This window comes from Meles meles, chromosome 8, assembly GCF_922984935.1.
Source record: "Meles meles chromosome 8, mMelMel3.1 paternal haplotype, whole genome shotgun sequence".
Classification (NCBI taxonomy): domain Eukaryota; kingdom Metazoa; phylum Chordata; class Mammalia; order Carnivora; family Mustelidae; genus Meles; species Meles meles.
The window spans coordinates 105,160,830-105,221,777 of NC_060073.1; the positions used below are offsets into that span (position 1 = coordinate 105,160,830).

A 60,948-nucleotide genomic window follows, 5' to 3' on the forward strand; every position below is an offset into this window, starting at 1 on the left:
GCTCTCTGCTTAGCAGGGAGCCTCCTTCCTCCTCTCTCTCTCTCTCTCTGCCTGCCTCTCTGCCTACTTGTGATCTCTGTCTGTCAAATAAATAAATAAAATCTTAAAAAAAAAAAAGAATTAGGTTACTTTGGGGATGCCTGGGCGGCTCAGTTAGTTAACCCCCAGCTCTTGGTCTCAGTTCAGGGTAAGCTCAGAGTTGTGCGATCCAGCCCCGGGTTGACTCCCGCATCAGGTCCCATGCTGTGTTCCACACTCCGCCCAAAGTCTTAAGAATCTCTTTCCCTCTTCCCCTGCCTGCCCCACCCCAGCTCTAAAATAAATAAATAAATATTTGAAAAAAATAATTAGGTTACTCTGCAACCCAAACACAAAGGGTATAGATTGAGAAGAACAGTTATAATCTGGAAAGCTCATAAACGAACTATGTATTAACCAGTTCCTTCTATTTCCTTCTTCTTCTTGCTCTTTTTTCAACCTAATATGGTCATAACTTGGGACAATAGGTGATCACACACAGTGCATGAACTGTGACATTTCTATTAGGGTGTCCTATAGATCAGCTGGGGAGGAGATTTCCATCTCTGAATGGAAGCTGCTGCTTCAGGAGGATCTAACATCAGAGCTCTTTGTGGGGTGGGAAAATGGGTAAAACATTTCATCAACCGGATAAGCACTGTCAGTGGGAATATCCATGTGTTAAGCATCTGCTTCTGCCTTGTGCTGCCAAAAGCAAGTTCCACCAACAGGTCCCCTACTAATGATGAAACTACAGATGAGATCTCAGAAGATTAAGCAGAGACCTGCAGTGAGAGGTGTTTACATCCCATATGTAGGTAGTTTGAGTATATTTTTAGGGTAGCAAGTTCTGGCCAAATGAGCTTAACATGCAAACATGAGTATTACCCTACTTCAAAAGACCCACCCAATTTCATGTTCTGTCTTTGAGACTGGAACCAAAACCTTAATTATTATGTAGAGGTTTCATACAAATGACTGATTTAGTTCTCATTGTACACTGTTTTGTAATAAATCTACACCGTCTTCCCTACTAGATTGACTTTCTGCCGGGACAGAATTTCTGTTAAGTCACCAACTATCTGGGAACCTTGAGAAAAGTCACATTGGAAAAACAAGTTAAACACTTAGGCAAGCACTAATTTTTTTAAGCATATAAAATTTTTCTAAACTGGACAACAGGGTATAATAAAGTTCGTGAAGCTATTTGTACACGAAATGTCCCAGAATTCTGCACTTCTGAAATTGTTACATAAGATTTTTACAGTCTTTCCTGTTTTCTTCTGTCTTATCAGCTCCCATTTCTCTTTGCTCTTAGGCTAAAGTTGCTTAGCACAGACCCTCTTCCCTTCCAGTGGTTTCTTTCTTTCTTTCTTTTAAAGATTTTATTTATTTATTCGACAGTCAGAGATCACAAGTAGGCAGAGAGGCAGGCAGAGAGAGAGAGAGGGAGAAGCATGCTTCCTGCCGAGCAGAGAGCCAGATGTGGGGCTCGATCCCAGGACCCTGACCCAGGACTGATAGGCCCAGCTTGGGTCATGTGGCCATTCCCAAAAACCAGTCATTGGTGGAAGGAGATGGAATATTGTGGTTGGTCAGGCCAGGCCTCGGGCTATGACTGACAGACCATGATGTCAGCAGCAAAGGTCAGATGAGCACATTATAATTGGTGAAGTTTGGTACAAACATAAGTAACATTTATCATCTGCCTGTAGCTGATCAGAAACCACTGGAAGGGGGGCACCTGAGTGGCTCAGTGGGTTAAAGCCTCTGCCTTTGGCTCAGATCATGATCCCAGGGTCCTGGGATCGAGCCCCACATCAGGCTCCCTGCTTGGCAGGAAGCCTGCTTCTCCCTCTCTCTCTCTGCCTGCCTCTCTGCCTACTTGTGATCTCTGTCTGTCAAATAAATAAATAAAATCTTTAAAAAAAAATTAATTTCAGGGGGCGCCTGGCTAACTTAGTCAATGAGGCGTGTGACTCTTGATCTCAGGGTTGTGAGTTCAAGCCCTATGTTGGGTATAAACATTATTTAAAAAAAAAAAAAAAAACAAAAACTAGTTTCAGTTGAAATTCTGTCACTTATACCCAAAAGAGCTCTGTCCAATACAAAATGCACATCAGTACTGTGAGATAATAGGAATATAGCAGTGGGTTTTCAGGTTGAGAAACGAAGGACTTACTACATAAGCGAATATACTTCATTGTGTGTAAGAAAAGAATTTCCACCCAGATCATGTGTTTCTTAATCTCGAGCTTAGTAGGCTATAATCCATTGCTTTTCAAATAACCAAAAGTGTTAAAATTGCATGTAAAGCAAGAGAAAGTGTGCTTTGAGAGAGGGCCCACAGGTAAAGCATCACAAAGTCTAAATATTCAATGCTTCGTGACCACTTGGGGGCCAGATTTGCTGAGGTCAGTCTTCACCCTCTGCAGCCCACCACATGCCAGAAACTTCCAACGGTCAATGAGAGAGTCCAGTCGGTAAGGCCCCAGCACTGCCTGGGGGACAGATTTTCTAAAACAAAGGCCTTCAAAACAAGTTTTCAAATGAGTTTCCATCTGAACATTTTGTTCCCAGTGGGTAAAGATTTCTTCTTATGTCCTCTTGTGCTTCCTTCCTTCCTTCTTTTCCTTCCTTCCTTCTTTTTTTTTCTACAAAAAAAAAAAAAACAAAAACAATAGTGTCTTGCTTCCTCTACCCCACTTTACTTCCTCATTTTGTACTCTTTTAATTGATTCCTCTCTATTTTCCGGCAGGTCGTGAAAACACAGTTATACTGCTACTCACTAACTTTTCTGTTTCAGATGCTATGTATTGGCTTCTCCTTTAGGGAGGACGAACATGTATCTCTCCTTCCCACGCATCATCACCACCACCACATCTTCACCTGTCCCACCTCCCTTGCCCTGGTTTGGGTTGTTTAGTCTTATGAAGGTCATTAAGTCCTTAAGACTATGTAAATGCCAGTCACAACTGAGTCATAGTGCACTTGGGTACTCTGATTGCTTCTCCTTTCTTGGAGAACTTTCAGCTTCCCCCAAGTTAATACTTATCCTTTTTGTTTGTTTGAATGCTTTGTTTCCTATGTACTGATTAATTCAGCCCCCAGCTCCATTCCAACTATGAAATCCTCACTCAATGTACTAGGCGTTCTGGGCGTCCTTGTGGTTTCATTCTGGAGACATCTCTCCAGGAAGAGCCTGCCCAACTCTGGTCTGCCCTGGCTGTTGTGGCCCTGATGCACAGCTGTCTTCCGAGGACCTCCCCTCAACTTGTCACCAAGATTCCCTCCCCCCACCTTTCTCTGTGTTGCATTGTCTCATCCTGTGTTCTCCTCCTGGGTCTACTTCTTAATATCCGGTGAAGCATGGCCCTCAGCAGCTTCCTGACAAAGTGTAGTCAGGAAATAAATTTTTGGAGAACTTGCATGCTCGAAAATGTCTTTGTTTTCTTTTTGTTGGTGTTGTTGTTGTTTAAGATTTTTTTCTCCTCTATACCCTACATGGGGCTCAAACTCACACCTCAAGATCAAGAGTACTATGCTCCACTGACTGAGCCAGCCAGGTGCCCCAGAAATGTCTTTGCTTTCATACTTCATTGACAGCTTGGCTATATTTGGGATTCTAGGTGGTAAGAAATTCTCCATCCGAATCTTAAAGATGTCCCTTCATGGTCTTCTTCCAGTGTGGCTCTAATAGATCTAAAATCATTTTGAGGGGTGCCTGGGTGGCTCAGTAGGTTAAGCCTCTGCCTTCTGCTCAGGTCATGATCTCAGGGTCCTGGGATCAAGTCCCACATTGGGCTCTCTGCTCAGCAGGGAACCTGCTTCCCCTCTCTCTCTGCCTACTTGTGGTCTCTCTCTCTCTCTGTCAAATAAAAAAAAATCTTAAAATCATTTTGATTCTTAAGCTTCTGTATGTAGCCTATTTTATATTAAATCTATTTTATTTTATTTAAATTTAAATAACTAACATATAATGTATTTGTAGTTTCAGAGGTAGGGTCTAGTAATTCATCAGTCTGATATAACACCCAGGGCTCATTACATCACGTGCCCTCCTCAATGTCCTTCACCCACTTACCCCATTCCCCCACCCCCACCCCTCCCACAAACCTCACTTTTTTGCCTAGAGTTAAGAGTCTCTTATGGTTTATCTCCCTCTCCAATTTTTCTGGTTTTATTTTTCCCTCCCTGCCCCTGTGATCCTCTGTTTCGTTTCTTAAATTCCTATGTAGCCTATTTTAGATACGTTTTTTTTTTTTCTTGCCTTGCCGATGCACCTTGTTTGTGGGTCTGTTTTCATTCACTGTGTTGGCCCTAGATGGGATGTTTCAATCCAGAAATTCACATCGCTTAATTCTAGGTAACGTTCTTAAGTATTCCTTTGGGGATTTCCTCCCCTCTGATTTTCTGTTCTCTTTTTCTTGAGTACCTTTTATTTACCTGCTGGATCTCCTAGTCTTATCTAATTATCTTAGGGCTTATTTTGTTTTATTTTATTTTATTTTTCCCCTCTATTTTCTATCTTTGTCTTCTCCATAAGAGTTCTTCAACTTTATCTTGCAGACTTTCTCTTGAATATTTTTTTTTCAAGGTCTCCCCCACTGGGGGCTTTATTCAGAGGACCTTCCAGAACCCTCCATATTCCCACTCAAGGCTCAGCACAGCTTGGCCTCCTGCAGGCTGCTGGCCAGGAGCGGGAGTGGGGTGCGGGAGGCTGAAGAACCGTTCTAATCTACAGCAACTCGGGAATCTCCAGAGGGCTTGACCTGCTCCTGAGGTCCCCACCTCTTGGTGGGGGGGGGGGGGGTACGGTTGTCAGGAATGCCATTGTCTACTGGCAACTGTCCCTCTCTTGCTGGTACCTCCTGTGTTCCTGCATGGCTTGTTCTAACAGGGTAGATCCATTCCTTCCACACAAGTCAGCCTTCACCATGGAGCATTGGTCCTTCTGGTGTTCAAGCTCCCCAAGGACAAGGTACAGGGAGTCCCCAACCCCCTACCCCAAGGCAAGATCACCTTCCTCAGATGGCTGCAGTCTCTTGTATTTTTTGGAAATCTTTATCATGCTTTTTGGTTTCAGAGAGAAAGAGAGCATGAGCTCAATACCTGTGTGGATTCCTTGGCACCATAATTAGACTGCAACCCCCCACACCTGGGTCACACCAAGAGTCACCACCCCTCACCCTCATCCTACCGAAGTCCTGCTCACCCTGCCCTGATACCGTCCCCGCCCCCAGCCCCTACATAGATATCTACCTTGCCCATGGCTTTGGGACTAAATTAGTCAAGAGGAAGGGAAGGGAAGGAAGGAAGACAGGAATTAGGTTTCTACCCAGTCTGTTTTCTTTAAGTAACTGTTTTCTGTTTATTTTGGTCTCTCCTTCATATAAGAGGAATTCCTCATTTACCTTGTGATTCTTGGATGTTTATATGTGGGGGCGGTGATGCGGAGGGAAGGTGTTGGCTTATCCTTTGGGAACTGCACTGATGTAGCTAGGCTGTTTTGTGGAACATCCAAAGGTAGTATCTTCAGGTCTCTGTTTTACCTGCTTTCTGTTTCTAGCTTTCTGCTGGGATGAGGGACGAACAGGTCTGGAGAGAGGGTCTGGATACCTAACTGCATGTTAAGAGATTGAACCCATCTCTAATATGTAGTCCCTTTGCCCCATGGCTGTGGGGTTCCTGTACCCTCAGTTCCTGAGTCTTTGGGAGTTCTGTGGTGAAAATCAAGTTGCTTCATGGTTTTTTCTCTGATAGTCTGGGATACAGTTTTCCTGGTTCTGCTAACACAGTTAACATTCATCCCCTCTCCTGTTCTCTTTGTCCTTTTTCTATCATTTCAGTGAAGTTTTGAAAAGGTGGGGAATTTTTAAATGCGAGCTTAATCTGGCATCTTACTGGAAACTCCAATGTGAACTTTCAGGTTTCTAATGGCCTCCATGACTCGGCATCCAGGGTCAAAGACCCAAATGCCATTTTTTTAAAAGATTTTATTTATTTATTTATTTATTTATTTATTTGACAGAGAGATCACAAGTAGGCAGAGAGGCAGGCAGAGAGAGAGGGAAGCAGGCTTCCGGCCGAGCAGAGAGCCTGATGCGGGGCTCGATCCCAAGATGCTGAGATCATGACCTGAGCTGAAGGCAGAGGCTCAACCCACTGAGCCACCCAGGCAACCCCCAAATGCCATTCTTTTTTTTTTTTTTTAAGATTTTATTTATTTATTTGACAGACAGAGATCACAAGTAGGCAGAGAGGCAGGCAGAGAGAGAGGAGGAAGCAGGCTCCCCGCTGAGCAGAGAGCTGGATGCGGGGCTTGATCCCAGGACCCTGGGATTATGACCTGAGCCGAAGGCAGAGGCTTTAACCCACTGAGCCACCCAGGCGCCCCCCAAATGCCATTCTTTTGAGTCACATATTCTTTTAATTCCTCATCCTTTCACTTCTTTGTGTTTCCTTCCATTTGGCTTCTCTTACCACTGACCCCTGTGTCATCTTTCCCCTGTGTCCTATGGAATCCTTGTGGCGGTAAGAGCAGTGACAATCATAAGGGAATCTTGGCTTCTCCTTTAGCCTCATACCAAGTTCACACCCAAGACCTGTTGATTCTTCCTCCGGAACATCTCTAGAATCTGCCACTTCCTTCCCTCCATGCTTGATCCTAGCTCACACCTTCATTCTCATCTGGATCACCTTCTGGTCTTCCTGCCTCGAATCTAGCTCCATTCCATGCCCACCAGTTTCTTTTTCTAAAATACAAATGTGATCGGGATGCCTGGGGGGCTCAGTCAGTTAAGCGTCCACCTTTGGCTCAGGTCATGATCCCAGAGTCCTGGGATCAAGCCCCATGCCAGGTTCCCTGTTCACTGGGGAGCCTGCTTCTCCCTCTGCCTGCTGTTTCCCCTGCTTGTGCTCTCTCTCGCTGACAAATAAATAAATAAAATCTTTAAAAATAATTTAAAAAATAAAATACAAATGTGACTGTGGCTACTGCATAAAACCCTTTCTCAGGTTCACAGGTTTCAAAATTCATATTGCATGCTTTAAAGTGAGCTTGTACTCTTGAAGTTTTTGCCTCACCTTCATTTCGGTCACCTGCCTTTCCCTGAAGGCATCTGAGCTTTCCACCCTGCTTTCAGGACATCACACTGCTCTGGGGTAAAGTACAAACTCTTTTTTTTTTTTTTTTTTTAATTTTTTTTTTTTTAATTTGACAGAGAGAGATCACAAGTAGACAGAGAGGCAGGCAGAGAGAGAGGGGAAAGCAGGCTCCCTGCTGAGCAGAGAGCCCGATGCGATACTCCATCCCAGGACCCTGAGATCATGACCTGAGCTGAAGACCCTTTAGGATCTGGCCTGTGCTCACCTCTCCCCATCCTCTATACTCCAACCAACCTGAACTACTTTTACTTCATATTTACCAAATTCCACCTTGTTTCCAGGCTGTTTATATGCTGTGCTCATTCTCCCTCCCCTCCGCCCTTCATCTGGCTAATTCTGACTCTGGTCTCGATTTAGGTGTAATTGCCTTTGGGAAGCCATACCCCTTATGTGCCCCTCCTGCTGGCTCTCCGTGGGTACTCTCTCTACTTCCTCTGTAATGGCACTTATCACACAGTGATATCTTTACCTACTTTTGAATTAATAAATGCATTTATTAGGTGGCTTAGGATGGGTCAGGCAGTGAGGTAAGTTGTTGTTTTTTTTTAAGATTTATTTATTCATTTTAGAAGAGGGGAGGAGCAGAGGGAAAGGAAAAGAGTCTTTTTTACTTTATTTTATTTATTGATTTGACAGAGAGATAGATCACAAGTAGGCAGAGAGGGGTGGGGAGGAAGCAGGCTCCCCGCTGAGCAGAGAGCCTGATGCGGGGCTCCATCTCAGGACCCTGAGATCATGACCTGAGCTGAAGGCAGAGGCTTAACTCACCCCAAGGAAAAGAGTCTTAAGCAGGCTTTGCACAGAGCACGGAGCCCAACATGTGGCTCGATCTCATGACCCTGAGATCATGACCTGAGTCAAAACTAAGAGTCAGATGCTTAACTGACTGCACCACCAAGGTGCCCCTCGGGGAAGTTTTTGTGTATATACATAATCTCCTTTTGTCTTCACAATAACTTTAGACAAGGTACTATTATTATAATTCAAATTTTCTATGTGAGGAATCAAGTCTCAGAAATATAAAGTGGGGGTGCCTGGCAGGCTCAGTCAATAGACCATGCAACTCTTTTTTTTTTTTTTAAAGATTTTATTTATTTATCTGACAGAGAGAGAGATCACAAGTAGGCAGAGAGGCAGGCAGAGAGAGAGGAGGAAGCAGGCTCCCTGCAGAGCAGAGAGCCCGATGCGGGGCTTGATCCCAGGACCCTGAGATCATGACCTGAGCCGAAGGCAGCGGCTTAATCCACTGAGCCACCCAGGCGCCCCAACCATTCAGCTCTTGATTTCAGAGTTATGAGTTCGAATCCCACAATGAGCATGGAACCTACTTAAAAAGAATAAATACATTAAAAATTTTTTAAAGAAATAAGAAGCAACTTGCCCCAAGTCACATAGCTATTACATGATCCAGGTCAAATACAGGTCTGTCTGGCCCTGAAACCTGTGCTCCCAACTAGTTAGGTTACTACTACTCTAATCTGGTTCAGAGAGCAGCCGTCCTGTCCTTCTGGACTGAGACCTGGCCTGCCCCCGGTACCTGCTCTCTCATGGTGCCCATTCAGACCCTTCATTCTTTTATTTATTTTTTCCCCCATTTTAAGTAGGGTCCATGCCCACATGGGACTTGAACTCACAGCCCTGAGACTAAGAGTTGCATGCTCTACCAACTGAGCCAGCCAAGTGTCCCCAAGACCATTCATTCTTTCATGCCATGTTGTGCACAAGGTCCAGAGGCTGGGAAGCATTGTTGTGGAACCCCACAGCTTCTCCCAGGTAGGATGATCCAATTTAGCAAATAAAAATACAGGAAGCCAGTTAAATGTGAATTTCAGGTAAACAGTAGATTATACTTTTGTTCAAGTATTGTCTCAATACAATATTTGAGACATATTTATACTAAAAAATTATTCTTGGGGCACCTGAGTGGCTCACTTGGTCGAGGATCTGACTCTTGGTTTTGGCTCTGGTTGTGATTTTGGTCAGGGTCGTGGGATCAAGCCTGTGTCCTGCTCTGCGCTGGGCATGGAGCCTGCTTGGGATTCTCTCTCTCCCTCTGCCCCTCCCCACCCTACTTGTACATGCATAGTCTCTCTCACTCTCTCTCTCTCAAATAAATAAATAAATAAAATATAAAAAAAACCTTATTCTTTGTTTATCTGAAATTCTAATTTAACTGTGCATACTGTATTTTATCTGGGAACCCAGCACCATGGCCATTCCATTTCCTCTGAAAGCCCCTCTGTTTTCAAACCGTCCTACTCTCTGTCATCTGTTGCCCCATTCATTCAACACACACTGAAGACCCGGGTTCTTAGTACGTGCTGCGATACGACACGTTCCCTACAGGAAAGGCAGAGAAATGACTTCCTTATGAGTTGTTAGTCCTCTTACTATTTTTTAAGACATACTCTGAGCACACAAGCATGCTCTAGCTTTCCATGCCTTTAAAATAATTGTCAGCCCTGCTCTTCCTTCTCCGAATCACCCTATTTTTCTCCTCCGCTCAGCCAAGATTCGTAGAAGAGTCTGTCTCCAGTCCCTCACTTTACATTCATGCGAAAGAAAGGATAAAGAATAGTGATTAAGGGGCACCTGGGTGGCTCAACCATTAAGTGTCTGCCTACGGCTCAGGTCATGAACATCTGATTCCCTGTTCAGCAGGGAAACGCTTCTCTCTTTCCCACTCTCCCTGCTAGTGTTTCCTCTCTCTCTGTTCTCTCCGTCAAATAAATAAATAAATCTTAAAAAAAAAAAGAGAGAGAGAGAGAGAGAGAAAGAAAGAAAGAATAGTGATTAAGAATATAGATTTTGAGGGGCGCCTGGGTGGCTCAGTGGGTTAAAGCCTCTGCCTTCGGCTCAGGTCATGATCCCAGGGTCCTGGGATAGAGGCCCGCATCAGGCTCTCTGCTCAGCAGGGAGCCTGCTTCCTCCTCTCTCTCTGCCTGCTGCTCTGCCTACTTGTGATCTCTGTCTGTTAAATAAATAAAATCTTTAAAAAAATACAGATTTTGTTGTTAGAATATCTGGGTTTACATCCAAACTGACTCTTGCCATTAGTAACCCAAAGCGTTTCCTTCCTTTAAGCATCAATTTCCTTGCCTGGGAAAAGGTAACTGTGCCTGCCTCACTTCAGAGGGCTGCCGTGAGCAGTAAATTAGATGCTTCACATAAAACACTTAGCACATGCCTGGCACATAAAAAGCATTCAATAAACATTCGTATTGTGCCACCAAAATCTACATTCTGCCCTGTAGACTACCAAAAATGCTCTGGCCAAGGTGAACAATGGTCTTGACATTGCCGCAGCGCGGGATAGTTTTCAGTCCTCATCTCACTGGACTCTTGTGAGTCTTGACGCTACTTCTTCCTTGAAATTCCCTCTCTGGAATCCCCACTTTCTCCGTGCTGTCTCTTCTGGGCCTTCTTTGTTCCATCCCCTTTCTCCGCCTGGCCCCACCCCAACACGCTCTTCCTTGAGTTTATCCTTTCTTTTCCTGCCTCAGTTCCACTCACCTTTCTTGGGAGGTAATGTCCACTCTGGTCATTTAACTCTCTTATGGAGAATATATCTTTCCTATCTCCACTTCTGCCCTCTCCCCTGACCTCCAGTTCTGAATCTCCAGGTGGATACCTACAATATACTGAATGCTTGTATCTCCCCAAAATTATATGTTGAAACTCCACTCCCAATGTGATGGTGTTTGGAGCTGAGGTCTCTGGGAGCTCATTAGGTTATGAGGGTAGAGCCTCATGAATAGGATTAATCCTCTTCCTTATAAAAAGATGCCAGGAAGTTAGCTAGCTTTCTTTCCCACCAATGAGAAGTCAACTGTTGTTACATCCCAGAGGAGAGCTATCACCAGAACCTGACTATGTTGGCATCTTGATCTCAGAATTCTGGTCTCCAGACTTGTGAGAAAGAAATTCCTATTGTTAATGAGTCACCCAGTCTATGGCATTTCGTATTACAGCAGCCTGAACTAAGACAGTGCCCAAGGGGCATCTCAAACTCAGCACTCAATTTATCCATCTCTGAAAGTATATATCCATCTCCACCATGAAGCCTGATCTGCCTTTTAGATTCTAACAGTGGGTGTTGCCTCCAACCTCATTAAGTCCACAGACTAGACACCTCGACATCATTCTTTCTCCCTTCCTCACCCTTCTTTCCCAAATCCAACCCATCTCCATGTTTTGTCATTTAACTTACTGTTGATCTTTCAAATCTGCTTTCTCTTCCTTAGACCTCATGCTGGGTAGAGGGTGGATCAGAGGGACCAAGGAGACCAGTTATGGGTGTTTTCAACAGTCTAAGGGAGAGATGATGAGAGCCCTCCTGAGTGATCTCCTTTACTCTCTAAAACCCATCTCTATTCAGCTGCCAAAGTAATAGTCCTAATCGCCCATTAAGTCACCTGCATCTTCGAAATCTTCAGTGGTTCCCCTTCACCTACAGAATAATATGCAAACTTGAATGCCAACACATAGGCTCTCTACAGAGCAACTCTTGACTGGCTCTCCGGACTCAGCTATTGGCACTTGTCTCCCCAAAACATGCATACCCACCTAAACTACTGGCGGGGGGGGCATTCCCCATCCTGGCCACCTGTTATTGACTGTGGCAGTAACGCTCTTCCATCTTGGCCCCTCGGACCAATCCCTGCTCAACCTTCAAAATCCAGCTCAGAATTTCATCTTGAAACCTTCCCTGAAATACCACACTCCTGCCCGCTCGCAGAATTAATTATTCCCTCCTGGGTAATGCTTCCAGGCTTAGCACATTCCTCCTCCTCCTCCTCCTCCTCTTCCTCCTTCTCAGAAGCTCGTGTTTTCATTAGAATGCATCGTTATGTTATTTTGTTCATATGTCTATCTTTGCTACTACTAGAGTGTGAAATCCTTGAGGTCAGCTATCTGCTTTCGTACATATTCACTCCTCAGAGTCAGTACCACTCCTGGCACATGGTGGATGGCGAGTTAATGTTTCATTTTGGTTTTTAAAACTATGTTTTAAAAAGGATTTTATTTATTTATTTGGCAGAGAGAGACACAGCGTGAGAGGGAACACAAGCAGGGGCAGTGGGAAAGGGAGAAGCAGGCTTCCCGCTGAGCAGGGAGCCCAAAATGGGGCTCGATCCCAGGACCCTGGGATCATGACCTGAGCCGAAGGCAGATGCTTAATGACTGAGCCCCTGCCCCGGGTGCCCCTGAGTTAATGTTTATTCAGCCGAGCTGCAGTTCTGCACAGGCAAGGCACGAGGGTGGAGGGACAGAGAATATTGAGAGAAGGGGGGTGGGAGCTAAGTTTGGAGAGGCTGGGAGAAGAAGGTACCTTGTGTGCCAATCTGTGAATGCTGGATTTCACCCTATGGAAAACTGCAAATAGTAGGGTCTTCAAGCTGGAGAGTGATTGGGACAAATTTGTCTTGAGGAGCCAGTTCTGGGGTGCCTGGGGCGGCTCCGTCAGTTGGGCATCTGACTCTTTATTTTGGCTCAGGTCATGATCTCAGGGTCGTGGGATTAAGCCCCATGTAGGGCTCCACACTCAGCACCAAGTCTGCTTGTCCCTCTCTTTCTACTCCTCTCTGCTGGTGTGCTCACTCACTCTCTCTTTCTCAAATAAATAAATAAGGTCTTTAAAAAACCCACAAGAAGTCAGTTCTAAGAGCGGGGTGAAGGGTAGATTGGAATGGGGAGAAAACTGGTATGGGAGCGGTCATCCTGAGGACTGTTGCAGTAAAGCAGGCAATAGATAATGAATATGTACATCAAGATAAAGGCAGTGGGTATAGACCAAGAGCTAAATTATAAACAGTACTTCTTTTTTTCTTTTTTAAGATTTTATTTATTTGAGACAGTGAGAGAGAGAGAATGGGGGAGCAGAGCAGAGCGAGAAGCAGACTTCCTACTGAGCAGGGAGCCCCAGTCAGGGCTCAATCCCAGGTCCCTGGGATCATGACCTGAGCTGAAGGCAGACACTTAACTAACTGAGCCACCCAGGTGCCCAACAGTATTTCTGAAATGAAGATGATCGCTTTAATTCAGAGGAGTAAGATCATGGGAGGAACGAAGGATAAGACCCCTAAGTTTCTGGCTTAGATGGCTGGTGATTCCATTAAACAAGATACACAGGACAACAGGGGCAGGACAGTTGAGGGGTTCTGCGACCGTCAGACCCAAGAGCTGATGAGACAGCCAGGCTGGCACACAGGCTCTGGGTGGGGCTGGGGGCTATGCGTCTGAGCCTTGTCCACACACTAATTAATGCCCGGTGACCTCACGATTATGGGTGAGACCACCTTAAAAGGAAGAAAGAGAATGAGGAAAAGTAGGGTCCTGCCAGCCAAGAAAGGAAACACGGAGAAACAGTGCATAACAATATCCAGTGTGCTAATGTGTGTGTTTGATAAAATCCCTCGGGAGGTTTGCCCTTATTCTGCAGGGAGTGAGAGGACAAAGAGAGCTCGGGGCAGTCCAGCTTGAAAAATCCTGTGCTAAACAAATCTGAACACATTTCTTTCATTTGGGATTTTACATTTAATATATTAATCCACACTGTAAATTTCCCAAAGGGAAACATATTCATTCATTCATTTCGGTAAAAATTAAATATCTTTTATGTGCTGGAATTACGGGGCTAATGCAGTAACAGAGCAGACAGGATTCCTGTTCTCAAGAATTTACATTCCTCAGGAAATTCAGACATTAACTAATTAAACAAATTAATTAACTGCCATTCTGCGAAATGCTACGGAGTTGAAGTACAGCATAGTACAAAAGCGTCTAATGGAAGGACCATGAGACACTTTTTCACTAGCACAGTCAAGAGACTAGTGTTTTGCGAACAAAATTGAGGAAGTGTGGCCGTGGAAAGGTCAAGTAGCCTGAGAACTGGAGCGTATGTCCTTGGATTTAATGATAAAGGAGTCATTGATGATACTAGTGAGAGCCGTTTCATCGAGTGGGAGCTGCTGAAGCCTAGACAGATAATCCACTCTTTGGCGGTCTAAGAGAAGAAACTAGGCAGCAGTTGGGGGGGGGGTGCTGGCGGGGAGGGAAACGAAGTCTAGGGCAGGCTGTCTTTAGTCTGGGGACTCTTACACCAATTTACAAGTTGAAAGAAAGGAATGAGAAGAACTAGACAGTTTGCAATTAAAGATAATGAGGGCATTCATTTCGTGGATTCACTTGCAAATTTTGTTTGTTGTATTCTCTGCCCTAGGGACTGTCCTAGGCTCTTGGGGTACAACAGGGAACAAAATATTACGTGGTTCCTGTTCTCCTGAAGCTTATATTCTAACAGGGAAGATGACCAGATCAGCCTGTGAAGAAATAACACTCAGAGCTATGATAAGGATTGTGAAGAAAAGAAGGCAATAGGGCTGCCTGGATGGCACAGTGGGTTAAAGCCTCTGCTTTCGGCTCAGGTCATGATCCCAGGGTCCTGGGTTTGAGCCCCGCATTGGGCTCCTGCTTCCCTTCCTCTCTCTGCCTGCCTCTCTGCCTACTAGTGATCTCTGTCTGTCAAATAAATAAATAAAATCTTAAAAAGAAGAAGAAGAAGGCAAGTCCTGGGAGGGAGGGTGGTGTGTGTAAGGGGACGGAGGTCATGAAGGAATGACATTTTTTTGGAGATAGGAAGAACAAGAAGGAGCCAACTGTGTGAGGAGGTAGGGGGGGATAGAGAAAATAGTAGATACAAATGTCTTGAGGTGGGAATGAGTTTAGGTGATCCAAGAACTCCCAAGGGCCTCAGTGGGTGCAGCAATCTGGGCTAAAGCAGGAGGGGTGGGTGGGATTCAGCTCACGCAGGTTCTTTGGGAATGTGGAGCGCGCCCTCAGCTCCTTGCAGAGCTGCTGAAAATGGGTGGTGGGATGCTCTCACTTACATTAAAAAATATATCACTGAGGCTGTGTGGAAAACAGATTAGGGGAAGGCAAGAGGGAGTAAAGAAGGGGCCAGGTTGGGCACTGCAACAGTCAAGAGGCCGGTGAAAGGCAGCTCTGGGGGTGAGGATGGAGGCCCTTGGGGTCACACGGAGGAGACGGATGCAGGAAGCATTTTAGAGGTGCAACCCAGAGGCCTTGGTGATGGATTGGAAATGGGAGGTGAGGGCACGATCTCAGACGAGGAAGCAGAGATTGAGATTATACGTCGACCTTCGGGCAAGATGATTTTTGAGAAGAAGACAAAAAGGGAAGGTGCCGTTGACTCCAGAGCCTAATTAATAACCATTTACTGAGCACCTCTGAATGCCAGGCAGCGGGCTAGGTGTTGGGCATACAGAGGAGACCAAGGCACAGGTACATCCAGTCACTGTGGAGGGCAAACCTACAACCACATTAACTCTGATACCGAGTGATTGGCACAGTAGTAGAAAATTGCACGATGCGGGCACAGGCATGGAGTGCTTCACCCCGCCTGGGGTACGGGAGGGGAGAGGTATCGGGGGAGAAGGTGAGGCTGGGTTCTGTGGACGATGAGTCTAGAGGTGGGGAAGGGAAAGTGAGGAGCACTTTCTCTAGGACCTTGATTTTTCTGCATGAAGAATGAGGCAGTCACTGGCTGGGCGCAGGTAGCAGAGGACTAGAAGGAATGCTGTGTTCTTGGTTGTGCTGTCCGTAGGTGAGACGGCTGCCTCCTGTGTGATGTCCGGCCTCTAGTCATAGAACTTTTTATCACTCAGAGAGATATCATCCAGCCTGGGTATATCCCTGCCTACCAAATCTTTTTTAAATTTAATTTAATTTATTTATTTGAGAGATTGTGTGAGGGAGAGGGAGAGGGAATCTGAAGCAGACTCTGCACTAAGCACAGAGCCCGATGTGGGGCTCGATCCCGTAACCATGAGATCATGCCTTGAGCCAAAACCAAGAGTTGGGCGCTTAACCGACTGAGCCACCCAGGTGTCCCTCCACTCCCCAAATCTTCATTTCCCCCAAGTTACTTATTATTACTCTGTGATTCATTCAACAGCATTTAGTAAGTATTTACTATGTACCTGGTGTAGAATAAATGAATGAATAATGAGTGATGGACAAAAGAATAAATGGTTGAATGAATGGACAAGAGTTACAGCTTGTCATTGACATTAGGAACAAGGTTTAACTGAAAATTTGATAACAATTCTGTGTTTAGCCGCCCTACCTTTAGCATCGGAACAGGCTAGACTACGCGCCATAAACATAAATAGCATTTGCCATGAGTCGGGCCCTATGCTAAGATTTCACGTACGTTTCTCCTTTACTCTTCTTACAACCACCCCAGAGGCAGATGCATCATGCTGATGTTACAGATGAGAAAACAGGTTCCTGGAGGATAGATGGCTTAGGGATTCAAACCCAGGTCTAATTATTCCAAAGTCAAATCTCAGCACTATATACAGTTTTCATTCTTCCCCACTTCCCAAAGACACAGTGCTTTTGCATAAACATTACTTGATCATTTGAACCTGTGCCCTTTTAATTACTGAAAATGTTAGGAATGGAGGAATCTGGAGCTCCTACTTTTGCTGGCTGGAAGAAGAACCTGCATCTATAAGGAGGGACGGCGATCTTTGATTCTAGGGCCACTTACTGTGGACACCTAACCTGATATTTCCTCCCATTGTTATCTTTTCACTCTCTCCTGCAAATTAGTGCACTGACAAGTACCGGGCATGTCAATATCAAGCAATTTTACAGAACTAGTCCTGCTGTAAGATGTGATACTTGTCTTCAGTGAGCTTCCAATCTAGCACAAAGAAAGAAGGCCTCGAAACACTCAAAGCAAACTAGCCAGAGTGTGCTTGGGGACTAGGCGGGAAGACATGACATTTGGCATCGTCTAGGGTAAGGAAAATAAGATTAATTGACTGAATCCTTTTTTTGACCTAACATACTATGTGTTAGATATTGTGCTAGACTCTCCACATGCATGATCTCATTTTAATGCATCATCCAATCCAATTCAACAAACGCTTGCGTGCTTCTATTCTATTTACACAAAATGCCTTACTGGGTGTTATTGGTCAAAGAAATATGAACATGACTTTGTTCCTGTCCTCAACGAGTTTAGAAATTAGACACATATACAATTGGCTATGATTCAGGGCTATAAATATAGTGGTTTTACAACTTACTGTCCAAATTGTGATACTTTTGAGAATCAACAAGAGCACCATTAATAATTACTGAGGACAAACACGAGCATAAACCCAAACTGTTCTCAACAAACCAGGTTGTTATCACCTTAGCAGTGAAAGAGCTCGAAGTGGTGGGAACACAAAGGAAGAGTTGGGATGAATCAGGGAAGCCCAGGGGTAGAAATGGATTTGAGCTGGGCTTGCTGCAAGGGAGGGTACAGACAATAAGCCTATAAACAAAATAATTTTAGGTCACTTAAGGGGGGGGTAAAGAGTGAAGGGGGGGTAGGGAGGACTACTTTAAAAAGCATGGTCAGGGGGTGCCTGGGTGGCTCAGTGGGTTAAAGCCTCTGCCTTCAGCTCGGGTCATGATCCCAGGGTCCTGGAATCAAGCCCAGGGTCCTGGGATCAATCCCCACTTCGGGTTCTCTGCTCAGCAGGGAGCCTGCTTCCCTTCCTCTCTCTCTGCCTGCCTCTCTGCCTGATTGTGATCTCTGCCTGTCGAATAAATAAATAAAATCTAAAAAATAAAAAGCATAGTCAGGGGAAAGGATCTCAAAGGAGGTAACATTAAGCGGAAACTTGAATGATAAGAAGAATCAAGAAATTCAAAGACAAAACAAAAAAAATCACAAGAGTAGTCTTATCCCAGCAGTGATCTGAAGGTCAGTAGGGCCAGCCTCCTACTCATGGGGTTTGGGTTGAAGTACTAGCAGAGAAGCAGAAATGGAAGTAAAACCCCAGAGCAAGAATGGATATCACCTAGCATAATGCCTGTGTCTAGGAGGCCCTCAGTCAATGCTAGCTAGTTCCTCCCTCCTCTCCTACTCACCTTGTTAATAGGAGTGAGGGGAGATGGTTTTTGTTTGTTGTTTAGAATGGAGAAAAAGCTGGGCATGAATCCAGGTTAAGGGGAAGAACCAGCCAAGAGAGAGATATGAAAATGTAAGGGAAAGGTGGTAACCAATGGAATTTTTTGTTTTTAAAGATTTATTTATTTATTTATTTATTTGACAGACAGAGATCACAAGTAGGCAGAGGCAGGCAGAGAGAGGAGGAAGCAGGCTCCCTGCTGAGCAGAGCTCAATGTGGGGCTCGATCCCAGGACCCTGGGATCATGACCTGAGCTGAAGGCAGAGGCTTTAACCCACTGAGCCACCCAGGCGCCCCTGGAATTTTTTTTTTTAAGATTTTATTTATTTATTTCCTAGAGAGAGAAAGAGAGAGAGAGGGAGGGAACACAAGCAGGGGGAGTGGGGGAGGGAGAAGCAGGCTTACCACCAAGCAGGGAGCCTGATTCAGGGCTCAATCCCTGGAACCTGGGTTCATGACCTGAACCAAAGGCAGATGCTTAAGGACTGAGCCACCCAAGGGCCCCTGAGATATTTTATTTAAAAAGGGATACATGTCAAGGCCAGATTAGCTTGAGGTTGGAGGTGTGGCACTTCATCCTCTAAGATGGGAATAATCAGAAGCCTGTGCAAGGGAGGTGGAAAGGTAATGAAGCTTCCTTGGTAAGGCTTTGATTTGAAGGTGAGGTAGGGATAGAAGAGATTTGGAATGCTACTGTGGGGGGGAAGTGTCCTTTAAGAACAGTGGTTCCTTTCCTCAGCTGTGCATTAGGATCTTTGGGGGAGCCTTAAAGCAGAAAGTGATGCTGCATCGCCCGCCCCAAGGATTCTGATTTAATTCCTCGGGGATGGGGCGCCGGCACCCGTGTTTTCCAAAGTGCCTGTGTTGACGCTAATGAGCACATGATTGGGAAACACCAGTGACAGGCTTGCAGAGCTGCAGAAAGGGCTCAGCTGAGGTGTGGGAACAGGAATTTGTCGTGGAGCCAATCAGCTTGGTTACACGCCTCTCTCCAGCACCAGCATTCCTGGAGCAGAAGCTGTGAAATTAGAGCGTGGCACTTGTTTATCTGAGGTTGGTAAGGCACCAAGCTGAAGAAGTAAGTGAGAATAGAGGCTGGAGAAAAGAAGAATTGACTGGACTACCAGAGGCTCTAATCCGATAGATTAAAAATAGATTCAGACAAAATCTAGTAAAATAATAATAGCAATACCAAGTAATTTTTAAGTGCTATCTACAAACTGCTAAAATAAGGGATTTATACAAATTCTCATTTATTCTTACATAGCTCTAGGTCCTATTATCCCCATCTTATAAACCAGGAGGATGAAGCTTAGAAGTTCAGAAAAGTCTCCCAGGGCACCTGGCAGGCTCAGTCAGTGGAGCACGCAATTCTTTTTTTTTTTTTTTTTTTAAAAGATTTTATTTATTTATTTGACAGAGAGAGACACAGCGAGAGAGGAAACACAAGCAGGGGGCGTGGGAGAGGAAGAAGCCGGCTCCCCACTGAGCAGGGAGCTTGATGCAGGGCTCGATCCCAGGACCGTGGGATCATGACCTGAGCCAAAGGCAGACATCCAATGACTGAGCCACTCAGGTGCCCCTGGAGCATGCAGTTCTTGATCTGGGAGTTGTGAGTTGGAGCCCCATGTTGGGTGTAGAGATTACTTACTTAAACAAACAATTTATTATTTTTATTAAATTTATTTAATAAAATATTTATTAAATAAAATTATTATTTATTAAAATAAATCATATATACATATATTACATATATACAATGTATTTTATATATTTTAATTTGTGTATATTTATAAATAATATATGTATGTATGTATGTGTATATATATATATATACACACGCATACACATACGTACATACAGATATAGAAAGGTTCCCAAGTTTATGGAGTTAATAAATGGCAGGACTGGGATTTGAACCTATAGCTGCCTGACTCTGGAACCTGAGCTCTGGTTGGATGGAAGCAAGGGAACAGGAAGGTTGGAAGGGTAGGAGCTTGTGGCAATCTACCGGGATTTGAATGGGTTTTAGATAGGCCCAGAGGAAAGAAAATGAGAGGATTCTCAAGGGGAAACAATGGAAGGTGAGGGGATGGGTCTCCTATCAAGAAAGCGGAGCCCCAAGTGTATTGGAGGAGGAGTGAGAAATCAATTGGCTGGGCACATTGGCAGTACCAATCTGTCAATGGAGTACAGACTCCAGGTGGAATAAGAAACTAGGAGATATTAAAGGGTTATGTAGGGGGTGCTTGACATGCTAAAGAGTAATCTTCAAACTTCATCAAGCAAATAAAGGGCTAGAAGGTCACTGGGGAGACCTCCACCCTGAAATACTCTCTTCTCCCCATGTTCCCTGTCTTGTCCTGGTAGCCACAGACGGTATTTAATCCAACCTTGGCACTCAGGACTGAAGAGACCGCCCACTCTTCAGCTATAAGGTACCTTCCCAGAGCTCATACATAAGATCCCCGTCTATCTTCCAAGACCAGTAAAAGTCCTGCAAATTGACTAGTGGCAGGAAGTCAGGGTGGGACACTTGTCGTGATTGTTGCTACCCTTGCAAGAGAAGGTTATGCAGGGGCACTGGGGTGGTACAGTCGGTTGGGCATCGTGATCTCATGGTCGTGGGATCGAGCCCCGGACTGGGCTCCATGCTCAGCAGAGTCTGCTTGAGGATTCTCACCCTCTGCCCGCCCCCCTATATGTACAAGCTCTAACTCTAAAATAAATAGACAAATTTAAAAGAGATAAAGAGAGATTATTCAGAAACATAGGTCCTGGGTACAAAGAAAGCATGGTACACATACAAATACCATGACCATTCCACAAGTTCGCCACGGACCCCCTTCAACATTACCTGTCAGCAACCAGCCCTGAACTAATTCAGCAGTACCCAAGGGGACCAAGGCACCATAGATGGAATGGTGGAAGTTCTTTCTAGATCTGAGTAGACCGAATTAAATTTATACCTAACGAGCTGGACTTCAGATTTCAGTATCTTCCTAGCCACGCATTATTTTCAGATTGACGAGTAAGTTAAAATTGTTGGTGCACCGTAATTTTAGAAGAACCAAAGAGGCGATGCGAATAGCTAGGATTCTCTGGGTGATGACCAGAACAATGCTGGAACTTAATGAGATTGAAAGAAACCTGATGAGCAGGGGGCGCCTGGGTGGCTCAGCGGGTTAAGGCCTCTGCCTTCAGCTCAGGTCATGATCCCAGGGTCCTGGCATCGAGCCCCGCATCGGGCTCTCTGCTTGGCTGGGGGCCTGTTTCCTCCTCTCTCTCTCTCTGCCTGCCTCTCTGCCTACTTGTGATCTCTATCTGTCAAATAAATAAATCTTTAAAAAAAAAAAAAAAAAAAAAGAAACCTGATGAGCGGAGCTAGCTGGTGGTGGTACCCTGGGAATGGAGAGATTTTTTTTTTTTCTGTCAAAGGGAATATAAATTCTGCAGCTAAAGCTGGCAGTTTGGGGAAAATGTGTTTAACCCACCCACTTCCCTCTCTGTTTGTAATATTGCTTTCCTACTTTTCAAGTTAAGTTTATTCTAGAAGTGGAACATTTATTCCAACAAAATGTGCCTGGTGTGGTCTCTCAGTGATTAAAGACATCTGCTTAGTATGCATTAACTTCTGTGTAGTACTTGTACCTCTCTGAGGATCGCTTTGCTAAGTCCTCAGTAGCCTGATGCTGCTTCATTTTCTTCAGGTGTGTAAATTAAAGCAGTAATTTTTACCTGCGATGGGTCCAAATGAAATGGTACTTGGCATCTTGGGCTCATTAGCCTTTAGTCTTGGTTAGCAATTACCAGATGTTGCTTTGAGCATATTTGGAGAAGAACTTTATCTGTTGAACCTTCTTTTGGAAAATCAAAATATTATCCTGCAAACCATGAAAGGGAGAAAGGCTGTACTATAAAGCTTAGGCAGGTGTGATATAATCATGTTACTGAGGATATGGTATGGGCACATCTTTTTTATTCTAAGTAATGAAGTAGTTGGAAATTAAAAAAAAAACAAACCAACTATCCTGTTTCCTTAAAAAAAAAACTCATAGAAAGCTAAAAGTGTGAAATCCATTTTAGCATGTTGAAAACATTTGGGGTTTTTAAGATAGTATCACAGATGTATATATTCCAGGTTGAAATTACTTGGAATTCTAGATTCTAAATATTTTAACTTGAAGTTTAAATGAAATCAAGTATAAATTAACCTGTGATTTATTTTCCCTTCTAGTTATTTTTAGGTAAGTAAATGAGGACAGGACGTGAGACTGGCAAATAACATTTGCTGGGGGGACCCATTATTGTGATCAAATTCCAAGTAGCATTTTCTAGTTGCAGCTCATGACTTAAAAAAAAAAAGAAAAAGAAAAAGAACTCTGTTGTATTTTAAACATGCTGAAAACCTCAATTCTATATATGACTCTTTTTAAAAATATCTTTCCTGCAGACCAGTTCTCTCGGAGCCAGCCAACGAGGCAGACCTAACACTTTAGCTAACAGCTTCATAGTTCAAAACCCAATAAGTAGGGTACCAGGGAAAAGCCAGTGACTAAAAACAAAGTAAAAATGACCAATATATCTTGGGAAGCACTTTACTACAATTAATAGGTGACCTCACTGGGGACAACACGCCCTCCTAAAGCCATAGTTGCCACACATCACCCAAACTATCATATTCAATATTAACTAAAAAGCCAAAGGATCAGAATTGTGATTTTCTTTTTAGAGAGAGGGGTTTGGAGCAAGTGAGGGTGGGGGGAAAGTGCGGGGTAAAGGATGGGGCAGAGGGAGAGGGAGAATCCTAAGCAGGCTCCACACCCAGCACAGAGCCCAGTGCAAGGCTCCATCTCACAACCCTGAGATCATGACCTAAGCCAAACTCAAGAGTCTGAGCCTTTGCATGATATTTTAAAATATAACTCATAAATACAAAGATACTGTGTACATTATCAAATAATTCATCTGTATTCCTAAAGTGTCCCATTTTCTATGATTCTCATTAATCTGTTTGAACTAAGAAGAAAAAAACTTGTATTGAGATAACTGGGATTGGACCTACCAACCACCGAAATTGAACCCAGAAGAAAGACCCCATGATTCAAAGTTTAATTCTGGGGGCGTGTGGGTGGCTCAGTGGGTTAAAGCCTCTGCCTTTGGCTCAGGTCATGATCTCAGGGTCCTGGGATCGAGCCCCGCATCAGGCTCTCTGCTCTGCAGGGAGCCTGCTTCCTCCTCTCTCTCTGTCTGCCTCTCTGCCTACTTGTGATTTCTCTCTGTCAAATAAATAAAAAAAATATATATATATATAAACAAACAAAAAACAAAACAAAGTTTAATTCTGCACCATCTGTGCTTCTCACCATAAAACTGCAAAGGGCTAAGTTGTAAGGATATCTGAGTGTCTTGCAAGAACATGCAGGATCATTAAAGGTTTTAGCCCTGGCAGATTTCTAGGTGAGAACGAGGTCGTCTATTTCATATTCCCTCCTCACTCTTGTTTCTGGTCATGACCTCAGCCAGGCCCCTTTTGAAGGCATTCACTTACTTGTGAACACAATCGTTTCCTCTGCCTAGTCTCGTTTTTGAGTGGCCTAGGCAAAGAAATCCACCACCAGGCAGCGGCCCATTTTAAATCCTTAGGCTCCTCTCCCTCCCATTTACTTTCTACCCTCCTTCCCCTCACATTTCCTGCTACTTGGAAAGACAGTGAGGCAAACAAGGCCTCTCACATTTTAACCTTTTATTAACAACTTAGCCATCCTCTCTCTAGAATGGGCCCAAGGTGCAGGGTTATTCCTTTACATGAATGGTGGTATAAAAAAAATCTGGGAGGGGGCACCTGGGTGGCTCAGTCCTTAAGGTCTGCCTTCCTCTCAGGGCATGAACCCTGATTGCCAGGATCAAGCTCCTCATCCGGCTCCCTGCTCAGCAGGAATCCTGCTTCTCCCTCTCCCACTTCCCCAGCTTGTGTTCCCTCTCTCATTCACTCTCTCTCCAATAAATAAAATCTTAAAAAAAAAAAATCTGGGCGATGACATGCTACAAATTTAGAATTTAAAAAATTGTAAGGGGAACCTTCTTCATAACCTCAAGAACAGGCTGTTCACACTTCTCAACCACCTTTGCATTGGCTGTGTGGAAATAAAGACGACCAGAGGAGAACAGGCGATTTATTCAGAGCTTGCTAAGCATGGGAAGCGGCCACCTTCATTTAGTTTGGTGGAGACTCAGAGGCAGGCAGTGAAAACAGGGAAGTCTCGAGGCGCGCTCTGATTGGAGGTCGTTGGCATGAGGAAGCAGGAGGCAGGCTAACTAGAAGCGGGGCGTGTGATGTGATTGGCTCGGGGAACATATTTGGCTTTCTCTGATTGGCCCCGAGTTGGAAGCAGGGGCAAAAATTGGGGAAGCTGGCAGTCAATGACCGGAGTGCTGCTCCTTCTGGGCCGATCCCGGTCTACCCGGGGAAGCTTGCTGCAGGGACTGGGGTCGGAGGTGTGTTATCACACACGGTCTGGCCATTGTCCTATCCAGTCTGTCTCTCACCTGGGTGAGACCCAGGTTTTTCTTTTCCCTCGGCCCGGCCAGCTTCCTAGCTTCAAATTTTTTGTTTTGCTTGGAACCAAACAGTGCTCCCGATATTTCTGTTAAGTGGAGACATTAGGACATGATAAGTACTTAGGGGACAGATACAGAAATACATAAGTCGCTTTCTAGTGAGGGTCAGGCAGGCGGGAGAACGAATCGCCCTCGGCCGCCTTCTGGTTCCTATTTCCATGAGCAGTGACTCCTCAGCGGCTTTCCCTTCCTGTCCGGGAGGCTGGCCCTCTCGGGCCGAGAAGGTCACAGCCCCGGGCTCCCGCCCCCTATCCCGTGCCGTCGCACCCCTTCCGGCCCCCACTCCCGGGCGCGCGCCGACGCCTCCGGGCTACTAGTTCCGCGCGTTCCTGGACGGAAGCGCGCCCGGAGGGGCTCGGCCGCCCCCTTGTCCCCCTTCCCCCCTCCCCTGGTCCTGCAGCAGCCTCCGCCGCCCGCGGGGGGACTTCAGGTCAGCTCTCCCGTCCCCGAGCCGCGACTCGGACGCCTCGTTCCCGGAACGTGTCCTTGCTGGGGAACAAGCAGCTCATCCTCTGGTCACAACCCCTGCTTTCCACTTGCGGGGGGCGAAGGCAAGGCGCACTCTTCCCGGCCATCATTCCCCACTCATTTCTCCTCAGCTGTGAAAAAGCTAGCTCTGCTTCCCATTCAGAAAGGAACCCGACTTCCCCTTCGAGTCTCAGTCTCTGGGGTCCCCAGTCGGTGTGAGAGCACGGCCGTCCATTTTCTCCTCAGGGAGGCTCCCCAGCCTGCATTCCTCCCGCCGCGAAGCCAGGGAGGCCGTGACGCCGCGACAAGCGCGGCGGCGGCGACGGCGACAGCTCAGCTCTCGCCATCTTGCGTGGAGGAGGAGCCGCGGCCGCCGCCATGCGGACAGGCAGGGGGAGGGGGAGAGGAGGGGGAGGGGCGGCGGGCGAGCGGGGGAGGGGCAGAGCAACCGAGTTAGCTCAGCCCGGGCGGCGACTCCGGCGGCGCCATGAGAGCGGGCAGCGGCGGAGGTAGGGCTCGACCGCTGGGAGAGCCGGCGGGCGCGGGCGCGGGCGGCCCTGTGGAGCAGCCCCCGGGGCGGGGCGGGGGCGGGAGGAGGAGGCAGAGGCGAGGGGCCGGGTGGGGGCGGGCGGAGGTTTCCGAGGAGGAAGGAGCCGCCGCCATTTTGGGAGCTTCGAGTCAACAATAAAGGACCGAGGGTGCCGAGCGGGAGTGGCCTCGGTGGTAGGACTCGGGCCCGAGCCTCGGGTAGTGGGGTGAGGTGGTGAGGTCGGGGCCGCGGGAAGCCCCTCGGCCGGCGGGGGAGGGGGCGCTCTGAGGCGGAGGCCTGAGGCCTGGCCGGGCCCGGGGGAGGAAGGCGGACGGCGGGCGGCAGCACTGTGGGGTGGGGGCGCCTGAGAAGAGTCGAATATGGGAATGTCGTGCGCGGCAGGGTCCGGAGAAGGAGCGGACGAAGTATTCAGAGGAGCTTTGTGGAAGACGAAGGGATGTGGGACCACAGAGGCGGCAAGGACTTAGGGGAATGGTGGAGGTTATAGGGTAGAGGCGGCCCCATAGGGGGCGGCAGGGATATGCAGTGTCGGAGGGCTGGTTTCGGAAGAGGACCCGCTGCTGCTTGCTTGGAATAAGGCCTCGTAGGTCGGTAACAGGAGGGTGATTATGGAGCCCCCGAGTCGTGAGGGAAAAGGAGGGGCTTTCTCACTTAAGGGTTTCTCTTTGGGGCCTTACAGGGGGAGTCCCTATTGTTTCCTACCCGCGGAGTTGGTTCCCTGCTCTTGTGGCGCAGCTGCGATTATAGGGCGCCAGCCCTTTTGTGTTTATGGTCACAGAGGCCTGGCTGGAAGTGTTGGTTTGGGGCGGCGTTTTGGGGAGCAAGAAATTATTGCCCCACAGTTACGGGGCTCACATCACTGGCTTGTTTCTTTCCCTCATCGCTCACTCGCTTTTCTCTACCACAGTCTCCTTTTCCCTTCAGAATAAAACAGTCCCTCCAACTTGCAGACCGAGCTTAGAGGAACTGCGCTGCATTTGCAAACAAAAGCTCTTGTCTGAGATGACGATAGTGTTTTGGGTGTGAAACTGTCAGTTGCTAACTACAATCTGGGAAGTGCTGTAATTAACTCCGCGAGGGGCTCCTCCCAACTAGTCTACGTTTCGTTCGTATTTTTGAAAATGTAGAATGTAACTTGCAAGTCTAAATTGGGAAGGGGTAGGAGGAATATTTCCTTCTCTGAGACATAAAGCTGCAGTGCGGGTTTCGGTTCAAGTAAGAAGGGAGTAATAGTCACATTTTGGATCCAGGGAGATATATGGTCTTACGTTAAGAGCTCGAGGGACAATAATGATATCTTTTAATCTTTAGAGGTTGCCCTCTTCATCCTCTTAGTGCTTGGCGAACAAGTCTTGTGTGAACTCCGTGGTGTTGTTGATCATAATATAAATCTGTTAATACAGGATACCATTTACCACCTTGAACTGAAATTAGGTGGCTGGTAACCACCGTCTGCTTAAGGCATCAGATTCTAAGAGACTTAGAAATCTACAGCTTTGTGTATATGATAACCAGGATTTGCTTCTGAGCAACTTTATTTTCAGTTTTTAAAAAAGACATAACCAGTTGTCTTTTAGAAAAGATGTATTACTTTGGAATTCTTGGTATTTGGCCAAAAAATATAATACGCATTTTTTGGTAAGACGTATAAAGGAGTTAAAAAAGAACAAACCCAACAGAGGAATAGTAGTCCTTGTTTTCTGGCCTTTGTAAATTGTTTTTCTTTACTACATTTCAAAATAAGAATTCGATTTTGGGACTAATTAAAAATGGTGGACATTGGCCAGTTCTTTTTTAAAACAACTGTTTATTAGTACTCTGATTTCTTGGAAAGTTTGGTTAAAGTTACTAGTGTGTTTTAGTCTTTCAACAGATTTTTTTTTAAACACAGGCAGTTTCCTTTTTGTGTTTTTGTAGATTTTTTTAATAACAGATATTTTAAGTTAGGATACACATTTTGAAAAAGTGTTATTGAAATGTATGTAGCTAGTAGTTTTTTAGTATTCAGATTTTATTAAGGTAGCTAAAGTTTTTTTTTGGCTGTTTCTCAAGGGAAGGATTTTGACATGTAGACATGTCTATATCTCTTGACTTTTTCAGTACTGTTTTAAGGGGCAAAATTTAAGAGAAAAAAATAATTCATTTTTGTAAAGTTGAACCTCTGTGGTTAAAATTCATAAAGGCACAATTTTTTTTTTCTGAAAGCATAGTCATAGTGCACTTAATTTCAAGAGTTTGCAGTTGCTGTCAGAAATAGGAAAAAAAATGAATTGTCTTGCCTTGTTACAAGATTCGTAGATTTACATTAATAAAATAGTGTGATACTTCATTCAGTTATAATGCAATTAAGTATAATGAATCATTGACTTTTAGAGGTGGCAAAGACTTTTAGAGTATTCCTCAGGGAGGAAACTGAAGGAAGAGATTGCCATTTGACAGCTAATGCTAATTTAATCACAGTATCTTTCTACCTAATCTTCTCTGGGTTACTTTGAACTGACAGTTTTAAATGTTTGAGATTGGTCTCAGTTGGCTTGGTGGGTTTTTTTGTTTTTTTGTTGTTGTTGTTGTTGTTGTTTTTGAGGCAGTCCATCTTTTTGTGTCTATTCCTAGCCTGACTAGTGTTTTGGTCTAAGTACATCTGTATTCTTATTTAATAGAATGATTTCCTCTAAAGGGGTTCTTTTAAAAGGGAAAGTTTTTTCTAACTTTCCTGTGTTTGCTAATTAAACTTTCTCTTTGTTTCAGATTGAAGTGAGTGAATTCAGATCTATAATTCAACCTTGTTAGAGGGCTTTTTAAAAAAATAAAAAGTTGATTCGGTGCATGAGAGCAAGTTACTGCTGCTTACCGTTCAGAGACTTACAGGTGCTTGCCTGCATTGCAATAAAGGACTCATATATTGAGCAAGACTTATATTTATCTCTTCATTTTGGAGAGCCTAATAAACTGTTATTACAGTTTCTCTACTGACTTTCAAAAGTTTTGAAGTTTGAAAGAGACATCTTTACAATTAATACAACATGAGCACGGCCAGAACAGAGAACCCTGTTATAATGGGTCTGTCCAGTCAAAATGGTCAGCTGAGGGGCCCTGTGAAGCCCAGTGGTGGCCCCGGAGGAGGGGGCACACAGACACAGCAACAGATGAACCAGCTGAAAAATACCAACACAATCAATAATGGCACTCAGCAGCAAGCACAGAGTATGACCACCACTATTAAGTAAGTGTTAGAATGAATAATAAACAGACTTAGGAGACCAAGGGGGTATCTTTTTGCTACTTTGTTGTTGATTACTTTAAACCTTATTTTAACCATTTTGTTTGCAAGGAAAAGACAGATGACTGTTTTATGGCGGTTGGGTATTTGCAATTGAATAATGTATTTTTGTCATAATTCAGGTTCATTAACAAAATATAGATACAGATGATATATTCATTTTGTATACATGACTGTTTGAAACATTTCTGACTTTCATAATTAGCTCGGATTCATCCTGTTTTTGCCAGTATGGCTTTTTCCCTAGTGTGAAACTGTACCTTACCCTAATTTAAATAGCAGTTAAAGCCAGTTTTAGGTTTTAAGTTTGTTTGTTTGTTTTCATTTTTTTTTTATTAAAGATTTTATTTATTTATTTGACAGAGATCACAAGTAGGCAGAGAGGCAGGCAGAGAGAGAGAGAGAGGAGGAAGCAGGCTCCCTGCCAAGCAGAGAGCCCGATGCGGGACTCGATCCCAGGACCCCGAGATCATGACCTGAGCCGAAGGCAGAGGCTTAACCCACTGAGCCACCCAGGCGCCCCTCAAGTTTTAAGTTTAAAGACTCTCCCAGACATACTCACTGACAGAAAATTTATCCATAACTTTTTTTTTTTTAAGATTATGGGACTTTCGTTTTCTACTTTAAAAAAAATAAGTTTTCTCCTTTTATACACAAGATTACAAGCCATTATATATTCCTAGGGTTTTTAAGATTTTGAAATCTTGAATTTGGAAGTGCATGGAACTGAATAGTTCCAGGCCCCTTTGTTGACTCTAAAAACTTTGTTGCCTCATCTTATTACAGAATATTTTTTCTTTTAAATGTGCTGTTCGTCATCTAAGTGTACACTTTATTTTTTCTTAAAGATTTTATTTATTTGACAGAAGTTGCAAGTAGGCAGAGAGGCAGGCAGAGAGAGGGAGGAAGCAGGCTCCCCGCTGAGCAGAGAGCCCAACACAGGACGACACGGGGCTCCTCCATCCCAGGACCCTGGAATCATGACCCGAGCCGAAGGCAGAGGCCTAACCCACTGAGCCACCCAGGCGCCCCTAAGTGTACACTTTAAGTTATTACTATTAACTATCACTCTAAGATTCAGTTAATAGAAAATTAACATTGAAGACTTGACCAGGGGCACCTGGGTGGCTCAGTGGGTTAAAGCCCCTGCCTTCAGCTCTGGTCAGGATCCCAGGTTCCTGGGATCGAGCCCGAATGGGGCTTTCTGCTCATCAGGGAGCCTGCTTCTCCCCCCCCCCCCCCCCCCCGCCTGCCTTTCCACCTACTTGTAATCTCTGTCAAATAAATAAATAAAATCTTTAAAAAAAAAAAAAAAGACTCTTGACCCTATTTCACGTTTGACTTTTAATATCTAGCCATAGAAATTGGTTTATTCTCTTGAAATCTTCATATGATATTGAAACTGGGTCACTGAACTAATGTGTGTTATATTACAACCTAGGTCTTTTCCATGCCTAAAAAGCACTTCTAAAGAAAAGTAGCACTTGTAAGCTACCAGAATATCATATAGATGGTTACTTGAATATGGTTTGCTAGTGACCTCTAAGAGTTAATTTCCATTAGAATTGGTGTGGTCATTGGAAGACTTAGTATTAATGCATATTCTGTTATTGCATATTCTATTTTTAATCTTTAATTAGTATAGAAATCAAGAATATCCTCTAAATTGTAGTTTGTCTTTTCAATATATGAATAGGCTAGCAAGATTGAGGCTTTTTTTAAACATAAAGCTGTGTTATTTCATTATTTTCTACTTAAATTCTGATTTCAGACAACAGACTGCTTTTTATTTTTGGTCTTCCTGGGATTAATTGTGGTTTTTGTTTGTTTGTTTTAACTAACATATAATGTATTATCTGCTTCAGGGGTACAGGTCTGTGAATCATCAGTCTTAAACAATTCACAGCACTCACCACAGCACATACCCTCCCCACCGTCCATAACGCAGCCACCCTATCTCTTCCCCCATCCCCCAGCAACCCTCAGTTTTCTGAGATTAAGAGTCTCCTATGGTTTGTCTCAATGGGTTCTTTTTCATTCTGTGGGTTCCTTAAATCTGTTTGTCAAAAAAAAAAAAAAATTTTTTTTTTTTTTTTTTTTTTAAATCAAGTTTGTCATTCTGGGATCTAGAAGGCTCTAGATCCATCACTGTCTTCAGAATTCATTCTGACACTTTTTTTTTTTTTTAAGATTTTATTTATTCATTTGACAGACAGAGATCACAAGTAGGCAGAGAGCAGGCTCCCCGCTGAGCACAGAGCCCGATGCAGGGCCCTGGGACCAGTACCCTAGTGGAAGGCAGAGGCCCCAACCCACTGAGCCACCCAGGCGCCCCTCATTCTAATACTTAATCTCTGTCACTTACTCATTTTAAATAGTTTGGGTCTTCTAACTCCTAAGATTATAAATTCCTTCTGATAAGATTTTCCATTGTATTTCTGCATTTTTATTCATTTGGCATACTACGATGTTCAGCCGACATTTTTGCTCAGAGACTGATGTGTTAATTATAGGCAGAGTTGAAAGGCTTTGGTACCCTTGAAATTGGGAGCAAATAGTTATCTGTGTTAGAGTACTTTAAATTATGTGGGACCTAGCTTTAAGTAAAATAAGTCCTCATCTTTCTAAATCAAGACTCTTGAGAGGTTTTGGAGGCTCTGATTATGTAAGCGTTGCTATAATGAAATCAGTAAAAACTTTTATTTAAAGATGACACATTGGAAAGCATTATCTGCTTTATTGACCATTTTTCCCCCATTAGGTGCTTCAGTATTACTTGAGGTTTTTACTTGACCAAAAAGAGAATTTTACTCTTGTTTTCTTGGTTTCAAGCATTCTCAGTTTAAAAAAAAAAAAAAAAAAAGATTGAGAGAAAGTCATTAACAGCTAATACTGAGGGTTTTTTTGTTTTTGTTCTTAAGATTTTATTTGTTGGGGGGCACAGAGTCAGATGTAGGTCTCAATCTGACCGTGACCTGAGGCCAAGCCAGATGCTTGACCAACTGAGCCACTCAGGCACCCCCTGAGTTCTTGTTTTCCCAGGAACTATGTGGAATGTTTTATGTAAATTACTTGATACAATTCTCAACCCCCTTTGTGTATGAGAGAATTGGAGGCTTAGAAAAATAACTGCTGCAAAGTCACAAAAATACTGAGTAGTAGAGTCAGAGCTTGGCCTCAGGTCTGAAACTTCAGAGCCCTTGGTTTTAATTAGTCACAAAAAGTTAGAAACTCAGATGCTTTACAGGAGACTGTGCTACATGAGAGGGTACTTGCTTTATCTAAAGGAGTCTGCTGCTTGATTTAAGCCCCCAGTTACTGACCTCTGTCAAACTGTTGACATGCAGAAGTTTGGAACCAGTGTTGCTAAAGCTTCCTTTTTTCCCTTAAGAAAAGCCTGAATCTGGACTTTATATGAAATCTCCTAATTTTTAAATGTTGGCAACTAATTTAAATTAAAACACACTACTTATATAAAATAAAACACAATGGTTACCAGATTTATATATACAGTTGCACTATATATTACACCGCTTCTCTTAAAAGGATGGATGCCTTATTCCCTTCTATTCTTGATTTTCTTTGTATCTTCTCTAGATTGTTCTTTTGTAAGAAGAGCAGTTTTCCTAATGCTGTTTATTTCTGTTAACTATATTCCAAAATAAATGGTACTATATTAAACTTACTGTGCTTTTTAGAACTTAATTATAATTAATTATGGTGAATCATCTTTGTATTATTAGAATAGCGATACTATGAATTCTCATGCTTCAATTTTACTATATTCTCCATAGACCTGGTGATGACTGGAAAAAGACTTTAAAACTCCCTCCAAAGGATCTAAGAATCAAAACTTCGGTAAGTTGATTGTAAAATTCAAGTGGAAAAGTGGTGTGGAAACTCTAAAAAGTGAAGTAGTTACTTAATTATAACAATAGGCACTGTGTGTTTACTCTTAGATTGAAGTGGTTGAAATTGTATGGATCATAAAATGAATTGCCAAAAATTTTCACCTTTTGGAGGAATTACATTAATATAATGTGTATCTGTATATTCAATGCTGTTTTTATACATCTATATTTTTATCTAATTTATGGAGTATTTTCATGGTTTGCAAGACATTTTCTCAAAATTCTCTTATGCCCCTACTAGTACAGTAAGATTCAGGTTAGGTATTATCCTTATTTTATGGATGAGGACAAGGAATTTGAGAGATTTCGTTCTCTTAGCCCAGTGTTCCCAACTGGCGGTGATTTTTGTCCCCTAGTGGGGACTTAGCAGTAGCTAGAGACATTTGATTATCACAGCTTGTTTGTTTGGTTTTTTTAATAAAGATTTTATTTATTTATTTGACAGATCACAAGTAGGCGGGGGTAGGGGGAAGCAGGCTCCCTGCTGAGCAGAGAGCCCCATGTGGGGCTCTAGCCCAGGACCCTGAGTTCATGACCTGAGCCAAAGGCAGAGGCTTAACCCACTGAGCCACCCAGGCGCCCCAGTTATCACAGCTTGTTCAACTCAACTTACCGGGATGCTGCAGGATGGCCCCTTATGAAAGAGAATTTTCTGGCCCAGTGTCAATAGTGCTAAGTTTGAGAAATCTTTATTTAGAATAGGAAGGATATTTGCAGACAGTGAGTGGTGGAGCAGAGTTTGACTTCACCTCTTATATTTGTAATTCACAGCATGATACTTACATAGAAATAATAGTATTCAACCAGTCCTCAGAAAAATATGACCATAGGGTGGCCTTTCCCCAAAACAATTTTTAAGTGGCCTGTGTGTGTTAAAGAGTGGTTATTCCTTAGGAATACTTGAATATATCAAGACAGAACTCATTTGCATATGTTTGTATTTTAAATAGAGTAGAGGAAGAATAAGTCTCTCAAACTTTCTTTAATAACTACCAAAGGAACACAGTTGCACTTCATTTTGTTGTTTTGTTTGTTTTACTAGGATGTGACCTCCACAAAAGGAAATGAGTTTGAAGATTACTGTTTGAAACGGGAGTTATTGATGGGAATTTTTGAAATGGGCTGGGAAAAGCCATCTCCTATTCAGGTACGTTCTCCCATTTCATCCACTTGTGATGTAATGTTATAAGTTAAGCATTCCATACTTTTTGATCTGTGTGAATGGTAAAATTAGCATTTTTCTCATGTGTGTACATGTGCACCTACACACTTTTTCTGAACCTTTTAAAGAAAAGTCACAAAATCATGGCCCTTTACCTCTAAACATTTCATGTGCATTTCTTAAGAAATAGGATTTTTTTCTTTTTTGAGTAAGCTCTGTGCCCAACATGGGGCTTGAACTCAAGACCCTGAGAGCAAGAGTTACATGCTGTACCAACTGAGCAAGCCAGATGCCCTTGGGGATATTTTCTTATGTAACCATAGTACCTATGTAAACATAGTACAGTGTTAAATTTGGTCAGTTTAACATTAATACAGTATTCCTATCTTATCTGTCATCTGTATTCTAATTTTTAAATGACCCCAAAATGTCCTTTATAGCATTTTTTTTGTTCTTTTTCTGTACAGAATGCCTCCTATGATCAGGTATTGCATTAGTTAGTTATATCTCTAACCTCTTTTAGTTGTGAGCATTTCCGTAGTCTTTTTTTGGTCTTTAATGACATTGACATTAAAAAATACAGGCCTTTTTTCCTAATAGAATATTCCTTATTTTGGGTTTGTGCTGTCTCTCCACGTGACTAGCCTCAAGTTACTCATTCTTAGTCAAACTACTGCGGAAGTTACGTTAAGGCCTTTTCAGGCTACCACATTTGAAGGTATACACAGTGTCCATATAGTTTTCATTGATGAATTTAATTTTCATTATCGTCTCAAGGTGGTGTCTGATTTTTCTACTGTATAATTAATTGCTTTCCCTGCCCTTCCCTTGAAACTAATAAGTAGTCTATGGGAAGAACTTTAAGACCATGCAGATATCTTACTCTTCCACTAAAATTTCATCCTAGTCTTAGCATCCATTGTTGATTCTTGCATGATTTGATCTTTACTCTGATAGATTATGATGAGTTACCAGTGCTAGCTAGCACTCCTTCCACATTTGGCCTTGTAAAGAAGACCCTTCCCTGGGGCACCTGAGTAACTTAATTTGGTTAAGTGACTGCCTTTGGGCTCCAGTCATGATCCTAGAGTCCCGGGATGGAGTCCCACATCGGGCTCCCTTCTCCCACTGATCCTCCCCTTTTGTGCTCTCTCTCAAATAAATAAATAAATAAAATCTTAAAAAAAAAAAAAAAGCCTTCCCTATCTCTTCATGTATTTGTATATTATCAGCGTGGACTCAAAAATCCCTCCCCGCCCCCCAGTAATATTTTTGTGATCAAATTGTCCCTTTTGTGGCCATTTTGAGCTCCATGAAGCTGGTCCCTGTGTGTTTATAATGTACACACACTTGTTTTTTTCCTGATAGACTGGTTTTTTTAGAGCAATATTAAGTTCACAGCAGTTGAGCAGAAAATAGAGATTTCCCTTAAACCCAGGTCCCCACTCATGCATAACCTCCATTATCAACATCCCTCGCAAGAATGACGCACTTATTACAACTAGAGGAACCTCAGTTAACATTATCCAAAGTTCATAATATATATTAGGGTCCACTCTTGGTGTTGTACATTCTGTGGGTTTGAACAAACGTGTGATGACATGTACTCATCATTGTAATATCAGGCAGAGTAGTTTTACTGCCCCAAAACCCTCTATGCTCTGCCTGTTCACTCCTCACCTCCCTTACCCCTTCATTTTTCTTGAGTACTTCTTTTTTGGCATATCATGATGCTGAGCCTACCTGTACCTGTCTTGTCCCAGCCTTGGAATCAGCCATTTCTCCAAGGAGCCCTGCTTAGTGGGATAGTAATTTTAGAGACTTAAATCTGAGTATATTCTTTGCTCCTTGGCCCTTTCAGTGACTAGAACAAGGAAATACCTGTATGTGTTGGGCACATACATGTAGACATAAACACGCATGTTAAAACTGTCAAACCCAAGCTGTAATAAGGACAAACCCGATGACATCATTGAGTACTTTTTCATTGAGCAAACATGTACCAAGTGACCTAGACTGGAGATGTTTTTATGAACAAGACAGGATTTCTGCCCTCATAGTCATGGGGATAAGACAGCTAATCGTACAGATAATTTCAGTGTGATTTGATGAGCCCCTTTCTCGTTGAAATTGCTTATATATGTAGTCATTAGAGGAAGACCGAATAACCTAGAGATGATCCATATTCCAAGCAGAGAATACTGGGATAGTGGTTGCTTAGGGGTTTTTATCTTTGTATGCCTTTGTGGACAAACTAAAGTTTATTATGGCTGAGAAAGTACCTAGATAAGATTATATACATCACCAGATAGGCAGTTTGATTGAAAATATTTTGCAAATTTATTTTTCTGTTATGTAGTTCATGTTAATCCATTTTATTTACAGGGGTAAAAAGTTTTATGAGAGTCTTCTACTGTAGGGACTATATCATTCAATTTTGTATCTCCAGTATTTAGCAAAGTAGATGGCAGGAAATGGGCCTTCAGATGTTCAGTGGTGTTTAGAATGCTTTGATGAAATCATGGTTGACATGTCTGCAGGTTAACTTTGTCTATAGAACTATTGAAGAACTAGACTCGGTGGTCAGACTGCCCAGGTCCAATCCCAACTTCAGTCCTTTAAAGTTGAGTATTTTGAGTTCTCTCTCTAAGCCTTAGTTTCCTGGCCTGTAAAATTGTTACGATATTATTTATCATAGAGGAGTTGTGAAGATTAAATGAGGTAATTCATTTTAGTACGCTTGGTATGGTGCCTAGTAGATGATAAATGCCCTGTAATTGTTTTAGGTTACTATTCCATACAGCAGTTTTATCAAAAAAGGAGATGGGGAGGCAGGAAGGAATAAATGCCCCTGCCTTCCTCAAAAAAAGGATTGGTTCATTCATAGCAAACTTAATTCATTCTTTTTTTAAAGATTTTATTTATGGGGTAGGGGACAGAGGGAGAAAGAGAAACCCAAGCAGACTCTGCACTGAGCACAGAGCCCCATGTGGGGCTCAATCCCACGTCACCAAGATCACGACCCAAGCCAAAACCAAGTCATACACACAATCAACTGTGCCATCCAGCTGACTTAATTCTTTTTTTTTTTTTTTTAAGATTTTATTCACTTATTTGACAGAGAGAGATCACAAGTAGACAGAGAGGCAGGCAGAGAGAGAGGGAAGCAGGCTCGCTGCTGAGCAGAGAGCCTGATGTGGGACTCGATCCCAGGACCCTGAGATCATGACCCGAGCCGAAGGCAGCGGCCCAACCTGACTCTTGTTTTCCACCTTTGTGTTAAAATTTAAAATTGACTTTGTTATTTGCACTTTCAGTATTAGTATAATATATAGGCAGTTATCTTTCTAGTCACTTAACCAGTCTCACATTTAGCTTTTTTGGTGAAGTAGAAATAATAATCTCCCTCACACGGTTTTTGTAAGGATTAAATGTAAGTAAAACAATGTTGTGAAATAGCAAAGCAGTGTACAAGTACAAAGTATTATTTTAGATATCTAAGACCACCATTCACATTGTCTTTTTCTCATTATTTCCCCAAGAATCTATGGAAAACACAAGATGTTCCTTAGAATTATTCAGTGTAATAAACCATAAATGTTAGGATTTTATAACCAAAAAGAAATTTAGAAGTCCTGTAGTGAAATCTAACCTCATGACTGGCTGCCCTCTATTCATTCTCTTCTTACATGCTGTCTCTCCTTGCCTTCCTATTGTTTTTAAGGTATTCTTTTCCATAGTACTTAGTTTACAGTTTTATGCGGGCATTTTTTTTCCCCAAATACTGAAGAAGCCTTCTTGATCAGATGGTGGATGTCCTCTACATTTGAATTTTCTTTGAGGTGAAATTTTATTGATAAGATTATTGGACAATGAATCACTTAATTATATCCTCCAGAAAGAATATTTTATACTGGCAGGCTGGAACCAGACATCTTTTCTTTGGTGTAGCCATCTGTGACTCTAGTTCTAGTTCTGAATGCTGTGCCCCATAGCTAGCATAACTCTGCCACTCGAAAGGCATAGCTTTATAGGAGCGCAGACTTCTTTGGAAGGTGTAAGAACCTACTGTTTTATTCTGCTTAACATTATGAAACCTTACAGAGTTGACCCTTGAACAATAAGGGTTTGAACTGCGTGGTTCCACTTATACACAGATTTTTTATGGTACTATAAATGTATCTTCCTTATGATTTTCCTAATAACATTTTTTTCTCTAACTTTATTTACACCTAACATACAAAATGTGTGACTGTTTACGTTAATCAGTGAGGCTTCCAGTCAGCAGTAGGCTATTACTTAAGTTTTAGAGGAGTCGAAAGTTACACGTGGATTCTTAATTGTGTGGGATGTCGGTACCCCTAACCCCCACATTCAGGGGTCAGCTGTATTAACTTTGAGATGATTGAAAATGGTAACTCTAACTCTGACTGCTTCCAGACCCTAGGCACACCTTTTGAAGACTTTTTCAGTAAGATAATGATGAAATGGCGGTTAGTCCACTATTGAGGGAAACATGGGAGTTCCTTATTGTTGGCAAAAAAAATTTCACATCAGGTCAAGAATCTCAACTATTTTGAGAAATTATTTTGTCAACCAGGTGAAATAAGTTGTTTTTTTTGTTTTTTTTTTTTAAGATTTTATTTATTTATTTGACAGAGAGAGAGATCACAAGTAGGCAGAGAGGCAGGCAGAGAGAGAGGAGGAAGCAGGCTCCCCGCGGAGCAGAGAGCCCGATGCGGGGCTCGATCCCAGGACCCTGAGATCATGACCGGAGCCGAAGGCAGCAGCTTAATCCACTGAGCCACCCAGGCGCCCCTGAAATAAGTTTTTTTTTTTTTTTTTTTTAAAGATTTTATTTATTTATTTGGCAGAGAGAGATACAAGTAGGCAGAGAGGCAGGCAGAGAGAGTGAGAGGGAAGCAGGCTCCCTGCCGAGCAGAGAGCCTGATGCGGGACTCGATCCCATGACCCCGAGATCATGACCTGAGCCGAAGGCAGCGGCTTAAACCACTGAGCCACCCAGGCGCCCCTGAAATAAGTTTTAATTCAGAATTAATAGCTTATTGTTGATAGGAATTACAGCATTCTTAATCCTTTGTAAATCATTTCTCTTGCTAATGTGGATTTCTTAGGATTATTGGAATTGTTTTCCAAAATTTGCAAGAAAAAAAAATCTTTAAATGCATTTACTCATTAGTTACTGTTGTAAAACTGGGGTGTGTTCCTTAAGTTAGAGATATTTTTGAAATTTTTATTTTCCAAATTCTTTTTTCTGGGCAGCAGTAGATACCTGTGAAAACCATTGCTATCTCGTCTACCATACTCACACTATTTTTCCCGCTAAAATTAAGATTCTTAAGGTCAGCTGACCCAGGAAGGGTCAGAAACAACTACCCTAAAAGCAGCTAATAGGGCAGTTTTCAGCTTTTTTCGGTACCACACATCTGTCAAATGCCTCTCAATACTAGGAGATTGGAACGTATACTGTGCTTTGGTTGTAGGCAGCAAACCAACTTGGGCTGACTTTAGCAAAGGGAAATTTATTGAAAGAATATCAGAGTTAACAAGAGTGAGAAAAGTCACACTTCGAATTGACCAAGGACTGAGGCAGTTCTGAAGGGCTTGGGAAGCTACAAATTGTTACAGGATCTACTAAAACAATTTAAATTCTTAAAAGAGAGCATGGAGCTGGCCTGGGTTCAGTTGATGTCTCCTGTTTAGCTAGAGAGGTTACCTAGACTATCCAGTGGGGTGGGGACATGTAATTCCTCAGAAGAAATTTGGGATGCTAGGGAAGATGGATCCTAGGGTAACCGAAACACAACAGATAACTTAGTGGGTCATTTCCACCTTAATGGTAGAACATGGCCTTGGAGAGGTAAGGTGGCAGAATCAGACCTCAGGTTGTTGTGGGATTGTCATGGGTTTGGTAACTTGACTAAGATGCAAATCACATATCACACAATTTATATTTAAAGTATACAATTCACTGGTTTTTAGTGTATTCATAGTTGTGCAAATCAATTTTAGAAAACTTTAATCAACCTAAAAAACTGTTTTAGCAGTCTCCCCTCATTTTCTCCTAGCCCTAACCAACCACTGATCTCCATGAATTTGCCTCTTCTGGACATTTCATATAAATGGAGACATACTTTGTTTTTTGTGAGTGACTTCTTTCACTTAGCATTTTTTAGGGTTCATCCATTGTAGCATGTATTAGTAGTACTTCCCTTTGTATTGCCGAATAATAATTCCATTGTATGGCTGTACCACCTGTGATTTATCAGTCAGTTGATAGGGTTGTTTCCACTGCTAGCCATTTTGAATACTGCTGTGAACATTCACATACAAGTTTTTGTGTGGAAATGTTTTTATTATAAAACAAAAATACCTAACTTGAAAGGATATAAATAAAAGTATCTGAGTGCCCAGCAGACAGTTTTTAAAGTTTATTGCTTCCTCCTCCTCTGTTTTCTCCCTGGTAGCTCGCATGATTTCTTCTTGGGTTTCACAGTTGTCTGAGCCTGACTTGAATTCTCTTTCATAACCTGATCTTTCTGGCAGGTACTAGTAAGAGACAGTGTGGTTGTGTTGAATTCCGTGACTGCTACTGCTAATCATCATGGTCACTATATGGGGCAAACTATCAGTGTATCTTAACTTGAAGACTACCTTGCTTGCTTTGTTTAAAAAAAAAAAAAAAGAGGGGCGCCTGGGTGGCTCAGTGGTTTAAGCCGCTGCCTTCGGCTCAGGTCATGATCTCAGGGTCCTGGGATCGAGTCCCGCATTGGGCTCTCTGCTCAGCAAGGAGCCTGCTTCCCTCTCACTCTCTCTGCCTGCCTCTCTGCCTACTTGTGATCTCTGACTGTCAAATAAATAAAAAAAAAAAAATCTTAAAAAAAAATAAATAAGAAAAAGAAAAAGCCTATCTTTAAACGGTTTCTATAGAGCATAAACCCTATCAGAGAGTGCAAGGGAATAGAATTTAGTGGCCTTAATCTGAGTTAGAAGGTGAATCCAAAATGGGAAATTAAGATACCCTTAAGCTAATTCTCACCTGCCTCACTTCATTCAAAAGTTTTATTTTAAAGAACCTGACTTAGCCATTTGGAGGCCCTTGGAAACCACCTAGACTTTTATTCTGTTACAGAACTGAGTAGTGTGCTAGTAGCCTATTTAAAAACCACGGAAAAGGGGCACCTGGGTGGCTCAGTTGGTTAAGCGACTGCCTTTGGCACAGGTCATGATCCCGGAGTCCCAGGATGGAGTCCCACATTGGGCTCCCAGCTCCATGGGGAGTCTGCTTCTCCCTCTGACCTTCTCCTTCCGCTCTCTCTCAAATAAATAAAAATAAGATCTTAAAAAACACAGAAGAAAATGAACCCATGGGGGTAATAAGCCCCTAGAGCAACTGTAGATTTACAGAGTTGACTCAAAGTAGGAACGAAGGGATTAAGACCAAAGGATCAAAGCCAAGGATTTTTTTCTTTGACCTGCTTGATTATAATAAGCAGACTGTTTAATGCTGGTTATAGGAACAGAAGGTAACAGTATTGTTACGGGACCATATTTACATTCTGGGAGCTGTGTTTTCTCTTTCTGGTCATATGGAACCCATCTGAGCCCTTTGGTGCATTCTTTTATTTATTTATTTTCCTTTGATGCATTCTAAGGATGATTATTACGAGGGGAAATACAAGTCATGATGATTATTAGATGTTCCTATAATAATGATTTTAAACTGTTAGAGATCTTTCGGTCATTAGCTTAGACACAGAACTGATTGTTACAGTGATTATGAATCTCTTTCCTAACTTACTTTCCTAACTTTCTGGTTTTATAAATTAAAATTAAAAATTTTAGTTTCAGAAATTGAAATGTTCTTATTCTTCCCTCTTTATATCTGTTCTATCTATATATGTATATGTGTATTCAATTTTCAGTAATTTGGGGGAATCCTTTGCTGTTTAGGTAACTTGTCCTAATAGGAAATGTAATCCTTGCAAAACACGTATGACAAAGTAAGCTAAATGTGAAAATGAAAAGTCACTTTCTGATATGAGCGTGGATTAAGATAACTGGAATAGAATTGAGCCTCCAGTTGAGTATATTTCAGGACAGAGAAGTTGAATATAAGACACTGACATTGTAAGCTTATATGATGTGATAAATAAGACTTAAAGTTAAACTTTGCCAGCCGTTTCCTATTTTTTGCAAGGATGAGTTGTCAAAGCTGCAATTTTTCATTGTGGTTAAATTGGCTTACTTTTTTCAGAATGTATGGTCTTTCCTTTGTATTGTTTGTGCCATTTTTTTTCTCCCAGTTTTACATCGTGAAAGGTCCTTCACTTTTTTTCCTGTTTATTCAAGTCTTGTTTGTGTCACCCTGGGTTCCTCTTCATTTGTTTTCTTTGTTGTAGATGCCCAGCTCCCTTAGTACTACACATTCTCACACATGCAAATCCATATCATTTTTATGACATTGGGATACAGTTTAATAACACACTATAAGCAGTTCTCATAAATATTGGTTGATAATGATGGTGATCTTGACTGGTAATTTACTTGGCCTCTGCCTATTCTTATGCAAATGTGGGACACTTGAAAGCCATACCAAAGAGGTATACTTCCATTATATTTTAGAGAATAATTTATTTATGTACTGTTTTTATTCACAAATAATTTGCATTTTCTTGTCTCTTAGGAGGAGAGCATTCCCATTGCTTTATCTGGTAGGGATATCTTAGCTAGAGCAAAAAATGGAACAGGCAAGAGCGGTGCCTACCTCATTCCCTTACTTGAACGGCTAGACCTGAAGAAGGACAATATACAAGGTTAGTTTATTTAAACTAAAAATGGCAGTTTTACTTTACAGGTGTGTGGAAGATACTACCATCCTTTTTTAGAATTTACATAATCTGTGGTTAGTATTTACCTTTTCTTTTCACGGCTTGTGGCCCAGTTGTCTTATAAAATACCCAGCTTTCTAAAAAGATTGTTAGTTTTCAGAGGGGTTTTACATAGCACACAGTTTTGATAGTATTCCAATGAAATAGGCAAAATAGGTATTGGCTTATAGATAAGAAAGCAAGAATCATAAAGTTATCTGACTTTGCTACTTACAAACTGTGGAACTGAGTTGTTTCTTGGGGCACCTACATGCCTACAAGAGCTCATAAACTTTTTCTTCTATAAAGCCTTGTGGTTTTAAGAGCCTAGGAAGTAGGAAGAAACAAGTTTCCATAGTTTTATGCAGAGTAAGCTAACATTTAAATTTTGACCTCTAAAGCTTTTTCTGAAATTTTCATAAATTGATCTTGATCTGTAATGATCATGTCCCTATCTTCCTTTTACCTACATGCATGTGATGTAAATGGAACCTGGGCAGCAGGAGTTCTTATTCAGGTGTTTAGTGAATCCCTTACTGAAATATTAAATTAATAAATTTTGAGGTAATGATTGCCAAGGCAAAGAACCCTTTAAAGGTTTGTAACTAAGGAGTACCAGGTTTATAAAGCTGTGCTGCTCAGGAAAAGTCCAAAGCTAGAACACACTGTAATAGGTTCTTCTTTTTTTTTTTCCTTTTTTTTTTTCATAAAGGAGATTAACTTTTTGGACTTTTCAGAATAAGGCTTATTATGATTCAACTTTTTAGAATGTCCCGAGTGTCTAGATTGCAAGGGCCAGTATTTCTGTATCTTATTACACCCTTAAAATGTTTCTTTTTTGTCTTTTCCAGCAATGGTGATTGTTCCCACTAGAGAACTTGCTCTACAGGTCAGTCAAATTTGCATCCAGGTCAGCAAGCACATGGGAGGGGCCAAAGTGATGGCAACCACAGGAGGAACCAATTTACGGGATGACATAATGAGGCTTGATGACACAGGTAGGGAATGACTGATAAAATGTGGCCTAGCTGTTTAAGTGTAATTGCAGACATGGGTGTTTCCTGAACTTCACTAAAAATCGTTAAGAATTAAGGACCAGAAACACTGCCATAGAAAAATGAATAAAGGAAATGACCATTTCATTGGAGAAAAAAGATAAATTGATGGTAATTGAAAGGATAGTTAACCTTGCTGATAATTTTTTAATGTAAATAAAAATAGTTTGATACTGTATCCGGCTGGGAAGGCCAAAAAATATTAGTAACCAATAATAAGTTTGAGAAGAAATAGGCTGTCTTGCAGCTTGAGGGTATAAATTGATATGATCTTTATGGAGGGCAGTTTGGCATTGTGTTTTAAAATGATAAATGTGTATTTTCAAGAATCTTCCTGAAAAAATATTAGGCAAATACAGGGTTACTGCAGTGTGGTTTGTAGTACTGAAAAACTGGAATATCCTAAACGTCAGAGGACTAAATACAGGGGTATAGTTGGAATGGAATTCCACGAAGTTGTTAAGCAGTGAAGCTGATCTCTTTATTTTCATTGAGTTCTCCATGATGCATCAGAGAATGAAAAAAGATAACGAAACACAAGCTTGAAATCCCCTTATGTAAAGTTATACATAAAGTTTGAGTTAAAATTTATATATGATTATCATTTGGTAAATTACTATGTGCTTCATACTGCACGTTTAATTAAAATGGTTATCTCATTTCATCCTTTTAACAATCTTCTGAAGACCATTACTATAGTTCAGAGGCAAGCAACTGTATGTGAGATGCCTGGTATGTCTTTGTTATTCATTGGGGATAGTTTTAAGACAAGTATTCCCCCTTATTTGGAGCAGATGGTTTGGGAAGCTATTAGCCTGACCCATGTAATAGTGAAACAAACAAGTATTCTCTTACCAACCTAAGATGAAATGAAAATTCTTATCTTAAAACACATCCTTGCCTGTTTGTATTATTCCTACCCCTACAATTTTCTGATAAAATATGTATAACAAACCTTTACTGTATCCTCTTTGCCCAAGCTAAAATGAATGAGAATATATATATATATTCTAATCTTTTGTAGTGCACGTGGTGATAGCTACCCCTGGAAGAATCCTGGATCTTATCAAGAAAGGAGTAGCAAAAGTTGATCATGTCCAGATGATAGTATTGGATGAGGTAATGTCTCTTCATTTGGAAAGTACTATTCTGTGCTTTGTTTATAACTGCCAGTGAATAAAGCAAAAGTTCTTTGTATTTGTGAACCTCTAGTAAATGCATGATTCTTGTCAATTCAAACTAATTCGTTTATTATAAAACATGTTTTGCCCATTAAAGGCAAGAGATGGTAGGCATTTGTAGGAATAGTTCAGCCTTGTGTCTTTTTCTTAGGGATGCCAGATTATTATAGGTTTTATTTTTGTTTTTCAAGGAAAGGAGTTTCGAATATCTCAAAGGCAAGTTCATTCTAAGTCTCTTTCTAAAATCAGTGATCTTAAAAAACATCTAATGTCTCTAACCTCTGATTTAGTATATCCTGCTTTGTATTGTTTGGTTTTTTTGTCTCTGGTATACTTGTTATCTCATCAGGTTGTAAGTGCCTTTTAAGAACTTACTGTACTCTACATTTTTGGGATCTGGCCGTGTTTTTATACATACTCTGTACCGGTGTTAATATTTTGAGATAAAGTAATTTCCCTCTTCGGATGTTTTAAATAACTAGATCAGGTCAATCGTAGTCTAATTCAGACAGGTTTTTTATCTTTGAGTAATGAGAGATAATGTTTGTTAGTCACTGTGTTTAGCACTAAGTGCTGTACATGTTTCTTTATTTGCTTTTCACAACAACGCTGTAAAGTAGGTATCCTATAAAGCAGTTACTACTGCTAATTTTAAAGTTGTGGAAACTTAAGTATTGGGTCATTAAATAACTTGTCAACATAGCTAGTTAAGTGTGAAGGAGACAAGATTTCAACCCAGGTAGTTTGACTCTAGATTGTACTCTCAGCTAAGTACTGCCTCTCATGGAAATCACATTAAAATTTTGTTAGGGGAACAAGGATTTTATCTGTCTAGAGTTTTCTCTTTCCTCTAGAATATGGTATTAATAGCTTTTCCCTCTTCTGAATCACTGCAAATTTGTTTTGGTGCCTTTGGAGTACGGAGTGTCCTAGAGTACTGTTCACAACCAGGAATATTCCATGAATGCTCCATGAATAAGGCATAATGCCTTATTAACTGATCACCTTGGACACTAATTGTTTTTGAAATTGTCTTTCCTTTGTACTTTGCAGGCAGATAAGTTGCTGTCACAGGATTTTGTGCAGATAATGGAGGATATTATTCTCACGCTACCTAAAAACAGACAGATATTATTATATTCCGCTACTTTCCCTCTTAGTGTACAGAAATTCATGGTGAGTATAAATCTGTACTAGGAAGCAGTGCTGTTCTCTTGCCCATGAGTATACCTTTATTCATAATAACATCTTATTATCAGTTTATGCTGATTATTTCAGGTTTTTGGCTTTCCTGCCAGCTGTTGAATTAAGGTTAGTTTCGCATAAATTAATTTTTAAAAATTAATTTGATTAAATTCTGTATTCACTTAGCATTTGGTGTCAGGCTGACATACAGCCATTGATCCTGGATAAATTTTGATTACAATGTAATCCTGTATACAAAGTACAAAATAGGAATTTAGCTGCATATCTGAATTTTAGATTTTCTATTATATGGTAACATATTTTTACTGTCATGGATTGCTTATACTCTGAAGAAAACTGCATGCCTTTTAAGCACGAGTTGATCAGAAATGTTGGGGGATTTATTTCATTATGTGACTCTTCTTTTTTCCAGAATTCCCATTTGCAGAAACCCTATGAGATTAACCTGATGGAGGAACTAACTTTGAAGGGAGTAACCCAGTACTATGCCTATGTAACTGAGCGCCAAAAAGTACACTGCCTCAACACACTTTTCTCCAGGGTAAGTAACAGGCTTCAGTTGCTGAATATTACCCATTACTTAACCCCCAAAAAACAGTTGAGTCTGTTTTCCCCACCATTTTCAGTGTAAAAATAGTCCATAGCTTTTCCTAAAAGGTAGTTTTGGTTGTTGATCTAAAGTTGATACTGTATGATAGACATCAAAGACATTTTTAATTAAATTCTAAAATACTTTGACCTTAATTATTATAGTCAGTCCTCATTATTTGCATATTCTGTATTTGTGAATTCAGCTACATGCCAAAATTTGTAACCCTACAATCAGTACTAGTGTGCTTTTGAAGTCCTTTGTGGATATTAGTAACACTATGGGAAATACCAGCTGTTGTGCATATTCCCAGCTGAGATTGAACAAAGTGACACGCTGCCTTCCTGTTTCAGCTCTCATAAACAAATGTCTTTCTCACAGTCTGTGCCACATTTTTTGCATTTCTGTGGGGGGGGGGGGTTGGTTTTGTTTTTTGGTTTATTTCATGGTTTAAAATGGCTCTAAAGCTTAGTGCTGTTCATTGCTCCTAAGCACAAGAAAATTGGTTTGCAGAGAAAATGTGTTTAAGATAAACTTTATGTAGATAGGAGTTAACAGTATTGTTGGCCACGAGTAAATAAGGTGCTTTTGAACAGTAACACACATAAAACAAGGTTATCTGTTGATCAGTTGATGAAAAAGTTGTGACTAGACGCTCTCAGGAACCTTTCCCTGTATTTCTCTAGGAGCAGTGGTTCTACAGTCATATTTTCAGTGTCTGTAGGAACTTTATAGAACAGAATTACTGCAGATGAGAATTGAATGTTACAGTCATGTTGGCAATTACGTGGCTCTTATTACGCATACTCTTCTTTATAACTTACCTGTAACTGTTAAGTAAATGAGTAATACTTATGATATTTACATTTTACGATATTTTGCATCTCTCTTGTATTATGAGATTCTAAGATCATGTTTTTTAGCATTTGTCAGTCAATATTTTCAAGATTTGGCAAAGTAGATGAAAGTTTTTGTTTTTCTTTCTTATACCACCCACCCCCCCCCCCCCCCCCCCCCCCCGCCATGCTCAGCTTCAGATAAACCAGTCGATCATTTTCTGTAACTCCTCTCAGCGAGTTGAATTGCTAGCCAAGAAGATTTCTCAACTGGGTTATTCTTGCTTCTATATCCATGCTAAAATGAGGCAGGTGAGTCTAAAACTAGAACTCCGTGTGTGGATTTAAAAAAATCTTTTTCTGAGTATTTCTTGGATTTTTGTTTTGTTTTAATGTTCCTCCATATGCCCTAAGGTTAAGAATAATTTATTCCTTAGTAGGCAAAGGACCTTTCATTTTTACCACTGGTTTAGTTTTCTAACTATAAAATAGGTATAAACATACTCTTAGGTTATAAGGTTGTTAGGAAGATTGAGATAATTCATAAATGTGAGTATTTTGTCAAGCATAATAGAAATACAAGATTTTATTCCTTTTCCCTAGTAATGTAGTTTTGCACTGTTTAATACAGTAATCACTGGTTTCATGTGGCAATGTAAGTGAGTTAAAATTAAATAAAATTGAAAATTTAGTTCCTCTTTCACACTAAGCACATTTTAAGTGCCATGTTACATGTGATTAGCAGCTGCGGTTTTGGAAAGTACAGATACAGAACATGTCTGTCATGCAGGAGGTTCTATTGGACAACACTCTTCTAGATTTTCAATTTATGTACCTCTTCAGCCCCTTTTTTCTTTATTTGCCTTTAGGATGCAATCTCCCTAGGTTTCAGAACTTGATTTAGCAATTGAAATAAATTCAAAACTATAAAAACATTTGTATTGTGTGTGGTAATTAAACATTGAAATTTTGTGAAAACGGTTTCTGTAGACTAACAGATTAAGAATTTGAGTTAATTCAACTTTGGTTTTCAAAGGAGCTTGATAGTGGATCTGATACCCACCATGTAGACCCTATTATTAGAAATTGTTACAGGAAATTAATGTGTTAAGCTGTAGAGACTATTTCAGAATGGAAGAACATTGCTTTGAAAGGAAAGACCAGTTTTTCAGATTCTAGATTTGTCACTTGTGCTAGAATCATTATGCATGTGTTTTCAGTTTTTTTTAATTGAAAAGTACATTTTTGGGGCACCTGGATGGTTTAGCCAGTTAAGCATCTGACTCTTGATTCTGGCTCAGTCATGATCTCAGGGTGGTGACATCGAGCCCCATGCTTGGTGGGGAGTCTGCTTGAGATTCTTTCCCTCTGCTTGCCCTGCATGCTCCCTCGCTCTCAAATTTAAAAAAAAAGGAAAATTTTTGTTTTTGCGTACAGTAAAATAGTGTTTTGGTCAAGGCAAACTTCTGTCATCTTCTGTTTGAAACATTTTAAAAATGGATATACAAAAAGATGGTGAGAGTTGTCACTTTATTTAAAATTCATTTCCGCAGAAAGGATAAGAATATCCTTAACAGTTTAAATAAATGCTAAATAAAGATACGGGTAGGTGTTTTTGTTTTAAGATCGTATTTATTAGAGAGCATGAGCAGTGGGGAGAGGGAGAAGCAGTCTCCCCACTGAGCAGGGAGCCTGACGTGGGGCTCCATCCCAGCACCCCAGGATCTTGACCTGAGCTGAAGGTAGACGCTTAACTGACTGAGTCACCCAGGCTCCCCAGTAGATATTTTAGTTGCTCATTAATTCCCACGGGAGACTAATTGATGATTAACTTTTTTTACCTTCTGTTTTTAACTTAGGGGTATTGAGTTCATCTCTCATTTGTTTAAATTTGGGGTATGCAAAACTTTGGATAAGAGAAATTAGTGATGAGAAATTTAGGGCTGTGTGTATGAGTTTTTAAACAAATCAGATGCATTGCTTTGTTCCTAGGAACATCGAAATCGTGTATTTCATGATTTCCGAAATGGCTTATGCCGCAATCTTGTTTGCACTGGTAAGTATTTCCTTTACACATTGTTTTTTCCTGGTTCACCTCTGCTTTCTCTGTCCATATCTCCCAACAGAATCTGTGACAAGAGTTCAGCTCACCCTTATGCCATTTCTGGAATTTCTGAAGTTGACAATGAGCTGTAGTTAATTCCTGAAATTAGTTTCTGTATCTGAAACTGCAGAATACTTGTTACTGGCACTCATAGCTCATCTTTGTCTTTTAAGCTAGTTTTGGAATTTGCGTGTTTTCTGAATACAAGAATGAGTTATATGTACCATGTGCAAAATAATTTACATTAAGAAACTACATTTTGGAAGTTACTTACTGTGGTCTTTTAAATTTTTTGCCAGAAACAGACTAGTCTATTTTGGTGTATTTCAGTACATGAAGAACAAATTGGGGAGGCAGGTGGACAGTCAGATCAGACAGAGCAAATGGATTGAGTATCCTCCCATCTCTACACTGGAAATACAATTTTAGTATTGGTATGAGATTAATCATCTCAGCTAGCTTCTGGGTAGAGAGAAGAGCCTGGATATTTTTTTTTTTTTAAGTTGATGTATACACAGAAATACAGTAATTATAAGTATTCAGTGTACATACCTGTATTACTGGCACCCAGATCAAAATTTTAGATTACACAATTTGGATTTCTAAGAACACTGTTATAGAAATAAACTTCAAAATTTATACTAGCAGAATATTGAATTCGCTGATTTATAAGAACCAAAACAGGAGGGGTGCCTGGGTGGCTCAGTGGGTTAAAGCCTCTGCCTTCAGCTCAGGTCACGATCCCAGAGTCCTGGAATCAAGCCCTGCATTGGACTCTCTGCTTGGCAGGAAGCCTACTACACACACACACACACTCCCCCCCCCGCCCCCGCCTGCCTCTCTGCCTACTTGTGATCTCTGACTGTCAAAAAAAATTAATAAAATCTTAAAATTTAAAAAAAAAAAACAGGGCTGTCTGATATTCTGAGTGTTTCCAGTTTATCTTGTTTCTCTTTTTTTTTTTTTTAATATTTTATTTATTTATTTGACAGAGAGATCACAAGTAGGCAGAGAGGCAGGCAGAGAGAGAGGGGGAAGCAGGCTCCCCGCTGAGCAGAGAGTCCGACATGGGGCTCGATCCCAGGACCCTGAGATCATGACCTGAGCCGAAGGCAGAGGCTTAACCCACTGAGCCACCCAGGTGCCCCTCTGCTTTTTATATCTAAAAGGACACTTAATACAGCTGTGAATTAATACAGCACTGTAACCTTTGTATTAAAGTATTCAAATATAAAATACCTGATTTGGTGGAAAGGATACTAGACTCCTAGAATTTTAAATTGGAGTTCAAGTCCCACCCTTTTAACTTGTAATCATATGACCTTGGACAAGTCGTGTTTTTCTTTTATGCCTTTTTTTATTTGTAAAATGGGAATGCCTTAAAGTGAACTCTGCACAAAAATCTGTTGTAGTTTATTCATTCGAAAATAGTTTTGATACTCAACATAATATTTATTTACTCTGTACCAGGTATTTAGTTAGCTTGATGCTAAAAAAAAAACAAAACACAGCTACTCCTCAGATTTATATTAATGTATCTTTTAACACAATTAAAGATTTTTAAATACACACTCTCCCTGCACTTAGGGAGCCTGTAGAAGAGGAACTAGTTCATCAGTGAAATGTTGAATTAAGCAAATTCGGAATGTGCAAACAGAACGGTGTTTAGTATGTCATTAAATAAGTACTGAATAACATAGGTGTATAAATAAGTACATGTGAAATATCATTGTTAGTTTAATCAGATAAAAAAGATAACATTAAGAAGACGGACCCTGCAACTGTTTTCTTTAAAGTGCCAGATCGTAGAAATCTTAGGCTCTTTATACCATTTGGTCTCTGTTACAAGTTACTCAACTCTGCCGTTCCATCTCAAAAGCATCCTTAAACAGTACATGAGCAAATGAGCATGGTCCTGTGGCAGTAAAACATGATTTACAGGCTTTAAGCTGGATCTACAAGGGAGTAATACTAATTTGCAAATGTGAGGTATATGTAGTAAGTAAGCCTAAATTTTCATAGGAAGGGAAATTAACTGGCTATGATGATCTTGAGATGAGATGGAATTGTAACTCACTCTGTAAACTAGATAAATTTTAGACTTGAAGAAGGAAGGAGTTTTAAGTTAGGGAACTGGCATAAATATAATCCATTGAGGGCTTCAAGAAGATACGTTTAAGGAACGGTGAGTAGATGAATTTCACGGAGAGGAAGGTTTGAGGAAGAGATGTGTTCGAGAACTGTGATAGGACCAGAGTTTAGAGTGGAGGACCTTGTATATCAATTTTAATTTTATCCAGAGGCAATTTAAAGGAATGAGTTATACCTTGAAAGCAGTATTTTAGAAATAACTGGTCACCGTAATGGATTATTTTGGAGTATGGAGCTGATAGAAGCCTTGAAACCTAGCTGTTAGTCTGTTGTAATTGTCTTTACTCATAGTTTTCAGAGCCTAAATTAACATAGTTATTGTGGGGACTAGAAAAGAGAAGGGATGGCCTTGTGCTTGCCTCAGTCTTGTAAATCACTTAGTAGGATGAAATGAATGAATTCAGTAAGTACAAATAATTACTATGAGTGGATTACGTCTTCTTTTTGAGGTATTCTTGGTTACACAACAAAGCTTTCAATCTGTTTTAATCTTAGATTACATACTAAAAAATAGATGAAAAGATAATTACTTCTGAGACTTATTAGGAGTTTATAGTTTACCAGTCATTCTGACCTCTTGGATTTGCAGTTACTTTAACCATTTTTAAAAACTTTATGGGGGGGCGCCTGGGTGGCTCAGTGGATTAAGCCGCTGCCTTCGGCTCAGGTCATGATCTCAGGGTCCTGGGATCGAGTCCCGCATCCGGCTCTCTGCTCCGCAGGGAGCCTGCTTCCTCCTCTCTCTCTGCCTGCCTCTCTGCCTACTTGTGATCTCTCTCTCTCTGTCAAATAAATAAATAAAAAAAAATCTTAAAAAAAAAAAAACAAAAAACTTTATGGGACTGGGAAAGGTAACTTGCTAGCAGAAAGTTGTTCATGATAATGTTCATGAAAGGTAATGCTAGTAATTTGCAAGTGCATTTGAATTACTGAGTGAAGTGACTAAAACTTAGGCTGCACCTAGAAATACGTGTGAAAGAGTATTATGGTGCCAAGAAACATGCTTAAATTGAAAGATATAATAGAGGTTCTTTTTTTCTCTCTTTTAAGATTTGTTTACCCGAGGTATTGATATACAAGCTGTGAATGTGGTAATAAACTTTGACTTCCCAAAGCTGGCAGAGACCTATCTCCATCGTATTGGAAGATCAGGTGAGGAAAAGGAAGATGCCCTTTTTGGGGGGGGGGGTTTGCTCTTTTAAGACTGATTTCTAGGGTCCCCTGGGTGGCTAGTTGGTTAAGGGACTGCCTTTGGCTCAAGTCATGATCCTGGAGTCCTGGGATCAAGTTTTACATCGGGCTCCCTGCTCAGCAGGGAGTCTGCTTCTCCCCCTGACCCTCCACTTCTCATGCTTTCTGTCTCTTTCAAGTAAATAAATAAAATCTTAAAAGGAAAAAAAAAAAGACCAATACCCAGTTACTCTAGGGCATTTAAGAAGAATAACTTTACTGTATGCTTAAATTGATAGAAAATTCACAAGTGAGATCCTTTTCTCATTAGGTGGTGCAGTCTGTAACTACTCTTTAGAGTACATATTTTGGCAACTTTTGACACAAATGAGTATCCGTTTTGTCATTTGAAAAAGGAGTAATAGTATACTACTTTGGGCTCTGAAACCTGAAGTTGTAGTGTGTGTATGAGGAGTCCTTATCATAAGCGGTTTTATAAACTCAGGATGGTAGTGAACAAAAACATCAGTCTTGTATGGTTTTGCCACTAATAGACTTGTATGTGCACATCAGTTCTATTTAACTCAGTTTTTTATTAATTAAAAAATGTTCTTCATTTTTAGGTCGCTTTGGTCATCTTGGCTTAGCCATCAACTTGATCACATATGATGATCGCTTCAACCTGAAAAGTATTGAGGAGCAGCTGGGAACAGAAATTAAACCGATCCCAAGCAACATTGACAAGAGCCTTTATGTGGCAGAATACCACAGCGAGCCTGTAGAAGACGAGAAACCTTAACAAGCATGTGCGTACCTGACAGAACAGCTAAGTGAGCATAGTGTTTAAATCAAGATCCTCTTTCCTGGAGGAAATTTAATAGCAGCGATAGGGTGGTACACCTGTTGGCATAAATGACCGTAAACTGGATGTATTGCTTCTATGAAGTTGTGGTCCCATTAGAGAATTCATAAATGCTGCTTTTTTGTTTGTTTGTTGTTTGTTTTGTTTTTTTGGGTGGGGGAGGGGCGTTGATGTATTTATTTGACAGAGAGAGGGAGAGAGCACAAGCAGAGAGAGAGGGAGAAGCAAGCTGGATGCAGGGCCCGATCCTGGGACCCTGGCATCATGACCTGAGCTGAAGGCAGATGGTTCACCATCTGAGCTACCCAGGCGCCCCTACATGCTGCTCTTGAATGCAGTTTTCTTGTTTAATGTGGTATGTGAGCAGTACTTAAGACAGATCCAGGCTTTCCAAAACAATGAAAGCAAAGAAGAATCTTTTTCAGCAGTCTGAATATGAAAATATTTTTTGTCTTTTCCTTTATCACTCAGTCATTTCTCTGTTGTTAGCATCACTCTTAATTTCTGCTGGGCGTCTTAATAAATCAGGTTATCTGCAGTGCCTCCTTGCCAAATGTTTAATCACGTTGTGAGGATGTCTTTTTTTAAATGCCCACTCTTGTTTCCTGCACCATCCTTATCTTTTATTGTTTGGTGACTGTTGGACTCTGGTAATAATGCTCAAAAGAAGGCTCAGCAGAACTGAATACAGGCTGTTTTTGCAGTTTTTTCTAAGGAAAATGAAACTTTGTTTATTTGAGAGAAGGTAGTTTCCAAATTAGCAATGAGCATTTTACCTGTTACTCTTTTTTAAGATTTTATTTATTTATGAGAGAGAGAGAGAGAGACAGAGCACAGGCAGGGGCAGGGCCAGAGGAAGAAGGACAAGCAGACTCCCTGCCAGGCGAGGACCCTAAAATCCTAGGATCTTGACCTGAGCCTAAGTCAGATGATAGCCGATTAAGCCACCCCATTTACCTTTTTCTCTTAAGATTTTGTTACTCTTTTCATTTTAGTTTCTTTCTCCCCCCACCCCCCAAAATGTCAAGCAGAACCCTCAAACATAAAAGTGGCCATTGTTTGCTCGTATCCTGGCAAGCTGTCGAGTTTATGGAAGTTAAAAAAAAAAATCTTTTTTAAAATTTGTTTTGGATATCAGAACTTTCAGGCTCTCATTCTCATTCTGTCTCTGGAATGACTAGCAGAAATTCCTTAATCCTAAATGGATTCTACGGCAGGCAGGGGCTCAGTCAAAGCTACTACAGAGAGAGCATTTGGATTGGAGTTGTGAAAACCTAGGTATCCTGGTTCATATTGTTTTCACAAAAGTTAATTTTAGGTTTCTTCTTTCTTTAGGCTTTGACAAACTACAGAAGGCTCGTTTGGATCTGTGACACATCGTTTGGGGGGGATGCTCTTCTCTTTGTGGGTTTTTCATCTTCTTTTTATTTTGGAACTATGAAGACTTAAAAGAGCTCAGACATTTTTTTTTCTTTTTTTAACTGGTGAAGAGAAAAAGCTGAAAAGAAGGAATTTACCTTTTTTGTTCCACTTGTTTGCACTGTGTGCTGACTGAACATTAGTTGCACTAATCGCTGGTTTTTAAAAAATGTTTTCTGGGGAAGGGGGACAAGGAAGGAGGATAAAGAAGAGAAGGGGAGAAACCCTAAAAAGAGAAGAATCTTGATGAACACACAAGCTTGTCTACAATTTCCAAATTCTCCAACAGCTGACTCTTGAGTGCATTTCAACTTCTCCCTTATTACTCATCCGTTTTTTAAGCCTGAAGAGCTTATTACTTATTTGTGCGAAGTGCCTTATGCTATGAGACCATTCAGAATATCATCTTTTAGACACAGCCCAAGGAGTCAACAATAGTAATTCTTTCCTTTTTTCTTTTTTTTTTTTTTTTCCTATCTTTTTAAATCTTTTGTCTTTTCATTTTGGTTTCAAGTTGAAGTCTCTCTCTTCCCTTTTTACCCGATACTCAAGCCCAGGGCTGGAAGATGACACGTATTAGTACTGTTAAACACCATTCTCTTTTTCTTTACGTGGAGGAGTTGATATGCAACTGCAGTTCATCCGCACTGTAAATACATGTATTTAAAAAAAAAAACAATCCCAAGTAAAAATTTCTTCTGGGCTGAGTAGATTACAACATCATCGCTCCCAAAGGAAAGAGCAGTCTATCATTGCAGGAGCCATATGACAAGCCTTTGTGCTCTATAGCAGAACACTAAAGACTGGTTTACATACGCTTCCATTAGCAGTTATGGCACTTGATGTGTAGACGTGTCGGAGCCTGACCCTCTTTCCTCTGTGGCAAAGCGTGTCCCATAGAAAATTGGGTGTGTATACTTGTATAAACTTTGTAAATAAGTTTTTTTCTGGGTTCATATATATATATACATATATATATATTTTTTTTTTGGATGAAGGTTGCTGGGATTAAGGGGATTAGAATGATTATGGGAGCAGCTAAAGATGAGAGGGGCTCAGTTTTCCGCAACACTAAATTCTAAAAAGTACTTTGGCCTCTTCGTGTAGAGTGCAGACCTCTGTGGTGACCCTGTGTTAGAAGAGGGACCCAGAAGTCTGGGATTCACTGTTGCTGCCACACTGTATCATCTAATAGCTTTGGAGAACACCTGCCAGAGAGAGCAAGGAAACTTCAAAAACCTATGACTCAAGATGTTATTTTGAGGAGCTCTCTGATTTGCTTCTTTCTCCCCTTTTAAAAAAAGTTTGAGGAACTTTTTGAGCTCAGCAAAAGGGGACAACGATTAATCTCCCTTGCAGTGTGGAATTCAATTGAGTGACAGTGTCTGAGCAGTGTATGTACAAAGCATGGATTTTGCATTTCAGAATATTCGCCAGTACCAGCTTTGGTAATGTTAGCAGTTCTGGAGCTTACTTTCTCTGGATCACTTCCTGTACTCTGTGTGTTGCCCTCTGCCCACCTTGATACATAAACTTGCAGGAATGGGCAACTCCTGAGAGCTGTTAACTTTCATGCTACAGAAAGCTGCTTGCCATCCTTTTGCTTTGTGACAAGAATTATCTGTCATTTTGCATTGTAAATTGCTGGCAAATGCTTTTACAGTCAGTAGTGTTGCTTTAAATTGTGCCCCTCCCAACATGCTTGATGTTTGGCCTGATCTCCAGGCAAAAGGAGTGAGATGAATCAAAACCAGTGAACTTTTTTTTTAAATGTTTTTAATTCCCTTTTAACCCAGTGTACTAGGTCAATCAGGAGGCATCTAGGGTTTAAAAAAAAAGGCAAAAAATAAAATTAAAAAATGATTTCCATATTCCATTTTTTAAAACCCTAAAATATTACAAGATAAGTCCTGCATATGCTTTCATGCTTAACTCATCTGGATAAAGAAATCAATTATTCCAAGTTTGCTTTTTTTGACTCTTGCCTAGTTCTAAGCGAAACTATTGTGACTCACCCAAAACTCCTTAGGATCAAAATCCTGCAGATGCCTCCTGATCAGACATAGCCCTAACTCCTTAAAAAACTGTAGCAAGAGCTGCACAGTACAAACCCAAAAAAGAAGAAGCTCATTTATTTGGTATCCAAGCTATGTTCTACCCAGCCAGTGTTGGTTACTAAATACAAGCCCTAATTAAGGAATAACTTTTTTCCAGGGAGGGGTGGGGGGAGGGAATTTAGAAGGCATCAACTTTTGACCAAAAAAATCTTGCCCCTTGTACTGATGCAGCTCTCTCTTCCTCTCCCACCTCTGGCGAGATAAGAGGGATCATTCATTATAGAAGAAAAGCAAGAAAGGCTTGTAAATGCAATTTGATATCTCGCTAGAGTGCATGGGTGACAAAACAAACCGCGCAGTCGTCTTTGCCATCCTCAGACTGTGCCTGGTGCCACATGCCTGTGGGTCCCTCTTAAAGCACAGACTTAATTGAAAGTATTACTGAAGTACAGCCTCTGATGAGGAGTGGCACTTAAACTATCTGGGACACCACTATTGGACACAGTCCTGTAGAGGCAGCTGTCCAGTTTTGGTGCTTGACTCTTGAAAAGGAATTGTTATATGGAAAGATGCTCTAAGGACTAGGTCAAAGCCTAGTCTTTTTTTTTTTTTGGTCTTTTTTTTTTTTTCTTAATTTTTTTTTTTTTTAATCCCCATCACTATAAGGAGCATTGTTTGGAAATTGTTTTTGTGTTATTTCCACTATTGGGTATCTGTTTTAAGTAATGGTAATATTTTTTCCAGTGGTTCATTTGGATGAAACTGTTCCCTATTTTTAATATTTAAATTATGTCCAATTATGCCTGTGGTTGTAGCTGTGTAATGGGTTATGGACTGTTACACACCTTTCTGCCTCTGGGCCTATGTTTTGTTTTTATCTTCCCATACATTCCAATGGAGAAACTTTCTTGGCCTTCCCTTGGGAATAGAATAAACTTATTCTGAACTGATCTTCCATGGGAAGAAGTAAGGGAGAGGCAAATCTGAGTATATCTCTCAATTATCTTCCAGTTGGTCCCAGCATCATAATATGGGTGGGCCCCAATGGCTGGGGGGGGAGGGGGGAGGCAGTTGGTTATCAAAATTCGTTTTCAGAATGAGATGGGAGCATCTTTCCTTAGCTGTGTGCTTTGTGTTTGATACCATCCTGCTTAGGTTAGAACCAGATAACTCAGCACAAAGCCTTGAGTGTACATTTGTTGGAATCAAAACATCTCATTCTGATCACTTGGTTTTTGGGGTTTTTTTTCTTTTTCTTTCTTTTTTTTTTTTTTTCTTTTCTTTTTTTTTTTTTAAATAGGGGTGGGAGGGAGGTTACTATGCCCCAAAAGGGAGGGTGTCTGCACTAAGGATTTAGAAACACTTTGGAAGCTCATAACTTCATCAGAAATGGCCTTTAGCCACACTCCTGACCTTACAGATGAGTAACAAAATGAAATAATTTTTTGGGAATTAAGCCATGTTGTTTTAATTTGCTACTTTTTTCAACGTTCTGTATAAAATGTTACCGTGGAATCATTTTCTGACAAAATACCTTTGTCAAGCAGAATTTTTGGCTTCATGGGAGCTGAAGTCAACTTTTTGGTGAAATTAAGTGGACTTTGGTGAGCTTTTAGTTGTACTTTATATCCTTAAAGATCGTTTTTTTAAAACTCCCAAGGAAAATATCTGATCTTAAAAACTCATCTTTGGGGTAAAGAGTTAAGTGTCCAAAGGCTGTAACAGTTCATGAGATTAGAGGGAGCTAGCCTGGCACCTGGACTCTGCCCCTCCATAGCTGATAGATTCCAGCAGAAGTGTGTTTAAATTCTCCAGTAGACAATACTGGGCAGGGCAAGGGAGGGGGTAGGGCTGGGTTATTAAGATACAGGCTTCTGTATTTTAACCAGTGGTTGTGGGGGAGGGGTGCCTGGAGAAAACAAAGTCACTTCCCTTTTTTGAAACAACCTAAAACTTTAAAAAAAAAAAGTATTTTTGTTGAGTAAAAATGGGATAGAATTCCAATGTCCCTAGCCACAAGGGACTAGTTCCACTGAGAAGTGAACAGTGGGGACTCAAATTTTTGAAAACATTTGGGGAAAGGGAAAATTGGCTTTCTGTTAATTGGCAAATGTTCCAGTGGGACTCTGTTTTTGTTGGGATGTGTTATGTTGTGTGTATACATATGGACCAGAGTCTTCTGAGTTTATAAGGTTCAGAAAAAATGGTTGATAAAATCTTGGTTTTTGTTAATTTATCTCAATAAAAGCCCACTGGAACTCCAAATGTGTGCGTTGCATGTCCTTAGCAGGCTGTGCTATATAGGAATCCTTGCATTTGAGAATATTTTACTAAAGCAGTTCACGTGGTGAGACAGTAGAACATTATCAACACTACACCTATAAGCCCAGTTGAGTAAAATCTGAGATGGCTCATCTCAGTGCACCCTCATCCACTGTAGATAATGTCCTACTGTCCTCATTTCACTTTTTCAGTTTTCATTGCCTCAACAGCGAACCAAGATAATCATTTGGGGAGATGTTAGTTTGTGATAAATGACATGGAATCACCTCCCAGAACTGTTCAGATGTTTCAGTAAACTGAACATGCCCCCAAAGTTTACTTAGGAATAACTCTTAAAATACGAACAGAATTTGTGCGCTAAGTACAACAGAATACTGATGAAAGAAATCAAAAGACCTAAGTGAGAAATTCAGACACTTAAAACACAGCCCCTTTGCTCTAACCCCAAAAGAAATAGGTGTAACTAACAAGATGTACACAACATTAAAGCCGCAAAATAACGCTGATGAAAGAAATTGAGAGGTGCTACGTTCATGGATTGCGGTGCCACAACAATTTTGAAAACTCGAAGGGATTATTAATCTCTTTTCAAGACTAAGCTACAGCGAAGTTGTAAACTGTTCTTTTACTACAGTACATTGTGTATGAAAAACGTAGGTGGACATGACCTCAACCCTTCCATCTAAAGAGCAGAGAAGAGCTGGCGGAGATTGGTGCCACTGACAGACTTGAAAGATGAAATATTGGTTGTTCTTACCGTCATTTAACACACGCATGTTTGGTTTGTGCAGAAAACAAATGGATTATAGAGAATGATAGTGGATTATCATAAATTTACCCAGGTGATGACTTCCACTGCAACTGCTGTTCCAGGTATGTGTGTCTTCGCTGGGAAAAAATCCTCTGTCACGTCTACTGATGTATTGATGCTTTCCCCACCAACCTCATAGTAATGATAAATCATTTGCT

General features: G+C 41.2%; 1 protein-coding gene across 4 annotated transcripts; it reads left to right on the forward strand.

The window, feature by feature from the left end:
- Nucleotides 1-25,730: 25,730 nt before the first annotated feature.
- DDX6 (DEAD-box helicase 6) lies at nt 25,731-59,961 on the forward strand. Of its 4 annotated transcripts, none has more exons than XM_046015093.1 (14): nt 25,731-25,781; nt 28,571-29,045; nt 32,897-32,960; nt 34,056-34,160; nt 42,883-43,012; nt 43,918-44,064; nt 45,146-45,240; nt 46,356-46,478; nt 46,921-47,049; nt 48,129-48,245; nt 49,926-49,989; nt 53,239-53,340; nt 53,982-54,164; nt 55,556-59,961. In XM_046015093.1, exons 2-13 carry the CDS (start codon nt 28,846-28,848, stop codon nt 54,155-54,157), a joined length of 1,452 nt encoding a protein of 483 aa, XP_045871049.1. In that variant the 5' UTR covers nt 25,731-25,781; nt 28,571-28,845; the 3' UTR covers nt 54,158-54,164; nt 55,556-59,961. The 4 variants fall into 4 exon arrangements, with proteins under 4 accessions (XP_045871049.1, XP_045871047.1, XP_045871048.1 ...); XM_046015091.1 differs by lacking the exon at nt 25,731-25,781 and adding an exon at nt 25,920-25,995; XM_046015092.1 differs by lacking the exon at nt 25,731-25,781 and adding an exon at nt 25,927-26,027.
- Nucleotides 59,962-60,948: the final 987 nt, after the last annotated feature.

Coding starts and splice junctions, on each gene's coding strand:
- DDX6 (XM_046015093.1), top strand. CDS start 28,846: ATGAGCACGGCCAGAACAGAGAACCCTGTTATAATGGGTCTGTCCAGT. Junction 32,961..34,055: donor ATCTAAGAATCAAAACTTCG/GTAAGTTGATTG, acceptor TTGTTTTACTAG/GATGTGACCTCCACAAAAGG. Junction 49,990..53,238: donor CCGCAATCTTGTTTGCACTG/GTAAGTATTTCC, acceptor CTCTCTTTTAAG/ATTTGTTTACCCGAGGTATT.